Below are 72,089 nucleotides of genomic sequence, written 5' to 3'. Positions count from 1 at the left end.
AGACACTGATGGAGGCACCTGGAGCACAGACACTGATGGAGGCACCTGGAGCATAGACACTGATGAAGGCACCTGGAGCATAGACACTGATGAAGGCACCTGGAGCATAGACACTTATGAAGGCACCTGGAGCATAGACACTGATGAAGGCACCTGGAGCATAGACACTGATTGGGGCACCTGGAGCATAGACACTGAAAAAGGCACTTTAATCAGGGATATTAAAGAGCAAACCTGAGGCAGAGAAGCTGGAGAGGACACCTGGAACAGAGACATCCCATTATGTTCGACACCTTTTAAGCTCCCAAACCATGGTATATTAATCTGGGAGGGGTAACAGCTACTCTGAGTGGTTGCACTGGACTAATAGACAAAATGCAGTCGTCAGTTAATCTCCCAGGGTCCCAGCCTGTGCCAACACAGGCGCCCGCTGATCCAATCTTGTAACTATGCCATGTGTATACAGTGAGACGCACAGAGGCCGTGAGAGCCACCAGCCGAAACTTTTACCGTTAGGACAGTTAGTCGGTTTTATATACAAAGTATCAAATATACAAACCCCTAAGTGCTTAGTGCAGATCTCACGGATGTACCGAGACGTACGGACGTCCCGGCGACAGTGAGTGGCAGGAGATCTGTGAGACTGGCAACACCTGGTTTGATCTGACAGGTTTTCCTTGTGGATCAATAGGTGTCTGTGTTGTTTCTGATATGGCTTATACAGAAAAGAAAACAGCACTACTCACTGGATGTATTAAAAAAAATCTGTCCCAATGGTGGCGGTGCCAGCGGTGTTAAGTCCAAGCCCGACGGGCCCCCAGCAATCCATAAAACAGAATAACTACCGCAGCACTCTCTGTCTCCCGTCATATACGGTTTCTTCACCAACTGTGCGACGTTTCGACTTCACAGAGTCTTTTTCAAGCATATGAATTATAACAGTGAAGAGCCTACTTATATACACCTAGTGCCAAATTATTAGATTGGGGGACCACCCTAACCAGGAACCTCCCACCCTCACATAAATGACACCTGTGCTTAACTTCCAAATAGCACAAATAGTAATATTTTAGTGAAAAAACTTGTTAGAGACCCAAAAGTCCTTTTAAGGACTATAGCTGTATCTGGCTGCAATATATATTATTATTAATATTATCTTTTATTTTACATTTGCGCATCCTAAATATCTGTAACATTTAGCGCAATTGTTTGGCCGTTGGTGACAGCGACATTGCCAGCGCTACATGTCCTGTATAATGTTTGCGCATCCTAAATATCAGTGACATTAATTCAGTGTCATTTTTTATTAGCCGCTGGTGACAGCGACATTTCTTGCGCTATACCTCCTGTATAACGTTTGCGCATCCTAAAAATATCTGTGACATTCAGTGTTTTTTTTTCATAGACGCTGCAGACATTACCTGCGCTACATCTCCTGTCTAACGTGTGCGCATCCTAAAAATATCTGTGACATTCTGTGTACTTCATTTGCGCATACACTTACAAAACCTGCGCTACTGTACGTGTGACATACCTGTAAGCATACAATCAGGTCCATAAATATTGGGACATCGACAGAATTCTAACATTTTTGGCTCTATAGACCACCACAATGGATTTGAAATGAAATGAACAAGATGTGCTTTACCTGCAGACTGTCAGCTTTAATTTGAGGGGATTTACATCCAAATCAGGTGAACGGTGCAGGAATTACAGCAGTTTGCATATGTGCCTCCCACTTGTTAAGGGACCAAAAGTAATGGGACAATTGGCTTCTCAGCTGTTACATGACCAGGTGTGTGTTATTCCCTCATTATTGCAATTACAATGAGCAGATAAAAGGTCCAGAGGTCATTTCCAGTCTGTTATTTGCATTTGGAATCTGTTGCTGACAACTCTCAAGATGAGATCCAAAGAGCTGTCACTATCAGTGAAGCAAGCCATCATTAGGCTGAAAAAACAAAACAACCCCATCAGAGAGATAGCAAAAACATTAGGCGCGGCCAAAACAACTGTTTGGAGCATTCTTAAAAAGAAGAAACGCATCGGTGAGCTCAGCAACACCAAAAGACCCGGAAGTCCATGGAAAACCACTTTGGTGGATGACCGAAGACTTCTTTCCCTGGTGAAGAAAACACCCTTCACTACAGTTGGCCAGATCAAGAACACTCTCCAGGAGGTAGGTGTATGTGTGTCAAAGTCAACTATCAAGAGAAGACTTCACCAGAGTGAATACAGAGGGTTCACCACAAGATGTAAACCATTGGTCAGCCTCAAATACAGGAAGGCCAGATTAGAGTTTGCCAAACGACATCTAAAAAAAGCCTTCATAGTTCTGGAACAACATCCTATGGACAGAGGAGACCAAGATCAATTGCACCAGAGTGATGGGAAGAGAAGAGTATGGAGAAGGAAAGGAACTGATCATGATCCTAAGCATACCACCTCATCAGTGAAGCATGGTGGTGGTAGTGTCATGGCGTGGGCATGTATGGCTGCCAATGGAACTGGTTCTCTTGTATTTATTGATGATGTGACTGCTGACAAAAGCAGCAGGATGAATTCTGAAGTGTTTCGGGCAATATTATCTGCTCATATTCAGCCAAATGCTTCAGAACTCATTGGATGGAGCTTCACAGTGCAGATGGACAATGACCCAAAGCATACTGCAAAAGCAACCAGAGAGTTTTTTAAGGAAAAGAAGTGGAATGTTCTGCAATAGCCAAGTCAATCACCTGACCTGAATCCGATTCAGCATGCAATTCACTTGCTGAAGACAAAACTGAAGGGAAAATGCCCCAAGAACAAGCAGGAACTGAAGACAGTTGCAGCAGAGGCCTGGCAGAGCATCACTAGGGATAAAACCCACCGCCTGGTAATGTCTATGCATTCCAGACTTCAGGCTGTAATTGACTGCAAAGGATTTGCAACCAAGTATTAAAAAGTGAAAGTTTGATTTATGATTATTATTCTGTCCTATTACTTTTGGCCCCTTAACAAGTGGGAGGCACATATGCAAACTGTTGTAATTCCTGCACCGTTCACCTGATTTAGATGTAAATACCCTCAAATTAAAGCTGACAGTTTGCAGTTAAAGCACATTTTGTTTGTTTCATTTCAAATCCATTGTGGTGGTGTATAGAGCCAACAATTTTAGAAATGTGTCGATGTCCCAATATTTATGGACCTCACTGTATATACCATTTAATATGCGCAAGGCGAGCAGTGAGGGACGGGGAAGTGGCCGTGATGCTGATGGTGCACACAGAGGCCGTGGCCCTGGGCGCGGTGAAACTGTGCCTGCTGCCAGACCACAAGAAACACACTCATGCACGATACCTAGCACCATGTCCCAGTTTGCAGGGCGGCGCAGGACACCACTCTCGAAGTCAGAGCAGTGCAACCAGATGGTCGGTTGGATTGCAGCAGATAATGCTTCCAGTCGGTTAAACACCACCCTGTCTTACACAACGTCCAGTAGCGTAGCGTTACACAACGTCCGTCTGAGTAGCCAAGAGTCTGGTCAACAGAATCCTCACCCTGATACTCCTTCCTCCCACCATGGAGAGTCTTGGCAAACAAGTGATCCCACAATCAGATATTCCGAGGAGCTCTTTTCATCGCCATTCCTTGATTTTGGCCCCTCGACAAGCCAGCTTGAACAGGGACATGAGGAGATATTGTGCCCTGATTCCCAAACACTTGAGCATCCACAGTCACAAGAAGATGATGGTGGGGAACGGCAATTAGTGTTTCACGAGGTGGATGATGATGATGAGACACAGTTGCCAATAAGTCAACCGCAATTAGTGTCTCAAGAGGTTCATGATGAGGATGAGACACAGTTGTCATTAACTGAGGTTGTTGTTAGGTCAACAAGTCAGGAGGAAAACCAGAGTGAGGAAGTGGAAGAGGAGGTGGTGGACGATGAAGTCACTGACCCAACCTGGGAAGGTGGCAAGCCGAGCGAGGACAGCAGTACAGAGGGGAAGGGATCTGCTACAGGCTGGAAGAGGCAGTGGGGTGGCAAAATGTTCCCCGGGGGACCCCCTTGAGGCAATCTCCCTTGCTAAGGGGTAGGTGTTCCGCAGTCTGATGTTTTTTTTTTAGGAATGTTTAGATGATAAAAGAATTGTCATTTGCAACCTGTGCCATACTAAAATGAGCAGGGACGTGAACACTAGCAACCTCACCACCACCAGCAGCATGATCAGCCACATGGTTCAGCGGTTTCTCAAAACCTACCCCAAGTTGCCTGAGCTACTGGTGAAGGTGCGCCGCGTGTGTGCCCATTTCCGCAAGTCATCGACAGCTTCCACCGGTCTGGCAACGCTGCAGCAGTGCTTACAATTGCCAGCTCACTGACTGTTGTGCGACGTGAGCACACACTGGAACTCCACGTTCCACATGTTGGCCAGGATTTGTGAGCAGCTATTATCAGCGTAACCATCCCACTTCTAAATCTGCTCAAACGCTCACTGCTCACAATTAAGGCGGACGCTTTGCATGTGGAAGAGGTGGAAATGGGGGAAGACAGTACACAGGGTGATAGCCAGACCACCCTCAGTTCGTCTTCTCAGCACGAATTGGATGATGATGAGGAGAAGGAGCAGGCGAAGGTTGCCTCAGCTACAGAGGGTAGTACCCATGAAAGTTTTATTCCATCTTTTCAGCGTGGATGGGTAGAAGAGGAGGAAGAGGATGAGGAGATTGAGAGTCATCCTCCTGATGAGGACAGCGAAGTCTTGTCTGTTGGGACTCTGTCACGCATGGCTGACTTTATGTTAGGCTGCCTTTCCCTTGAACCTTGAGTTGTATGCATTGGCCAACACCAATTACTGGTTGTTCACCCTTCTCGACCCCCGCTACAAAGAGAAATTATTATCTTTCATTCCTCTGGTGAAGAGGACAAGCAAAATAGCGCAATACCAGAAGGTCCTTGTGGAAAAATTGCTCCAAAACTTTCCAGCTGGCAACGCTGGCGGCAGAGTACGTAGTTCCTTGGCCAACCGAGGAGGGAAGAAGAGGGGAACACACAGCAGTACCAACAGAGGCAGGGCAACATTCTCCAAGGCCTGTGACAGTTTTTTGACACCCCCCGCTAGCACCCTCCACCTGATGCGCGGCCTAGTGTAACAAGGAGGAAAAAAATTTGGAAGATGGTGAAGGAGTACATAGAAAACCATGTCAGCGTCCTCAATGATCCCTGTGTGCCTTACAACTATTGGGTGTCCAAGCTGGACACGTGGCACGAACTGGCGCTTTACGCCTTGGAGCTGCTGGCCTGCCCTGCCACCAGCGTTTTGTCAGAGCGTGACATACTTATTAGGCTGCCCTCGCTCCTAATGTTTTAGAGGGTCAGCTCAGCAGCAGGCCCTCACCCATAATGTTTTAGAGGGTCACCAGCAGGCCCTCAACCATAATGTTTTTGAGGGTCACCAGCAGGCCCTCACTCATAATCACTCATAATGTTTTAGAGGGTCACCAGCAGGCCCTCGCCCATAATGTTTTTGAGGGTCACCAGTAGGCCCTCGCCCATAATGTTTTAGAGGGTCACCAGCAGGCCCTCACCCATAATGTTTTAGAGTGTCACCAGCAGGCCCTTTCCCATAATGTTTTTAAGGGTCACCAGCAGGCCCTCGCCCATAATGTTTTAGATGGTCAGCTCAGCAGCAGGCCCTCGCCCCTAATGTTTTAGATGGTCAGCTCAGCAGCAGGCACTTGCCCCTAATGTTTTAGATGGTCACATCAGAAGCAGGCCCTCGCCCCTAATGTTTTAGATGCTCAGATCAGCAGGTGCTTGCTCCAATACTTTTTGAGGGTCACCAGCAGGCCATCAATCATAATTTTTCAAGGGTGTGTATGATGCCCTCCTTTATGTGTAATAAAGAGTATATTGTAGTGCAGGTTCCTTGTAATTTTTGGCAGCCCTTTCACTTAGTGCATAGGCTTTATGAGTGTAGGAGTCCCACTACCTGAACAATTGTACCACAATGTGAATGAGGCCCTCCATTATGTGATATACAGGTTGTATCGGAGTGCCTCTTCCTTGTAATTTTTGGCAGCACTTGCACTTTATATACAAGTAAATATACAGGAAAGAATGTTTCCTAACAATTTTTCCCCTAAAATTTTATCTTCAGTTTGTGCGTATTATTGTCAGTCAGTAAAAGTGACGTACTACTTGGACAACATCGTTCCCAGCAGCGACCTGGGAGTCCAAGATGCATCCAGACATCCTCCCCATGCTGTTCCTGAACCATTTCAGTGGTGTTTTATCAATTTCTGACCTTTTCCTGTGAACCAGACACCCTCCCCTCTTCAGAGCAGGGGGTGCCTGGTTTAATGCTCGGGTTCTCCCATTGACTTCCATTGTGCTCGGGTGCTCTACCGAGCACCCAAGCAACCCGAGGTGTTCTACTCGAGCACCCGAGCACTTTGGTGCTCGACCAACACTACTGATCTCACATTGTCCAGCTGCAGTAGGAGCTTTATTTCCCTATAGTGCCTCCGCAGGGGAAATGAAACATTACACAATTCCCTTTGAAATCAATTAGCTATTTGTGTAATTCCTGGATGTGTCCACTCCTCTGCTCTGGCTAATAACTGAGGGTCCTGAATAGGGGACCAGTCCAAGAACAGAGTATTTGAAGATAGGTTTTTATAAACTAGACAGCCCCTTAAAGGGATATGATGTATATTGTGTATGAGATATGTCTCTTATTGCTTCTTTATAGCTACATAATAGCATCTGCCTTCTCTTCTCCTCTGCTGCATGGACTGCTGCTGACTGCGAGCGCCGAGCACCATGTGACGCTGTGACATCATACTTGGCTGACTGTCCGTTTCTAAGTTCCCAGAGTCAGAAGAACTTGTCTGGAGGAGGGGAACTTCTAAACCAGCAGAGAAGTAATAAGAGTAAAAGAAAGAGGAGCACAGAGTGGTACTTATCCGATGTGAGGGAGGTTACTCTTCAGTGTAGCACATAGGAGAAGGTGATAGTGGTTGCAGCATTAAGGTCTTATACATGCTGGACCAATAACGAGTGCCTGTCCTTTACATACAAGTCGACCGGCGCTTATTTAATAGGCTTGTTACATGGTCTGGCACTAAAAGGGGGCCGAATGATCCCTATTAAGATTGTTTGTCCCCCATTCAGTTTTTATACTGTTGGTACCACGTCCAACCCCGGACAACGTGCTGCTGACAAGCAATGATTTTAGGTGCTGCATGAAAAATGTTATCACCCTACTCCCTGTCCGGTGGCACCTTTCCACCACAATATGAATGCTCGTTCCTGTGTAAAAGGGCCCTTACTTCAGACAAACGCATCCTAGGGCCAGATTGAGTCAATTAGGAGATTTATCAAGACTTGCATTTCTAAAGTGATCTCCAGTGCGGCGACGTGAGAGCCACAAGTCATCTAACAATTCTTGCACTCGGTTGGACTATTCCCTGTCCTCCCAAGTCCTTTGTGCAAGGACTATTCCCAAGGTCAGAATAGACCACCAGAATGGCCCCAGATTCTGAGAAAATAATGGCCCTTAGAGGGGTTGTGCACTTTTGGGAGGGTTCTGGCAAACTCCCCTACTTACCTGCTTCTCTGAGCTGGCTCCCTTCTCCTTCTCTCCCTGGCATTGACTGCTCCCCTCGGCATCCAGGATGCAAACTTCCATTTTGACGCAGCTGCAGCCAATCACTGGCCATAGCATGTCAAATGGTCACATGATGCAAGGAGAGCAGATCACCGCTGCAGCCAGAAGTTGGCTGTAGCTGCGTCAAACCGGAAGTTTGCATCTTGGGACCCTAATGGAGCAGCCGAGCCAGGGAGAGAAAGAGCAGGGAGCTAGTGTTGGGAAGCAGGTAAGTATACTTCCCTTTACAGATCTGCCCAAGAGGGGGCTGTTTGCCACCCCCCCTTCCCTCTTCAAAGGTGCACAGCCCCTTTAAAGTGCACTTGTCACTAGGATCAACGCTATTAAACCAGACATACTGCTGGTAGCGTTGGTTCTGCTGAATAAAATTATACCTGTCTTGTGAAAATCTGTTGCGCCATTCCCAGAAACAAAAAAACTTTAAGTCTTTATGCAACTGTGGGCTTCAGTGCACTGCATTTCATGAACGGCACATGCAGTGTCCCACTATGTGCTATATGTGAGCACTTTAAACTTTTGCTGCTAACTGTAATATTTAATGTATTGTAATTCCTAAGTTCAGGCTGGCATTGTCATTACATCTATTCACCCCTAGGTGGTGCTGGCGCTACATATTATATGTATCTTGGGGTAGGTTAATAAGGTTAGTTCGAGTTGAGAGAGAGAGAGGAGAAGGAAGTGTATGGAGGAGCAGAGCAGTCCAAGATGTAGCTGCCTTTCTTTTCTCTGGGCTCTGATCAAGCCTGGAGAGGACAGACCAAGTAGTTACAGCAGCCCAGCACAGACAAGTGAGTCTATGCAAGTCAAGTGAAGATTAGAGCTGAGTCTAGCCAAGGGACTTCACAAGTATCAGTGACCAGGAGGAACTTAAAGGTACCTGGACACAACTGAATGATTAGTGCGTAGAATTAGCCTTTTTCACTAAATGCCTTCAGGGACATAGTGAACCTGAATATTTAAAGAGAGCATCCTGTATCAAATAATGTAGCAGAGAGTTTGCCTGCCACGAGGGAGAAAGCCCTTATTGGATTGCTCAATATAAAGCCTCTTGCACACAAACTTTTTTTTGCGTTCCGTATACAGACTGTATACGAAACCATTCATTTCAATGAATCCTCAAAGAGACGGAAGGTACTCCGTATGCCTTCCGTTTCCGTATTTCCGTTTTTCCGTTCCATTCAAAGATAGAACATGTCCTATTATTGTCCGCATAATGGAAAGGGATAGTACTGTTCTATCAGGGGCTAGCTGTTCCGTTCCACAAAAAACGGAATGCACACGGACATCATCCGTATTTTTGCGGATCTGTTTTTTGCGGACCGCAAAATACTGAAAAAGCCATATGGTCGTGTACAAGAGGCCTAAAAGTAAAGAAACCATTATACTCAGTACCTGAGTGCTAGAGATTGGACTTAAAATAGAACTATCTAAGAAGTCTTGCCTGTAAAGTAATAGCATTAGGAAAACTCCTCAAGTGCCAATTGCCAGACCTGTTATAAGGATCTCAGCTAAATTAACATCTGGATTATTACCTTTGATATATAAATGAACTGTATCAGCTGTCCTGAGACCATTGATTCAGTAAAAGTTCAAGTGTGTTTTACTACAACTGACTCCTCATCCTGTCTACTACCCTCAACATTTCCACCTTACGGTGCTGGTATCACGAACACAGGGGCCCAGCCACCAAAGCACCTTAAACACCTATACCATCAAGGGCACCTCCACTTCCATCTGGCTGGTCTTCTCTGCAACAGAGAGTGCCCTGGAGGAATTAGTGCTGACCTCCCTTCCACTGCACGCTGGCCCAGGGAGCTACAAAAAAGTGAGTACAACTACTGCATCCATTCGGCACACCACCACTCTCACTCACTACAACCCTGTGGCCTAGTATGCTGCAAGAATTGGCGTCACGAACAGCATAAACTCCTCTGCGCCTTAGGAGAATAAGCCCCACTTATTTAATTGCAGTCTTTCTAATAACTTGGATGTATCAGGTGGTGATGTGGATTGCAGTATCATACAGTATCATACAGCATGCCTGGTGTTATAATTTTCAGTAGTACATGTGAATATGAGACATTTTGTACAGGGAAAGTGTCATCTTTCGCACCCAGCCTACAAAATAACTCCCTCTAGTGTAAAACAGTATAGAGTAAAATGGGAGGAGGGGGATGCAGCTGCAGCATCTCTCGTTTAGTATTTTTTTTAGGAAGAAGCAGCAGAAGGAACATCTGAGGGTTCTTTGTAACCTCACAGGGGGGGAAACCCTTGTACACCCTAATATCCTGATGGAACAACCCCTTTAATCAGAGGCGTAGCTATAGGGAAAGCAGGGGAAGCGGCTGCTTTGGGGCCTGACCTCAGAAGGGGCCCACCCAGGTGGAGGACTAAAATAATTTATTGTCGGGGCGCACTCAACAGTATTATACAATGACAGTATATTTGTGTAGGAAACAGACGGAGCAGCTGCCAAACCTGGTCTGAGAGAGTAATCTTGACTAGTCGCATGAGTGGGGGTTGCACAGGAGTAGAGAGTTGCGAAGAAGGTGTGTTGGGTATTCAAAAATTTGCTGTGGGGCCCAGTCATTTCCAGTCACTGCCTTTAATACACCTCTTCAGCTGCCTGTAGGGTAAATGTGATGTTCATTTTCAGGACCGGAACTCTTGTTGGTTGCTTGTAGTAATAATTCAGTATCTTTGTAGAACTCAGAATAATTTGTTAATCCTATTCCCTCAGAAATGATGATGTCTTGTTTAAAGACTTCTCCGAGGGTTGAAGCCTTCACTCCTAATGGTCTTTATGGCTGAGAAGAAGACTCAAAACCATGGGAAAAGAAATTTTGGCGTGATAGCACTCACAGTGGTGAAGGATATGTCCATGACAGAGGAAAGTCACACATTAATCAGATCTCAGAGCCAAATGAGGAGATGTCCAAGGATCTGAAGGGACTGTGCAAGGAGCACACGACTCCAGCTTCAGCAGAGGAGAATCGAGCAGCTCATGTAGAGAACAATGGCTTCAGAGCAAAAAGAAACATAACAGTTCCTCGGAAGGAGACACCAGTATTAAAATGGCACATGGTAGGTGGGGTTCTCTGTTACAGATTTTTACCTTGAGCCCCAGGATCTTCAAGTAACTCCTCTTCAGAACCCCTTAAATTCTACCAGTCCCCAAATTGGTTTATGCAATGTTTCCAGTAGTGTGATCGGCATTCCTAAACAGAGAGTAGAGCCTATCTATGTCCTTAGGGATTCAGATGTTGGTTAGTATGGTAACCCTGATACAAATTTTGGATCAGGACCAAATTTCTTCAGTGCACATAGGTGGGATAAAAAAAATTCCAGAAAGAGCACCGCTTTCATCTACGGGCTTTGTCTTGTATTGTAGATAAGCCCTATTCACTTGAATGGGATGGAGCTGCAGTACCAGACTAGGCCAATGCACAATCAGGATGCTGTTTTGAGGGGTAAAAAAAAACGAAGGGCTAAGGACGCCACATGTATTAGGTGGACGGACAACCTCACCTTAGGATGCCGTCCTACTTGGAAGTGTGACCATACACTCTATCTGAATGTTTTCTTCTGGGACCAACCGTTCTACTGGATAGAAGAAACACTAGCCCCGTGTCCCCCGATGAATCTGAGGCGATTTATAAATGGATGAAAGGTGTTGGGGCACATACATCCTTTTTTAAGCACATCTTTATAGTTTTCTGTGCACTCTTTACTATCTCTAGTGGTTGGGTTCTAGTGCCCCTTGTTCTTTTATCTGTATCTCTACAACAAAATACACACTGACTCTACGATTAGGGCAACGTGTGTTACCGCGACAGGTGAGCTACTCCAGTACCCCATCTTTTTATAATGGGGGGTGAGAGAGAACCTGCCAGAATCAAGATTGTAGAAACGTAAGAGATATTGATATCTGACTGGGGTTTAGAATAATAGGTGTCTGTTTGTGTGGGGCTGGTACGAAAAGGGGAATGTACCATTAATTCTTCAATTTTTATTGGATTTATAATAAAAATTAAGTTTTATGAATACTACTGCCCTTTATGAGTTCAGGAAAAAAAAAACTGATCGTTTGTCTAATCTCAGGCAATTCCAAGAAGTCTCAGTCAAGAACAAGCAGCAGATATTTGAACAAGCCTTGTCACGTTTTTGTTGATTTTCCACACTGGCGCCTGAAATTTTTATCAAGAGAAGACCATAATAAATTAAACCAAATACAAGTCAATTTAAAAAAAAAAAAATACTGGGAATGGTCCCAGATGAGATATTTTCCACTGGGAAGCTATAACAATTTTCGCTGGCATCTAACAGCTACAAATGAGTTTGTTTAAGTTTTAGGAAGTTGTGAAATTCACGTTCACTTCCTGAAAGATAGCGCTAGGTGTTACAGTGATCCCCATCACTGGGGCAGGTCCACCAGATGTCTGCACAGTGGTGGAGATCAGAGTTTAGTGTGAGCGCTACACCGCAGCATTTCATGCTGTCAGCAGATAGACCTTTAACAATACTATAAGAAGTCTTCTAGCTCAATGAGATGTGGTATTGTAGCGTGCGGTCTTGATGTCAGTGGCTCTAGTATCTGGCTGGTTCTGATACTCTGCTCCGGGATCAAAAGACTGTAACATGTACTTTTGTGGCTGTGATTTTCCACTCCGACCGCTCTGCTACCCAAGCTGTGGCTGTGAGGTACACACCAGGTCTTTACACACATGTGCACCTACTGGAGCAGTGTTCCCTGCCCACTTCTTTTTTGGACTGAACCAAAAATCTAATTCCCTCTGCTGGAGTTAGATGTCAAAGGGTCTCCTGAGCACAAATGGGCAGATTTACATTTGAAAATTTACCAGCTTTAGGGTGCATTCTGCACCAAATACCTACAAAGAAACAAAGGTGACATGGCAAACATTTGGGACCACCACCAGAAAACTCTAAATCGTCAACCTATCTTCCTTCACCACTCCGGTTACTAGAGCCAAGGCTACCCCTAAGTGTTCACCGCAGCCCACAGTGAGGCCGGTTGGATTTGGCTGCCAGGTACCCAGGTTATGCCTGCACAGTAAGGCTGCACAAAACAGGTGAGAGCTCACAAGTAGCAGAACTATCATGTGCCAAGGAGGAGCAGGAGAGTAAAACAAGCCACAATTAAAGTCAGGAGGGTCAATAGAGGCCAAAAATGCTGACAGTGGGTTAACTCAGAATCTAGCCAAGGTCAACACACAAAAAGGTCCAACAGAAATGCAGCACTGTTCTAAGCATACCAAACAAACAGGAGATAGGACAAAATCAAAAAACAAATGTCTGACTTAAAGAGGTTTTCACACTCCAATGCTCCCCCTTTCCCTGTGCGATTCAGCATTTTCCGAATTTTCTTGAGATTCGGTGACATACCAAGCTCTCCATGGGTAAGCTAGGCAGAAGCCTCCGCCTAGCTTACCCATTGAGGGCCCGGGGACGTCACCGGCACTAATGGGTGGTCTTTAACACTGCCCTAGCCTGTTTTTATAGGCTAGGGCAGTGCTAAAGACCGCCAATGAGAGCCAGAGATGTCACCGGGATCACTGCTAGACAGAAGCCTCCGCCTAGTAGTGTCCAAATGTAAACAAACAGCCCTTGTGTGAAGGACAAGGGGGAGCATCACAGCGTAAAAAGCTCAGATGCTCCACTCACTCATGGTGAATAAGTGCAGATCGAGTTGTGTCCGGGTTCAACTCTGAACCTGGACAACCCTCTTTAAATCCCTCTCCTAGCTCTGGGATTGGACACAGAGCCAGAAAGCTAATTGGCTCGGTGTCCAGACTCACAGATAGGTTGACCAGCGGACTTGGCTGGCTGACATAACAACCCTCCTACAACAGCCACTGGATCATGGCTAGGTAGTTTTCTAACACATACTTGCTTTGCTCTGCATTTTTCAAGTGTTTTATACACTTTTTTAACCTTTTTTTTATGCCTCGCCCAATAGGTTCTCCAGTGAGACATGCTCTTTGCAACCACTGTACACTCTACAAGAAATGAGGACCCTAACCAGAGACCTCTCCATAAATTCTCTAATAGGCTATATAAAAGGTTTTTGAAAACTGGACATCCCCTTTAAAGGCATTACAGTGCTCAGATGGATACAAGGTTAGGGCTGATCTTCCATTTCCACAACTTTACTTACCTGGGGACAAGTAAGGGTTATCTTGATCTGTTTCCTCCATATTTATACCGTCAATGACCTTGTTAGGAAGAGCCATGAATTGACTGGTCCTTGAGCTCTTTAGTGCCAATGCAAATAAGTAACAGAGCTTCCCTACCTATTGTGGGCCATTTATAACACTGGTGTCCACTTATGAAGCAGAAGGGACGTTGTATAAGTGCTCGCCAACCTAGGTTCTCAGCATGTGGTACAGTTACCCCAGGGAGTATTTCCCATGTCTCATGGGTCTCACACTGTCCTCATTCTGTTTTTTAATATACAGCTTGATGTATGATCATAGCTAAGGGTACTTTCAGGTCATTTGTTTGTATAGTGGGTACTGAGCTTAGGAACATTGACAATTATCTATAGCACTGTATTAAAAGAGTTTTCCTGGATCCAGCAGGACCCATCAACCCAACTTAATTAATTCTAACTTGCCTACAGAAGAAAGTCTCTAATATACTTACTGCCTCAAAGTTGCATGGATGGGTTGCGCTGGAACTTGGTCATGTTACACGTCTCTCTTCGGAAATCCGACATCCTCCAACATCACATCCTTCAGTCTGAATACTAGGTTTCTGGTCTATTCTATGGACAGACGTGTATGTTATTCAGCCCAGGCTGGGGGAAGTGCTGTGGATGCGATCAGAACGATTCATCTGCTTGGTACATGTGCAGATGAGGTGGATTCAGGAGTTTGCACATGTGTCAGGGAGACAAATAGTTCTGGCCCCGTCCACAACATCTCCCCGGCCTGGGTGGCAGATTTGATGTGCCCGTCCATAGACCAGACTAGAAACTTGGTATTCAAACAGAGGTGATATCTGCATTTGTAGGATTTCCAGAGAGGAGCATCATGTGAATGGGTTCCCAAGCACACAACTTTGAGAAGGTAAGTATATTGGATACATTCTTCTGCAGGCAAGTTAAGATTAATTAAGGTAGGTTGATGGGTCCCACTGGGTCCTGGGAAACGCCTTTAATTCTCTTTGGTCAGAATGCTATCATTTATTTACCTTGCAGGAAAACAAGAAAAACATGGTTTGGCACAAGTGAACATGGACATAGGTGGCGATGTGCATCATAAAAAGGAGCCCATAGAATAAATTAAAATGATGCCACCCATCTAATCCTGGTTCGCGTAATGAAATGTAGATATTCATGAACTCAGGGGCGTGATGACCTGCCAGGCCACTTTGTCCTTTGAAGAAGAGATTTATTTCGTTCTCCCAAGGAGGTTAAGGCCAAACTGTTCTGTGGCCAAGTCTTCAAGGACCTCATAATATGCAATTTACTGAAGCAGAGGGACTCACTACACGGAATAAGGAGTTGCCAAAGATGGAAATTTCTTACTCCAAGATGTAACATGAGGCTCCTGGGCTCCAATGCAAGCCCTGTACCATGGCCACCCACCTATTACATGTCATTTATCATACTGGTGTCTTGTTATGTGACACAGGGACCTTTGAGTTTCCTCAGCACCAAGGTCCATGTACAACTGCTCCCTCTGCATCCCTTATAGCTTCATCCCCGTCCTTACTATACCTCCAGTGAATTTACATACCTCATGTTCATTTCCACATCTTAGACCCATACCTTCTAACTCCTACTGGGACCTAACATGAAAAGCTCAGTGCAATATTTGGTGGGTGAAGGGGAACTGACGGAAAAGACCAATGAGCTATGAATTATGGGTGCCTTTTTTGACATAACGGTGTTGATATTTGAAACCGTGCTAACACTGAACAAACACTGTGGGAAAATGACTCAAAGTTGAGGCAGAGCAGTAATCTGACTCAATATTTAAGCACAAGTTGATTTTGGGAATTTCATGTACCACCAAGAATGTGGGAAAAAGCGTCTGTTTTTGGGAAACATGCTTAATAGCGGGCACAGCATAGAATTATGGGAAACATAATGCTAAAGTAGAAGGGTGGATTGTGCGGAGAGGCACTGCGTTTTTGAGGCAGAGAAGTAAATTGTGGAAAATCTACTTGATATTCGGGACACCGTTGACTTCTCTAGACAGACTTCCAATAATAAACCTGTCTCGTGTATTTTTATCCACTTTTTCTATTCTCAGATCTTTAATAAAAACAAATCATGTTTTCCTCATGATGAAAATATTCCAGCAGCAGGAAAATTCCCACAGTCCGAAGAAATTAACGGCGACGGGCGCAGAGCGATAAGCAAAGCAGGCTTAGTTTGCTTGTATTTCTGGGTAGCGGCAGGGACTAAGGTCATTGCAAATACTATCTGCATTAAAAATACAATTTTGAAATGTAGAGAAATAGATTTTTTTTTTCAAGAAATTAGGGTATTTCATGCAGCTTTTCTATGGAGATGTCTAACATATATCAGTATTCAATGGAAAACCTGGGAGAAGCAACAAGCAGGGGCTAAGAATTTCTAAAATGGTGGTTGCGAATAAATGCCGGTTTTAACGTGAATTTGAAGATTTGAGAATAAATAGGCTCACGCAGGCTGAGTGATAAAAAATATTTACTAAGTGTGATTAAATATAAAACAGACAAATCACATACAGAATAAGTAATGATCACCTGGCCTACACAATGGGTGAGCTACGCATGTAGCACATGGGTGACGCCCCATGGTAATACATGAGAGAGATATTGACCTACAACATCCTACCTGGGTGATGTTCTCAGTGGAGCTGAGTTCTTTGTCTTTGTGCACAGAGGTTTATACCTTTCAGCCAGGGGCATAGCTAATGGCTCATGGGCCCTGGTGCAAGAGTTCAGCTTGGGGCCCCCCTTCCCTCAGTACTTTGTGGCCAGGGGCAGGAAGCACATAGCCTTCGTGCTGCCAGAGGCAAACATTTGAACGGCACCCCCTTGAGCCAGAGGTGTAACTTGACCAGCATGCACTTTCTATAATACTGGTGTCTTCTTATGCACCACAAGGGTCTTTGGGCCCCCCTCAGGCTCCTGGGCCCGGTAGCGACTGCTACCTCTGCACCCCCTATAGCTACGCCCCTGCTTTCAGCCTCTCCTCCTAAGGATGTCCAGTGTAGAGTATGCATGTCTTGTGAGTTTACTACTCTGGAATGTGGTCATCTGACACAGAACAATGGCTTTGTATATTTAAATTGACTATCTCTAACTCATCACATTACAAGGAATATAAAAGGCAATATAATAATTAAATGGGAAAGAACCAATCAGTACTTAATTAAGAATGTCAAAGACCAATTATTTCTTGTAAAATACCCTTACAACACAATGTCTCTTAACTTCTGAAAACAGCTGTAGTAAGTTAGCTACATCTAGGACCCACCTATAAGTGACTAGCTCCCAATGGAGAATAGCCAAGCCAAATATCCTCCACAGACAGCTTTTTTGTGTTGTTTGCCCCTCATCAGTACAGAATAAGATTTTTGGCTGGCCGAGTGAGATGTCTTGGATGCATCTTATAGGAGGTACTGGTTCTCCTTAAGATGACCAGCTGTGTTCGGAGACTTGGTGGCAATGCTCCATGGGAAAATAATATGCAAAGATACCCACCTAGCTAGCACCACCTTTTGGAAGTGGCGCCAAAATGTGATCTACAAAAATGTTACTCATTAATGTAAGTAGCAGATCTTGTCCTTCCCACTACTGGTACCATATCCCATTTTGTATATGGTAGGGACTACCACTCCATGCTTCTTGTGGCATGCTAAATCCTTTATATCACAAATATAGTACCATGCACCTTTCCATTATTGCTATCATACTGGTATATCATGTTCCTTTGTACCTACTGCAAATACTTGTACTCCAGTCTTCCTACCCATTGTAGCACACTCCATCTTTTCCATTATTGATACTGTATTATATTGTTCATACTGCAAACCACCCTTCACCTTATTTATCTTGAGGACCTACAGGTGGCCATTTAGGTTTAGATTGATGTGGGTCAAATACTCATTCGGTCAATGGATAGTCCTCCCAGTCCCCCCATAAACATACACACAACAGCTCAATAGGGAGACCTCTAAAGGTGACATCACCTAAGAGAACAAAGGTTCGACCATGTTGAAATCCATCTACTCCAACCTTTACAATCAGGGAGAGCTGGGACATCTGCATTAAATGGTCAGCTGGTCCCACTAATATCAGCACCTTTTTCCGACATTCATCTAATATCCATCTTTTACTTTTTATCAATGTCCATCTCCACAAGGGCTAACTAAGCCCCCACCCACTTCTCCCCAAGGACCACACACATGTCTTCTTTTAAGTCTCTGCAAATTACATCTTTCCTCAAGCAAATTCCTTATCTTACTCTGGCCCTGAATCCATCCTCTCGGATGAACATTTCCTCCTTGGATTGTACAATTATTTCCTCCTCCAGGCCTTGTGTCCTCCTCAGAACTTCACGTCGCTCCCTTCCTAGGACCACACATCCCTCCCTTCAACAAATAAAATTCACTTCCTCCTCATGGTCCATTTTTTATCTCTATGGTTACAGGTCTGTGTTCCTCCCCAAGACCACACAGCCCTCTCCCTTCCTTTTATAGTCAGGCTCTCGGGCTGTTACAGATCTGGATTACTCACTCTAGACCTTAATGTCATGGGAATCCTCAGTCAGACAAGACCTCCATCCCCTCCTCCACTCTGGCCAGGAGTACAACTGCTTCTAATTACAATAACCCCACTCCTGCTACAACGTCTCAGAACAAGGAGCAGAGTTTATCTCCGTGGTTAACACAAACCCTTGTAGATCAGAGATTTCCTAAGCAAAGCTAGAGGAACCCTACAACATGTTGGGTTCAATGTGTGCAAAATGTCCCACAGCAGCTCTTTCACAGTCCAAACATCTGAAGATATCACTCCAAAGATGGCTCCCATACAAAATAGAAACAATGGGGACAATATGGATCGTCATCTGCCACCACAGACACAAGGAACGTTTGGGCCCCATTGCAAAATGTGTCTTCTAATGTAACAGAGGAGTATTTGGGCCCACTCAAGCATAAGGACTGGGGTGTATCTACTACCTCTGCTTACCCCCATAGCAAGTAATAGATTTTCCATTCAGTGGAAGCCCGTCTAGAGAGCTCTGTGGGAGATGTAATAGCAACGCTGAGAAACTACAGAACCCTCTATGACTTGAGCAAAAGTCTGAAAAGGCATTGTCCAAGATTTTGATATTGATGACCTATTCTCAGGATAGGTCATCAATATCAGGACGACAGTGGTCCAACACCTGGCACTCCTGCTGATCAGCTATTTAAAGAGGCTATGATGCTCTGGAGAATGCCTTGGCCTTTTTCTAGGCCAGTGACATCATTTTCATCGGTCACATGACCTTAGAGCAGCTCAGTCCCATTCAAATGAATGGGGCTGAGTTGCAATACCAACCACAGCCACTATACAATGGACAGCGCTGTTGTGCTTGGTAAGTTGCTAGGAGGGTGAGCGCCTCGACCTCCTCAAATAGGTCATCAGGGGGAGTGGGAGGATCTGCTATTGATAAAGTATCCTGAGGATGGGTCTTTAATATCAATATTTTGGAAAACTCCTTTAAAGTGGTTGACTGGCAGGAGACAATTTTTTGGATAAGGGGAAAAATGGATTAAAAAAATAAGATTTCTCACTTCTCCGATCGCCAGGCACTGATGTTCTTCCACTTACTGGTCTCCAGTTCCTGGTCCCAGTTGATACACATAAGTAGGATGCTCAGCCAATCACTGCCTCCGGTGGGTCACCACCGTGGCCAGTGATTGGCTGAGCAGACATCTCCTGCAATTTCCTTTTGTGTCAATGGCGAGCACACTGTGCATGTGCGATTTGCTCTTCTTCACATGGAGAGCCCCGTTCTAGAGATAAGTGTAGGTCCCAGAGGGGTCTAGACCGGTACAACTGTATAAACTTCTCAGCTGAGAGCAGGAGGAGCTGTGTACAGGATTACTGCTTATGAATGGAAACAAGGGTACCTTCATTCACTGACAGCAAACAAATATGTAAAAAATACTGAAGAATTGAGACGAAAATGTATTAGCCTCCATTGTTTTTTCTCTGTCACCATGACAGATGCCTAGAAGGAATTGTCGTCCTCATTATAAGTCGATAGGTCCATTGCAGAAACCTCTCATTTGGGGGGCATGCACGCGGTCAGTGTTTGGTCAGTGATTTCCATCAGTGTTTATGATCTAAAACCATGTGCGGGTCAGAAAAAGAGAAGAGGTGCGAATCTTTCCAGTACACCTAATCTCTGTGTAGGCAGCTCTCTTGGTTTTGGTTCACATTCACTGATGGAAATCACTGATCAAACACTGACATTACATAGGACAATGGTAATGAGAGGACAAACAGGGGCAGAGGTGGGAGAGAAGACCCGGGTCACATCTGTTATTAGTGCCGCAGCCACGTAAAGCTGGGCAGGTGGGTGTAAGCTTATTGGGACAATGTCTGCAGGGCAGGTATGTACTGCTCCAATCCAAAAACATTCCTCTGACGTAACTCGCCCTGTGTGTGTATGAGAGCAGATATAGTCTGTGTATAGATATTGCGGAATATGTGGATCCCCAGCATTACAGGACCATACTGAAATATACAATACAGGGGTAAGTGTACTATATGTACTATACTATATATATATATATATATACTATATGTACTATACTATATAACCATTGCAAATGAGAAAGGATCCATGGACAGGGGGAGCCCAGTTTGAGTTAACCCCAGTCATCCACCATTATTTGCTACATTGGAAATAACGTAGCAGAACAAGCATTGGGCCCTAAGCCCTGGGCCACTTAGATAGTGTGCTGTGGTGGTTTTAGCTGTCACCAGGCTCAAACTCATTCTACATCTTTGTGTTTTTATAGGTTTATATGACAGGTATGAGCATCATGATCTATATCAGCCCCTCCCTGGTAATATCTGAATATACAGTATATACAGTGTGTACTGCAGCATTCAGGTATATTCCAGAGCACTAGAATAATGATATAGACAACAGTGCCCTCTACAGGCAACGCACAGAGCTACATCCTGGACAGAATTAGAATAGCTAAAGTGAGGTCTGCAGAGTATTCTAACAGTACCCTATAAATAAGGTGTCTGCATAATAACTACACCAGCAGAATAGTGAGTGCAGCTCTGGAGTATAATACAGGATGTAACTCAGGATCAGTACAGGATAAGTAATGTATGTACACAGTGATTGCACCGGCAGAATAGTGATTGCAGCTCTGGAGTATAATACAGGATGTAACTCAGGATCAGTACAGGATAAGTAATGTATGTACACAGTGACTGTACCAGCAGAATAGTGAGTGCAGCTCTGGAGTATAATACAGGATGTAACTCAGGATCAGTACAGGATAAGTAATGTATGTACACAGTGAATGCACCAGCAGAATAGTGAGTGCAGCTCTGGAGTATAATATAGGATGTAACTAAGGATCAGTACAGGATAAGTAATGTATGTACACAGCGACTCCACCAGCAGAATAGTGAGTGCAGCTCTGGAGTATAATACAGGATGTAACTCAGGATCAGTACAGGATAAGTAATGTATGTACACAGTGACTGCACCAGCAGAATAGTGAGTGCAGCTCTGGAATATAATACAGGATGTAACTCCGGATCAGTACAGGATAGGTAATGTATGTACACAGTGACTCCACTAGCAGAATAGTGAGTGCAGCTCTGGAGTACAATGCAATATGGAACTCAGGATCAGTACAGGATAGGTAATGTATGTACACAGTGACTCCACCAGCAGAATAGTGAGTGCAGCTCTGGAGTATAATACAGGATGTAACTCAGGATCAGCACAGGATAAGTAATGTATGTACACAGTAACTCCACCAGCAGAATAGTGAGTACAGCTCTGGAGTATAATACAGGATGTAACTCAGGATCAGTACAGGATAAGTAATGTATGTACACAGCGACTCCACCAGCAGAATAGTGAGTGCAGCTCTGGAGTATAATACAGGATGTAACTCAGGATCAGTACAGGATAAGTAATGTAATGTATATACACAGTGACTCCACCAGCAGAATAGTGAGTGTGGCTCTGGAGTATAATACAGAATGTAACTTAGGATCAGTGCAGGATAAGTAATGTATGTACAGAGTGATTCCACAAGCAGAATAGTGAGTGCAGAGCCTATCCAGTAATTACCTGAAATTGAGCAATGGCTATTGTAAGAAGGTACAAGGAATCATCGTGGATGATAGGTACATGTCACCGAGGTTCCTGGCCTCCGTGGAGTAAGAGCTGTTTTTTATGTGCCAGTAGCAGTTGCTGTTTAACACCTTAATACTTAGTATGATCCGTATAGCTGATCCGGGACTGCTCTTACTGGGAGTAGTCAAAGTGCTGGGTGGGTGACAACTCCCCATGTTCCAGGCCGGGTTTTGCCAGGCCTTAAAACCAGCCAGCACTGCCAGGTGAGGGGGATTACCTCAGTCTGACAGTGGAGCTCAGGAGGTGTGTGTGCTGGGATCTAAAGGTTTGTGCTGTGCTGGAGGGCTGAGACCCGTCTGTAAGGGAAAACTTGCCCCCTAAAAGCCTGCTATGGACTGCTGGAGGCAGAACTGCCAACAAGGTGACCTTTTGCTATGTGGACTTTCCATTGTGTGTGAACTAACACCAAGACTGCAAAGTGACATTTTGTTTTTGCTTTATGTGTGAATAAACACGGAAGTTTGATTTAATAACTGGTAATTTGCCTCTGTACTGCGTCTGCACACCCTATCTACCAGAGCCAATCCCCACAATTGGTGGAGAATGCAGGCAAAAGCAGTGAGGCTGGCGTGAACGCCGATATTTTTGCGTTCTGCATTTTTCCAGGCAGTGTTGTATGTCGTACATTAAACCAGCTATATTACAACCAGTGCCCCACGACAAAATGGAGGCTGTTGTGAAGGCCCTCATGAAGGCTAATTTGCAGCAGCGAGAGACAAAGCTGCACCAACGTGAGGCTAATAAGCAGCAGCAGGAGACCAACCAGTTGCTGCTACAACATATGATGGCTTTACAGACAGCAGGAGCAACCCCGAACGTCCACAATGCCCGGGCCGGGCCGCTATTCCTAAGATTACCCCCGCAGACGACATTAAAACCTACCTGGTGATGTACGAGAAAGTGGCCATCAGGGAGAAGCTACCCCGAGACCAGTGGGCTGAGGTCGTTGCTCCTTTCCTGGCATCAGTGGGGGTTTATGACTTATTCCACCTCTTGTAAAAGTGGCTCCAGCCTGATTTGCTGAGTCCCACAGCTATGCTGGATAGACTATTGGCTGATATGTTCTGGAGGGCTCTGCCACCCCCTCTCGAGCACTGGATCAGCCAAGTGTCTCCTGGCAATGCCCTGGAAATGGTGGACCTGGTGGAGCGCTACAAGGCTACTAAGAATCTTATAGGGGGTTCTTTTGGGAGGGGGGCAGTCAAACCCCATAAATCTCCATCCCAGACCCGGCGACTTGTACCAACCACACCCACCTGGGATGTACCCCCTATGAACCTGGCTCCGATAGTCTGCTGGGGGTGTCAGGAGCCTGGCCATGTAAGAGCTGACTGTCCACATCAGGTGGAACCCATGGATACTAACTATAGCTACTGTCAGTCGTTATATGCCAGGAAGCTGTGTGGTGGAAGTGGGAGACACTCCAGCGGAGGCTCTGCTGGACTCAGGGAGTCTGGAGTCCCTAGTAAGGGCTCTCCTGGTACGGTCCACAGAGTATACTGGCCAGAAAGTCGGGGTCATGTGCATCCATGGAGACTTAAAAGGCTATCCCACCACTCTGGTGTCTCTAACCACAGGGGCCAACAGGTGGGCTCACGAATTGGCAGTTGCCACAAATTTACACTACGAACTTATAGGGAGAGACTTCCCGGGCTTCCCGACACTCTGGCCTGTTACAAGAGTGACTGATACCTATGAGACAGGGGTAACCCCATCAGATCTGGCTCCAGGGGGAGGCCAGAACCCTGGGAACCCGAGGCCGAAGGGCCAGCGGTAGGGGTGACCGCCACTTCGGTGGAAGAGGGGGAACAACCCCACTTAATGTAATAGTGGGAGATGTAGAGGACTTGCCGTCGGGGCCTGAGCTGGCCAACCTTAATGTCTCTGGGGATAATTTTGGTGCTGCACAACAGAGACCCAACCCTATCCCGAGCTTGGGAAAATGTATTAATAGTAGATGTTGAACCACAACAACCATGGGCAGAGTCGGTGTTTCCCCATTCTGTGGTTCATCAGATACTTTGTATCGGGTAAACCAACTGCGGGGGGAACATATTGAACAGTTAGCGGTGCCCCAGGCTTATCGCAAACTGGTGTTAGAGTTATCCCACAAACATGTTTTCGGGGGGCATCTGGGAATGCAGAAAACACAGGACCGGATACTACAACAGTTTCACTGGCCCAGTGTGTTTAGAGAGGTGGACACTGGCATGACCTGCCAGGCAACTAGCCCCCAGCACCTTTTCCGTAGTCCCTTGGTACCTCTCCTGATCATCGAGGTACCATTTGAGCGAATTGTGATGGACCTCGTAGACCCAGTACCAAAGAGGACACCAACACATCCTGGTCGTCCTAGATTATGCCACTCGATACCCGGAGGCGGTGCGACTGTGACATACATCGGCTAAACTGATAGCTAAAGAGCTAATAGAGATGTTCTCCCAGATGCAGCTACAGGCAGTGCTGAAGTCCACCTCGGGTCTCCGCGACAAATTAAAGGACCTAGAAAATCGGTCCCGACGCAGCAATGTAAGAATTATTGGCCTACCAGAGTCGATACCTTCCAGCCAGCTTGCGTCGATTTGTGCGGTGGACATACCAAAAGCCCTAGGTATCCGCAGCCCCTGTGTTGTGGAAAGGGCACATCGTGTGGGCCTAATCCGGTCAGACCAAAATGGCGAGCACAACAGTGATCAAATTGCAAGGCCCTGTCCCACCATTGTTAAGTACTTGAATTATGCAGAAAAAGCTGATATTTTGGGACACTTCAAGAAGAGAGGGAAGCCAATCGACGTCAGAGGCTATAAGGTTCTGCTGTTTGGTGACTATAGCGCTGAGGTCTCGAGAAGGAGAAGGGCTTTCTCAGTGATCTTCTCAAATCTTGTGAGAAAGAAGCGAAAGTTTGCATTGATATACCCGGCGATACTGAAAGTGTTTAAGGATGATGGCTCCTCGGAGACTTTCGAAACACCAGAGGAGGCCGAGAAAAATATAAATATGCTAACACTAGATGGCACAGCAGAGCGGTCTCCTGACCCGCTTACACCATCAGGAAGGCCACCATCAACACAGCGAGACATGCCAGCCTCACAAAGGCTGCGATCACCACGCCGAAGAGGAAATCGAAACTTTGAGGATCGACGTTCCAGGAGAGACTGAAGTGCTGTGCGCCTGTTCTGGGAACATTCAAACCTACATGTATATGGTAGTTGTGTCAGTGAGTTATCCCGTATGTTGTAGCTGTTCTATCTGATGTTTATCTATGCTATAGTCGACTTTCATGACTCTCATGGGCGGATTTTAGTAAGCTACTCAGCTGAATCGCCATCAGATGATTGACCTGGAACCGCATATTGATTGCCTGCCTAGGTATTAAGTTGAGGAATGACATGATTCCAAAGAGTTTTATTTTTTATTTTACTTTTTCCCCTTTTTATGTGTACTGAGCAAAGGTTCTTCCGGATAGCGGTTAGTGATAATATACGTAGTGCTGGAATTGAGCACAGGAGGACGAGAGATAGGCGAGAAAAAAGTGAAGTCAGGAAGTTATAAGTTCGCAATCGCCCTAGGTGATAAAGGGGTTGTTTTGTTTTCAAGTTGGGAAGGGAGGGAGTCGGGTTTTCATAGCACTACAGATAGTCTATCCATACTTTGTGAGAGAAATTAGCATAGTATTAAGATGGTCAATATAGTAACCTGGAATATCAAAGGTCTACGCTCTCCACATAGGAGAATGATGGTTTTCCGTCATTTGAAAAAATTACATGCGGATATTGCCTTATTACAAGAAACGCATCTAGGGGCAGAAGTTATGGGTGGGAGAAGTGATAGGGTCCCCATCTGACGGGAAGAAGGCAGGAGTGCTTGTATTGTTGCATAAAAAACTACATTATAAGATACTGACAACGGAAGCGGATGACAGTGGAAGGTTGGTTACCCTAACCATTGAAACCCCTGCAGGGACACTATCAATTTATAATGTCTATGCCCCAAATGTGCAAGCAGGTCCCTTCATTGGGAATCTAGAAAGGCTAATCTTGCAGGATTCCAACAACTTAGTGTTAATTGGAGGAGATCTTAACTTGGTACATTCGGTCCTTGAAGATAGGAAATGAACTAGGACTGGTAGAGCAGATAAGCAGAAGACATCGTCCATACTTCCCAGTATGATGGACGCTACTAAATTAACGGATATATGGCGACATTGCAACCCCATGGAACGGGAATATACACACTTCTCTCACTCTCAATGTGCTTGGTCCCGGATAGATTACTTCTTAGGGTCCAGTTTATTGACTACCAAAGTGAGTGAGGTGAAGATAGAGGAGATGGTGATTACCGACCATTCACCGGTATCTTTGAAACTGAGAGAAGTCACCGCAAAGGGTCAAGATATTCTATGGCGGTTATCGGGATACTTAGCCATGGACGAAACTTTTAAATCTAAGCTACTAGGATGGTGGTGGGAATATAAAGATACAAATGGGCAACATCAGGACAACCCGTCCCTTTTTTGGGACACAGCAAAAGCTGTGTTAAGAGGAAATATCATTTCCTACACTATAGCTCAAAAAAAGGATACACGTTCCAAATTTTTAGAAGCTACAAATAATCTGAGAACGCTCTACACAGAGTTTTAACAGAATCCCACAGAGGCCCACAAAACTAAATGGGTTACGGCTAAACATAACTATGATCACTACACAGAAAAATTGGAAAGGATCCACGCAGATCACTCTTCAGCATATTTTTTTAAATTTGGGAACAAGTCGGGTAGATTGTTGGCCAGGCTTGCACAAGGGAAGAGAACACAATTGCCACCTTCCAGACTTCAAACAGGGAAGGGGGATCTGTCTAGTGACCCCAAAATCACGCTAGAGATATTTAAAAGCTATTATGAACAGTTATATGCCCAGGACCCTTGTGATATTACAGAGGGCCGTGCCTTCCTAGATTCAATCTCTCTGCCGTCTGTTGAGGAGCCTGACTTGTCAATGCTTAACGCTCCTATCACGGAGCAAGAAATTCACCTGGTGATAAAATCTTTACATAACGGGAAGGCCCCGGGGCCTGATGGTTTCCCAGCGGAATTTTATAAATCCCTGGGCCCGTGGGTAGTTCCCAGCTTGCTATTGTTATTTCAGTCCATTATCCAAACTCATACGGTAATGCCCTCAGGTAACTTGGCACATATTAAACTGATACCCAAACAAGATAAAGATCCCACTCTTCCGGGGTCTTATAGACCAATTTCCTTGATAAATCAAGATCTAAAGATCCTAGCGAAGATAATGGACTAGCTAACATTCTCCCCAAACTCATTGGCTCACACCAAGTTGGATTTGTGAAAGGCCGATCAGTCACAATTAACATACGAACAGTCTTGGCAGTCCAAGATTGGCTCCTCAGGAGACGGCAGACGGATGAGATGGGAAGAGAGGCTCTTTTGGCTTTAGATGCCGAAAAAGCCTTCGACAACGTGAATTGGCAGTGGTTAGATCTAGTATTAGATAAGATAGGAATTCAAGGCCCCTTCAGGGCATTTGTCCAGGCAATTTATACCGCCCCGCAAGCAAGGATCTGTCTCCCAGGTTTCTTGTCCGCCAAGTTCCAACTCCGGAAAGGTACGAGACAAGGGTGCCCACTTTCCCCACTTTTATTCAACATAGCTCTTGAACCACTTGCTAGGCACCTGCTCAGTTCGGATGTTTATGAAGGAATAAAGGTGGGGAATAGGGAAATTAAACTGACATGTTTCGTGGACGATATGTTGCTGTTTCTACATGACCCCACCAAGGATTTGTCAAGAGTCCTAGATACCCTAAATAAAGTGCAAACTTTTATGGGTTATAAGATCAATGTAGCTAAATGTCAGCTGCTGCACGTAGGAAAGGGATTAGGAGCGAGATATGACGGGGGTCTGATTACGGTAGCGCGGGACTATATAAAATACCTAGGAATTAGAATAGGCAACTCCCCGGCTATGATGTACAAATTAAACTATGACCCCTTGATAGCTAAAATTGTTCAAGAATTGCAGAGATGGCAAGAACTCCCACTGACACTATTAGGAAGGGCAAGTCTCATTGAAAAGACAAGTTTTTCTAGGCTCTTATATCTGTTGCAAACGATACTGTTCTTATTGAAACACACAGACATTAATAAGCTACAGTCCGCGTTTGTAGCTTTCTTCTGGAAGAAAAAAAGACCCCGTATTGCATATAAGAAACTTTGCCTTCTAAAATGGGAGGGGGGCTTGCAATTACCTGATATCTGGGGCTACAACTTGGCAGCACTATGGCGGTATATACGAGATTGGGTGTGGGGAACCTCACATTATGCGGATAGGGCGTTGGAGCAAGAACTAGTAGCGCCACTTGACCTACATGCTCTGCTGCACACTAAAATCTCATTACTTCCAGAGAGGGCCAAACAAGCTCTGATACCCAGGGACACAATAGCGACGTGGAAACATGTCAGAAAGTTATATAGGCTACCACTTTATATCTCAACCTACATGCCGTTGTGGTCCCTACCATCTTTCCCTCAGGGGAGATCTAACAGCCTGTTTCAAGATTGGCGTAGGAAAAATGTGAGGACCCTAGGAGATCTGTAGTGTACGGGAGAGTAATACCCCGTCACTACAGAAGGGTCACTTGGGTATTGTCGTTCCCCCTGTATTTAAGGGGAGGTTGGTATAAAACATCTTATAATGTCATGCTATGTATTTTCCTGTTACTGTGAAACGTGCATATGCAGGCCGGCTAGGGTGTCATTCCAGCTCTGAGTCACTAGAGGGAGCTAGGGAACCCTAGGTTATATAAGGCCCAGTCAGGAAGTAGTAGCAGGAGTAGTGTTCAGACAGTGGGAGCAGAGGTCAGAAATGATCCTGTGTCTGAGTGAAGGCCAGGCTATGGGCCTGTGAGAGCATAGCAGGCCTGAAGCCTGCCGGCTAGGAGAGGGTAGTAAAGGCCCTGTAACCGGGTTCCGGATCCAAGGAAAAGGTTCCCCTCCTGAGTCATCATCCGTTTAGCTGAAGCAGCATAAGCAAGCCACCAGCCAAGACACAGATTACCACAGAGGCCGATCAGATAAAGCAAGAGGTACTCAAGATAACAGAGGAGGTACTAGATAAGGACAGCTTCAAGGGTACGCCAGATAAAGGGCATTAGACCTTGGAGGGAAAGTCACATGTGTCAGGACCAGTCAGGAATAGTGTGCAAGCCGCCTGTACTGCATCTCCTGCAATCAACACTCTGTATTATACATTGCTAAGACCGGCCATTCTGTAATTCCCAAGAACCACCTGTATCTCTATGGAAAACCAACCGTCTTTCATGGAACTGTGCTCTACCTGTGTCCATGTATTATCCTGACTGATATTCAGTAAAAGTTCCAGTTTGTGTTGGCTATCCTGTGCTTGCTTCATTCTTTTACCATACCCTACACGGCGTGTCACCGTTTAATTGACACTGGCGTCACGAACTTTTAACATCTGCCTGTTCCAGTACCTGACCAAAATTGAAGACGACAGTGGATCCCAGGTTAGTGGTCGAACTGCACTACAAAGCCCAGCATACACTACTGACCCCCTGGGACACTGCATCGCTCTTTTTGGCGTCACGAACAGGATCCGCATACTTCTAAAGTGCAGAGAAGTGTGAACTGTGTGCTTTAACTATTCCACCACCGTATTGCAAAGACTGTAACCTTTATTCCTAACTTGTGGATTACAATTGTGCCTGGGAGGAATCAGAGACGCTGTACTGTGTTGCGCTACCCCCAGAGAGAAAATCGCATTTGTGGACTGTGTTTTATTGGACTTTTCATCATCCTGCTTGCTGTCAGTGAATTGCGGCATCAGGACACTTAAAATGGCCGCCGACGCCATGAGGCTTTTTACTGCGCCATCAGGATGTGCAGAGGCGCGAAGATTTGGCGCCGAAACCTTCCAAGAAGAAGGAGGAGACGATTGCCCTGGAGCGCCACCCACCTTGAGGAGTGACGACGCGGCTGACTACTTTGAAGAGTTACGCCTGGGAGGCGGGCCTCAGATGGAGATAGACCGGCCCAGTGTGTGGGAGGAGTCAGTGTCGTCCTTGCACCCAGTGAGAGAAGAGGAGAGAGAGCGGCTGGACAGCTGCCAGCGGGCAGAAGAATGTGCAGAGGCCCGACGTCAAGCAGCAGCTGCCACCGTTACCCCAGAGGCCACTGTCCCTGAACCTCCGGTAGCTCCGACCACCTGCACTAAAGCTGAACTAGAGGCCCAACGTAAGAGGGTGTATTGGGTGGCGGACCTCGGCTGCGCAGGAGGCGTGCGGTGGTTCCCGTTTCCGAGGACGGAGGCCGAAATGGAGGCCGTGAAAGACAAGCCTCCCCCTCTAAAGATTGTCAGGGGTGACGGTTTCCAAATGTGGCCGGCCTTGCCAGAACAACTGCTGCAGGTTCCCTACGTCGATTCATCATCCGAGGAGGAACATGACACTCGCCTGTGAGTACTCTTTCCCTCATGTCCATCTCCTTAATGGCCGTTTTGTCCCTCCAGTTGGCAGAGCTGGTCTAGCTCGCTGCCAGTTACCCACGGCCGGTGGCATCCTAGTTGAATAATGTGCCACTGTGTACCACTGCTTCCAGCTGCCCTTGTTATGTTTGGGACATCCGGTTTGCTGCTACAATCCCAGTTGTGCCTTAAAGTGTTGCACCATTTTACCCCTTTTTACCCCCATTTCAGGTTGAAAAGACATTTTTATGTCAGCACTATTTTAAAGGGTAAGCAGGACTTGCCAGGAAAACAAGGCCCTGGTATTGTCAGAGTCCTGTATTGTCATTTTATATATGTGCTGCTGACAGTATTTAAGTAACCGGTTTGGTTTTATTCACGTCTATGTGCCCAGAGATGGACTTCTTATGTGCAAGCCTCTGAGAGGTTAATTTATTATGGACTAATTTATTGTCATGGACTATCCTGGTTTTTAAACATCCGCTGTGCCAGGTCAGCGCCCCCGTTCCACTCACTATCCTGAGAAAAAGAGAACGACGCCCCTTGTCACCAGACTTCACCTTTGCCAATTGGGTCGGATAAGAGTGTAAATGACATATATGTATGCATGCATGTGTCTTTCTCTATTTCAGGTCATGATTCCAGTTGGGCGGGCCCTGATGGAGTACGAGGCCGTACTCAGCTTAAAGCAGCGGGGTATGTAGTGTACGGGAGAGTAATACCCCGTCACTACAGAAGGGTCACTTGGGTATTGTCGTTCCCCCTGTATTTAAGGGGAGGTTGGTATAAAACATCTTATAATGTCATGCTATGTATTTTCCTGTTACTGTGAAACGTGCATATGCAGGCCGGCTAGGGTGTCATTCCAGCTCTGAGTCACTAGAGGGAGCTAGGGAACCCTAGGTTATATAAGGCCCAGTCAGGAAGTAGTAGCAGGAGTAGTGTTCAGACAGTGGGAGCAGAGGTCAGAAATGATCCTGTGTCTGAGTGAAGGCCAGGCTATGGGCCTGTGAGAGCATAGCAGGCCTGAAGCCTGCCGGCTAGGAGAGGGTAGTAAAGGCCCTGTAACCGGGTTCCGGATCCAAGGAAAAGGTTCCCCTCCTGAGTCATCATCCGTTTAGCTGAAGCAGCATAAGCAAGCCACCAGCCAAGACACAGATTACCACAGAGGCCGATCAGATAAAGCAAGAGGTACTCAAGATAACAGAGGAGGTACTAGATAAGGACAGCTTCAAGGGTACGCCAGATAAAGGGCATTAGACCTTGGAGGGAAAGTCACATGTGTCAGGACCAGTCAGGAATAGTGTGCAAGCCGCCTGTACTGCATCTCCTGCAATCAACACTCTGTATTATACATTGCTAAGACCGGCCATTCTGTAATTCCCAAGAACCACCTGTATCTCTATGGAAAACCAACCGTCTTTCACGGAACTGTGCTCTACCTGTGTCCATGTATTATCCTGACTGATATTCAGTAAAAGTTCCAGTTTGTGTTGGCTATCCTGTGCTTGCTTCATTCTTTTACCATACCCTACACGGCGTGTCACCGTTTAATTGACACTGGCGTCACGAACTTTTAACATCTGCCTGTTCCAGTACCTGACCAAAATTGAAGACGACAGTGGATCCCAGGTTAGTGGTCGAACTGCACTACAAAGCCCAGCATACACTACTGACCCCCTGGGACACTGCAGATCTATTGACTGTCAATGGACTAAAGCTACTATCCTGGGAGGAAGTACAGTCCAAATACTCCATACCCCCAAACCAGTACCTGCAGTTTTTGCAGATAAGGGCATTCTGCGCGGCCCAATCAAAAACACTGGGCACTGAGACAACCATAACTAGGTTTGCTAGTTTGATGAACCAGACGAGCAGCATGGACTCTATTTCCATACTATATAGAAAACTAATGAATGTTAAACTGGAAGGGGTTCCGCAGACGGTCTTTAAAGAATGGGAGAAACAGGTAGCTAATGACAAGCTTACTTTTAAAATACGAGAGGGGATAGACATAAGAAGTGCCATCAACAGTGAACATTGGAGAGAAACACAATTCAGGATAATCCACAGGGCAACCTATGCCTATAACTTGTCCTTACCTGAGACAATGCCCCAAATGTGATATGCATAAAGCCGACCTTCTGCACGGGATTTGGGGATGCAGTAAGTTGAGATTGTATTGGGAGCAGATTTGTGCATATGTCAAAGATACTTGGCGTTCAAGATGTACCCCAACAATGCGTGTTCCAATTCATTCCCAAGGACCAGGAGGACGCTGACTCACCCATAGTGGGCACCAAGGGGCCACATGTCCTACTGCTTGCGGCAAAGAAATGTATACTGAGGAAATGGTTACAGCCCCAGCTGCCCACTTTGGATGAAGTCATCGGCACAGCGAAAGTGCTCATGTATATGGATAGGTTGGATGCAGAGCGCAACAAGGAATCATCCATACAATCCTTTATTCACAAGTGGAGACCATTTATCGAAAATTCACTCACTTTATATGAGAAAAAAGAGGTTATGAAACCATCTGTTGACACAACATGGTACATGAAAGCAAGAGTGGCAGGTAGCTTGGGAGACCTATTGATATAATCTAGGATACTTTAGATTATCTGTAGTGCTACTATGCAGTTTTGCCGGTTGATATTGTTTAATCGGAGAAGAGAAATGGATGTCAAGAATAACAAAACTACCTCTCTTTATATTTGTGATCTTTTAGAGCTATCTTGGAGGGATTCCAAAATCTACAAGATGCTCCGGATCTTGACTTGTTTTTCCTGGGGGGAGGGAGGGTTGGAGGTTTTAAAAATAAAAAAAAGGGATCTAGGCAGAATTTTCTTTGACATACGGTGCTCGATGTTAAACTTGCATCTTCTTGAATATACATGTCATATTCGACCATTGTATGCACTGTATTGCTTTGTGTACAACATTGACCAATGCCAGATCTGAATAAAAAAATTGATTTAAAAAAGAAAAAAATTGGAGAGGTAAATTACAAGGTACAACAGCCAGGGAGGCGAAAGCCGGAGCAGGTTTACCATGTGAATCTACTCAAACCGTGAAAAGATAGAGAGACCTGTACTGAAGACCAGGTTTTCTAGGGGAAGCGGTTTCGGCCCCTCTGTCTGAAGCAAGGGAAGAAGCAGCCACAGTAAGAATTGCTGACAGCCTCTCCTCAGGCTCAGGAGACCAGGGAGCTCAGGAGGTGTGTGTGCTGGGATCTGAGGCTTGTGCCGTGCTGGAGGGCTGAGACCCGTCTGTAAGGGAAACGGCCCCCCAAGAGCCTGCTATGGACTGCTGGAGGCAGGACTGCCAACAAGATGATTTTTGCTATGTGGACTTTCCATTGTGTGTGAACTAACACCAAGACTGCCAAGTGATGTTTTGTTTTTGCTTTATGTGAATAAACACGGAAGTTTGATTTAAGAACCGGTAATTTGCCTCTGTCCTGCGTCCGCACACCCTGTCTACCAGAGCCAATCCCCACACTGTTTATGCAGTTCTCTTATGCATAGACATACAGAATGTGCAGCGCTCTTATTACTGATACCCTCAGTTAACTTTATCTTTCTGGTCACATGCCTGAAAAGTGAAGCTGAAGGTCTCAGATAAAAGCAGTATCTTCTGGGTGGGATGTCCTTAGGAATCAGGCGTCACACCGGGACTCTTTCCTCAGCAGCTTGTGTAGGTACAAGAGCGTCCTTCTTGAGAGCGGATGGTTCATATAGTCTATACAGGAAGGCGTCAAGATCTCCCAGGTAATCTGAAATAGGTTTAAAGGGATGTCTGGTTCAGACAAACAATTCTGAGGGTAGTCCACAATTTGGGGGGCAAAGGTGGCTACAATAGTGGAACCCCAGTAACTACATGGCGTATTCATTTCAGTGTCCACAGTGTAATACCTTATTCCTCCTGTGGTGGCGCTACAGAAAAATTCTACGCTTGCTGTCAGGTCTCCCCCCCACAGATTACAGCCGCAGGACACCTGGTGGAGCAGGACTATACTAACAAAAAGAGATTGTCCAAAGTAGACATCCCCTTTAAATAGGAACTCCAGCTTTCTCTTCCCCTTATTTGTGTCACCGTTACCTAATCATCTTACTTTTTCTCATAGTGGTTTAGACTACAGTTTTTACTGTATCGGAAATCAACTCTTTATCCACCGTCTTCCTGGTTAGGTTTGCTGGCTTTAAATTCACTTTGAGCAAGCAGAACTGCAGTGTAAAGTACAGAAGAGGTATAGGACAGCTGCCCATGCCTCTAATGAGACAGGATGTGACTGCAATAGACAATACCGCTGAGCTGGAGTCACTAATCATAGATGTTCTGTAAAAGAGCAGAGCGATAGGCAACCAGCATAGGTAGCCATTACTCATTACCAAATGGAAGGAGTTTTATGACCACAGGCCTGAGGATAGGTCATCAATATCTGAATCTTAGAAAACCCCATTTAAAAAATAATGCAGAGGCTCTTGTGCGTGCCTTGGGTATACCTGTTTTAGTTTGTGTCATTTATGGCTTGTCTGTCATCTTGGTCGCTTTTTTTCTCCTCCTATAGTTCTCCTAATAGAAACTACATTTCCCTTCATGCCTCTGCTCCACTCTGAGTCCCACCGAAGGGCAGCAAGTGATAGATCAATGACATAGAACTTCTGTCCCCTAACTCACACTACATAGCCTCTTTGTATCATATGTGATGCAACTTCAGCCTGTCTCCCCTGACTCCTGCTGGTGATAAGTTTCTATCTGTCAACTCTAACAAGTAGGAGGCGGGGAACAGCAGTGTGAAGCCGTGTTTGATAAAATACACTGGAGATTCTGCACACAGCACACATAGATATTATTGGTAAGTTTCTATCTGTCAACTCTTACAAGCAGAAGGCAGGGAACAGCAGTGTGAAGCCATGTTTGATAAAATACACTGGAGATTCTGCACACAGCACACATATATATTATAGACAGCTATGGGCCGTTTACATGGGCTCATTATTAGCTGAAGTTTATTACCAATCACCTACCCCATGTAAAAGGCCGACAATCAGCAGACAGACAAGAAATCACTTGTCGCTGATCAGATCTTTTATGTTGGCATAAACATCGTCATTTGGGGATGTGCTGCTGACAATAATATAATTGAACAGCCGCACGAAGAATCCAATTGTTCATGCGTCCTTTCATATGGACAGTTATTTGATCAGGGGAAGGTCCTTAAATGGGTGCTGAACAAAATGCTGTATAAAAAATGCCCGTGTAAACTCCCTGGATCAACAACCCCTCTCTAGTAGCTATAGCCTGTAATATTATTACGCTCCAGAAATACATCCAGGCCCCTCTTGAATTCCTTTATTGTACTCGCCATCACCACCTCCTCAGGCAGAGAGCTCCATAGTCTCACTGCTCTTACCGTAAAGAATCCTCCTCTATGTTTGTGTACAAACCTTCTTTCCTCCAGACGCAGAGGATGTCCCCTCGTCACAGTCACAGTCCTGGGGATAAATAGATGATGGGAGAGATCTCTGTACTGACCCCTGATATATTTATACATAGTAATTAGATCTCCACTCGGTCATCTTTTTTCTAAACTAAATAACCCTAATTTCGACAATCTTTCCCATGATGAAAGGGTCCGATTCACAATAGGGCGGTGGCCTCATAGAAAAGCGAATACTTTACTTTTATTTATACAATAATAAAACATAGCCTAAAAGTTTCAATGGTGTACTTATGCGTTCAATAGTGCAATAGCGGGGAAATACGCCATACGAGCTGCAACCTCCTTTTCCCCGACGGCCCTTTAGTATCAACAAACTGGTGGGGACATCTAGAAGAGGTCCAGGTGATATCTATACCGGGACCGCTCCCTCTTCCAGACTTTCCGTTAGTCCCCTGATGGTTCAGGCTACACCACCCAAGGAAACGCGTCGGGACAGTACTGAAAAGTGAGGACCCTGCTATACATCCCTACACCGAGCTGGGTTTATGGCTAACTAGAGGGAATAGCAGAAAATCCTAGGAAGTGTTTAGAGACGGCTCAGAGGGGTCGCCCTTATCAGGGTAAGTCCTCCGCCACCTGAGCGTTACAGTACAGTAGGGGCAATTAGGGTTAGATACCCGGCTCTGTGATTTGGGACCCCCAAGTACCGTGCACCACTGAAGCGGTAAGAGCGTTCCCTTTTTCTCTACTGCGCACTGGAGTCAATTGCACAATGCATAAGTACACCATTGAAACTTTTGTGCTATATTTTATTATTGTATAAATAAAAGTGAAGTATTAGCTTTTCTACGAGGCCACCGCCCTATTGTGAATCAGATTTGAATTATGGCTGCCGTATTGCTACCTTTGTAACCACATTAACCTTGGTTGTGTTATCGCACGATGAAAGGGTTCAAAATGTATGGATGCCACTGAGCTGTGATAAATGGCTCTACTAGAATATTGCTGGTGAGTTGGCATTACATGGGCAAAAAATGCTGGTGTGCCACTTTAATTGCCGATCACTTGGCTGGGGCACTATTTCTTGGGGACACACCACTGACACCGTTAATAGGATCATGGCACTGCTAATGGTGACCTGGACGTGTACGCGGGGTGCCCAGGGAAAATAAATAGAGAATAAATCTTGATAATGAATTCCCTGCCTACCACTCACTCAATCACTGCTGGTATATATGTGAGGGGGTCACCGTCTGGGGCCCCCAAGATGAGACATATGATGCTCCAATTGAATACATCTGTGACTACATTGAATAAGCTACGAGTGATATAACATGCAGTTTGTGGGACTGGCCACTAGAGGCCCTCAGTCGGGCAGCCCCCTTAGAACTAATGGAGGAGAGGTTGACAATTAATATAAAAAGAAAAGTAATCTTATAGCTGCACAGGATTCGCTTTCTTATTGAAATGGACTGTTAAAAGTAGCTTCTTATTTATTTTGTGCATTTTATTGCCATGTCCTAACTTCCTGGGAAAAGCTAGAGGGGCTGGAGAAAGGAAGTGTCAGGAGGACAGAGAGTCGGCAGTTAGAGAGCGACGGATTGAGACGTGTCTGCTACATGGTTTACCTGGGGTGTCCTGTCATCAGCCAGAGATTGAAGGCTTTATCCACAGCGGGCAAGGGACGATTGTTGAATATCTGCTGCTAAAGAGGATCTGTGGTCTTCGTTTATAATCAGGAGCTGAGGAGCAGTGGCGGATTATAATAGGGGCGTTCGGGTCAGTAGCCCCGAGCTTGGCATCCCTGAGGGGCCCAACGCCAACCTGAGGCGGGGCACATACTGAGGCGGGGCACGGGAGCAAATAGTTCCCTGCCCCACCGCCGATCACCGCCATAGGCTTCAGGCCTAGTAGGTCTGAGGCCTATGCGGTAGTGAAATCCCGGCGCAGGCGTGCGTGATGACGTCACTGCGCGTCTGTGCCGGGAGGGACGCAGAACAATGAAGAATGCGCGCCTGTCTCACCATGCCGGACACAGGTAAGTATTAGCTTTTAATTTTTTAATTTTTTCTGTATGTGCCAACTTTGGGTGGGGGGGGGGGGGGGGGGCAGAGGAGGACATGAGGCAGTGTGGTAGCAAATCAGTTCGGGGGGGGGGGAGATTATTAAATGGGGGCAAATCACTTCATGTGGGGCAGTGTGGGGGCAGATTATTACTTGGGGCAAATTACTTCATGAAGGGCAGTGTGGGGGCAAATTATTTTATGGGGGGCAATGTGTAGGGGCAAATCACTTCAGGGGGTGCAGTATGGGGCAAATTCTTCATGGTGGGCAGTATGGGGCCAAATTACTTCAGGGGGTGCAGTATGGGGGGCAAATTACTTCATGGGAGCAGTGTAGGGGCAAATTACTTCAGGGGGTGCAGTGTGGGGGCAAATTACTTTATGGGCGCCAGTGTGTGGGGCAAATTACTTTATGGGCGCCAGTGTGTGGGGCAAATTATTTCATGGGAGTGCAGTGTGGGGGCAAATTACTTCATGGGAGTGCAGTGTGGGGGCTAATTACTTCATGGGGGCAGTGTGGGGGAAATTATTGTATGGGGACATTATTTTTGGGGACACTATACATTATTACCTGGAGCACAATATAGGGTGTTATTATTACCGGGGGCACTCTGGGGGACATTATAACTGCTGTAGACAGTGACCTTTGGGATAATTTATCAAACTGGTGTAAAGCAGAACTGGTTAAGTAGCCCATAGCAACCAATCAGATTCCACCTTTCATTTTTGACAGCTTCTTTGGAAAATGAAAGGTGGAATCTGATTGGTTGCTGTGGGCAACTAAGCCAGTTCTACTTTACACCAGTTTGATAAATTACCCCAATTATGAGAACTCTAACGTGTCTGTGTAACAAACTCTGCAGAGACGAGATGCGGCTGAAAGAATTTGTCATGGCAGTCTGGGTCAAACGGAGGAGAAGAGGAAAGAGAAGGTCTACATAACAGGAGATGTCACTGGAAGTAAGAGGTGTGTGGTGCTGTATTCTCCTATATGTAGAGCGGGCTAAGATTTTATTTTGCAGATGTCACCTGCAGTCCTATGTAACAGCCCAGATAACAGTGATAGCTTTCTGTGTGCAGATAATGTAGTAGATGTTCCCTGCAGTCCTATGTAACACCCCACATAACACAATAATTCACTGTGTTATGTGGGGTGTTACATAGGACTGCAGGTAACATCTGTACACAGAGAGTTAGGAGATGGTGGGGGTCAGACTCCTGACACCCCCGACAAGCAGCTGTTTGAGGATACCGCAATGTCCCAGTGAGCGCCGCAGCCTCTTTGCTCCTTACCAAGCACAGCTCATGTCCACTTGATAGAACTGCGCTTGGTATTACAGATCAGCCCCAATCACTCAGATGGGACTGAGCTGCACCTAGGCCACGTGAACGATGAATGTGACGTCATATGGCCTAGGAAGAGACTGTGACGCTCACGAAGCACCGCAGCCTCTTCATACAGAAAAAAATTAAACTAAAATGGAGGGAGGGGCCCGTGTGGGGTAGACAGCCCCGGGCCTCACATGCACTTAATCCGTCCCTGCTGAGGAGACCAGAGGCCAGCCTGCCCTGAGGCCAGCGTTGGATCATCCATCAAGAAAACCAAGCTACCATTCAGGCCTGCACCGGAGATCTCAGCCTGAAGCATTTCCCGCTCGGTTAGTGCGCACTTTGAATGGGACCTAAATCCTGAGCTCAGGTCCCTCCCTGCAATCAGGGTGAGGACAAGTTTTGGCGCCGCTGCAGCAGTTAAAGCTTTACTGCGACAGAAAGTGGATCCACATCCCGGCTCTGGAGTTACAAATAGTTCAAGGGAGTCTAGCTGAGGTGGGGTGGTGGGCATTACTGGCATCCGGGAGGGATAGTGTGGGATTTTTTCGGTATTTGGCCTCTGTGAGCCACAGTGCCCCTCAGCCAAGATCCCAGGTACACAGACCCCAAATTTAGTGTTGATTCCTAGTGGCTTCGGTTCTCTGTGTTCGGTCAGGAGATCCTGACGTATTTAGCGGCATTTAGGCAAAATATAAATCCTTAACGGTACAGTACCTGAATTAGGGAATTCCTGGCTGGGGTCCCACTGTGGACAATCTTGGGTTGCTAGCAACCCAGAGAGATTGTTCCACCACTTCAGTACACCGGAGCACACCTGACTCTGTGTGTTCCTGCTGGATCATGGTGTACATTATATAGAGTCGGTAAAGTTCTTTTGGGTCACACAGCTCACTGTCCGTGCATTCATTCTTGTGTGGTTCACTGTATCCCAACGGACTCCCTCGGGTCCACCTCTGACAAATATGCAGGACAGTGGACCCTGTCTTGCTCTATTAAAGGGGTTTTCATATATTTCAGAATAGGTCATCAATATCTGATTGGTGGAGGTACGACTCCCGGCGCCCCTGACGATCAGCTGTATGAAGAGGCCGCTGGGCTTCAATAGGGGTTAGGCCTCTTCTTAGGCCAGTGACCTCACATTCATTGGTGACATGGCCTAGGCGCAGCTCAGTCCCATTCAAGTGAATGGGGCTGAGCTGCAATACCAAGCACAGCCACTATACGATGTACAGCGCTGTGCTTGTGTAAGCCGCGTGCCGGGGTGGGCTCACCAGGATTCAGTGAAGTCACGAACGAGGAAAGCAACCCCAACACCAGCTTTTGCCAAAACTGAATTTTAACTTAAATGTGACAATAAACACAACCACAAATGCTGGGAACATACAATAAATTTACATACACCCAAAGGCTGAGACCCTTGTGCTGCACAGCATGGCGCCGTCCAGTTTGGTATTCGGCGCAGGTGCAGTGAGTGAAGGACGCGCTCCTGCTGCAGGCTTCCTTCCTTTGGCGCAGGCGCAGTGAGGAAGTCGGCAGCAGGAGCGCGTCCTTCACGCACTGCACCTGCGCCGAATACCAAACTGGGCGCGTGATTTACGGGACACTGAGAACTCGAAAGTCAATCAACTGGACCTGGGCGTGCCAAAGGGTGCGTAGACCGAGCCTCTAGGTGCTGAAGCAACGCCCTAATAGCACCTATAGGCTCATTAGCATGTTATAAAAGTCTTTATTTTAAGAGAAGGGCGGCAGGCAGGGAGATATAAAGCGCACTGTTATGTACTGCTGACATTAGCCCATCGCTGTCAGCTACATAACGTTATTTCTCATGAAGGAAACCCTTTAACTTCCTTTAAACAAACACAATGTTCAGACAGTGAGAGCCGTTTCCCCGCCTCACACTTGATAAGCTAAGCATCAGAGCTCTGGTGAACGCCGTAGCTTCCTCACACAGCTGATCAGTCGGGGTGCCTGCCGGGAATCGGAGCCCCGCTGATCTCATATTGATGACCTATCCTGAGAGTAGGTCATCAATATGAAAATCCCAGAAAACCCCTTTAAGGGATCCCACTCATAAAGTAAGTTTGGCTATAGGGCTGCACTAGGTGTACAGTCCATAATCTCCTAAAATCATTGGTTAATTTTGGGTTCTGGTTCACATTATTTTTTTGGTTTTTGTTGCCCTTTAAATCTCCGCACGACCTCCCATAATTCTCGCTTGGCCATCAACAACACAAATAGGACAGAGTAACAAACTACAGACAGCATCTCTTTGTTCTAGTTACTTTTCGTAAGCCAAATATGCAAATATTAGATGGCATAATGCGGAAGGAATTACTGGTCATACAATAAGCCAAAAACAACATCAGGAGACAATAAAGTGAGAGTGGAGAGGTGCACCCAGCTCAAAGGGTGACATCCACCAATCCTGACGGTTCTGGCGAGGTTGGCCGACCATCTACTGTGTATGGGACCTCCTGTCTCCTAGCAGATGTCAGGAGAAGGAAGGACCGGATATAGTGAATTTCAATCTAACGGGACATGTTTGGGGCTGTCCTGACTGTCTACCAATGGAAAATGTTGGGGTAAGAGGGATCGGGGTGTTAGATGGTCTGGTAGTGATTTATTCCCCTTTCCCTATTGAGAAAATATGCTCCTTTGGCCAAGTGTATGGGTGGTTAGGAGGAACAGCTGTCAGCTGAATGAGCGTTCAACCGTCACATATGCGTTAAAGCTATCCGGCAGAGGAACAGCCTGCCAGAGTTCACCGTATCCGGCATAGCTGGATACTGCTGTTCACCACTGGAGCCCATTGACTATAATGGGACCCAGGGGGGATCCAGACGGTGTCCAGCATGAGTGTCTGGATTTGGCTGGACAAAAGCTAATACCTAAGGCCTCTTGCACACAGCCGCATGCGGATCACGACCCCATTCACTTGAATGTTTTCCGCGATCCGTCCGTTCGGCTAAAAGATAGGACAAGTTCTATCTTTTTGCGGAACGGAAGCATGGAACGGAACCCCACGAAAGCACTCCGTAGTGCTTCCGTTCCGCACTGCATCTCTGGATTTGCGGACCCATTTAAGTGAATGGGTCCTCATCCGTGATGCGGAATGCACACGGACAATGTCCCTTGTAAGAGGCCTAACCCTTTTTTTCTCTTTCCGAATCTCGGGTTGATCCCGGCCAAGTCCAATTATAGTCAACGGGGTTCTGGAAGTGCTCCGGCCATATGCTGGATATGATGAACTCCGGCATCTTATCCCTCTACCTCTAACGCATATCTGAGAGTAGCCTAAAGTATACGGCCAACTTTAGGTCAGGTCCTTTTTATATTAGACATCTTAGGCTACTTTCACACTAGCGTTCGATCGGATCCGTTCTGAACGGATCCGATCATAATAATGCAGACGGAGGCTCCGTTCAGAACGGATCCTTCTGCATTATTTTAGCATATAACAGCTAAGTGTGAAAATAGCCTCGTACGGATCCGTCCAGACTTTCAATGTAAAGTCAATGGGGGACGGATCCGCCTGAAGATTGAGCCATATTGTGGCATCTTCAAACGGATCCGTCCCCATTGACTTACATTGTAAGTCTGGACGGATCCGCACGCCTCCGCACGGCCAGGCGGACACCCGAACGCTGCAAGCAGCGTTCAGCTGTCCGCCCGTCCGTGCGGAGGCGAGCGGAGCGGAGGCTGAACGCCGCCAGACTGATGCAGTCTGAGCGGATCCGCTCCATTCAGACTGCATCAGGGCTGGACGGCTGCGTTCGGGTCCGCTCGTGAGCCCCTTCAAACGGAGCTCACGAGCGGACCGACGAACGCTAGTGTGAAAGTAGCCTTAAAGGGGATCAACCAAAAATGGGGCAATCGTGGGAAGTGTCATAAAATAATGAAAGAAGCATTACTTAACCACTAGACCCTCTGCCGTTCCAGCGCCGCCGCTTCCCAAAAAGTCTTGTTTCCAATGCTGTAGTTCTGACATCACATCAACACAAGTGACCATTACAGACAATCGCAGCCGCTATGGTCTCAGTAAACAAGGAGCACCGGTGCAGCACAAGAGGATCTGATAGGTGGGCTGAAATCTTTTAGCCAATCAGATCTACTGGTGTGAACCTACCCTTATGATACATATCAGCTGAGCAGCCCAGCCATTAGGTTAATGGTAATAAGCTTATCCTCATGGGGGCTTTAAAATGTGGATGGGTATCAACATTGATGCATCCCTTTAATGATTACTGTTATGTCTATGACCACCTTAAAGGGGTTTTCCACAAAATTTTAACTATTTACCTTGGCCCCTAGGTCGGATCACCTAATGAAAGATTCATACATACCTGCTCCCTGCTGCTCCGGCCTTCAGCACTGCAACATCTTCCGGTCCCTGGCTTGTTTATTTCTGGACGGATATGGACTGGGTCACATGTGATGCTGCAGCCAATAGCTGGCCTCAGCGTTGACATGTCCCCAAGCGGCACATATCTGCAGGGTCAAATCTGAAGAGGGGCATTAAGGAGGCGAAGCGCTGCTCCAAAACAAAAATACAACATCCTTTTACAAGCTGTGATTCCCGACGCATGTGGCAGGGTATCAAGTCCATTACGAACTATAAGAGCAACACCTGTTCTATCAACACTGGAAATTCTTTCTCTCCTGATGACCTAAATCATTTTTTTTGCACGATTTGACAAAGGCAATGAGCTGCCTATCATAAAATTTGCCCAGCCAGAGGCTCCATCGAGTTCCCTGATGCTGAGAGCACATGAGGTAGAAGGGGCCTTCAGCCACATTAATCCCCACAAAGCAGCTGGCCCTGATGAAGTTCCTGGAAAAGTCCTAAAAAACTGTGCTAAACAGCTGAAAACAGTGTTTACCAGTATATTTAACAGCTCACTAGAGCAGGCCATTGTCCCCACTTGCCTGAAGTCCTCCACAATTGTTCCAATTCCAAAACAGGCCGGGGTGAAGACCTTAAGTGATTATCGCCCGGTGGCTCTCACTCCTATTGCTATGAAGTGTTTTGAACAACTTGTCCTCAGGCACATGAAGAGCAAGATCTGCACCTCCATGGACCAATACCAGTTTGCTTACAGAGCACATAGGTCGGCTGAGGATGCTGTCTCACTTACCCTTCACACTGCGCTGTCACACTGGAGCAGAGAGACAGCTGTGTGCGGATGCTGTTCATTGATTACAGCTCGGCCTTTAACACCATCCCTCCCAACAAGTTGGCAACGAAACTGAACAATTGGGTCTCAGCTCACATCTGTGCAACTGGATACTGGATTTTCTTACAAAAAGACCACAAATCGTACGCATGGGCAAGCACTTCTCTTCATCCCTAACACTAAACACTGGGGTACCGCAAGGCTGTGTGTTGAGCCCTCTCCTTTACTCCCTCTTCACAAATGACTGTAAACCTATTCACAATACCAATACCATTATACAATGTGCAGATGACACGACCGCGATAGGCCTGATCTCCAACAATGATGAAACAGCCTATAGGAAAGAGGTTGAGAACCTAGAGAGATGGAGTAAGAACAACAACCTCCTACTCAATACCGAGAAAACAAAGGAGCTGATTCTGGATTTTAGGAAGAAGAAACAAAATGGACACCATCCCATTAATGGTGGAAACGTGGAGATAGTTCAAAGTTTCTGATTCTTGGGAGTTCATATTAGTCAGGACCTGTCATGGATAAGAAATTACCAAAAAAGGCCTTCAGAGGCTTTATTTTCTGAGGAGTCTGAAGAAAGCACAACTCCCAAAACAGCTGCTAGTCAGGAGCACCATAGACTCTGTTATCACATACTGCATTACAGGGTGGTCCTCCGGCTGCTCTTCTGAGGACAAGAAGACCCTCAAGCGCATCATCAGAATGGCTGGCAGAATCACTGGTACTCAGTTACCATCACTGGATGACATCTTCACCGCTCGATGCAGCAACAGGGCAAAAATTATCTGCGGGGATCCAACTCCCCCCGGCCACAGCCTTTTCACTCCCCTACCCTCTGGTAGGCGTCTTAGAGCCCTACATACCCGCACCACTAGGCTGAAGAACAGCTTTTACCCCAAAACAATCAGTCTCCTAAATGCTCGGAGATTATTGCCCCTTCCTAGGATAGAAACTGCCACAGACTGGAAGTGACTGCTCCATTCATGACCCCATGATGACCACTTGGCTGCAGTGGTGTCTGAATCAGTGTATATATACTCCAAGCACTTCCTACTTTGCTCTTGCTATATATATGCTGTGAACTGTGAATAGTAATGCTTTCTAGTGCAATGTTTTGTTTTTTTCTAGTGTAATGCTTTAGTTTAAATGTCAGTTCTTGTTCCCCTGTCCATGGCATCTAGGATTGCTCCAAACAACATTTCATTGTATTGTACATTGTATTACATTGTATTGTACAGTGACAATAAAGGCATCTTATCTTAAGTGCCAGTTGGGGACCCGTCATTGGCTTCTCACATGACCATGTTTATAGCTGTCCGGAAGTAAACAAGCCAGGGAATGGAGCATGGCAGAACGGGACCCAGTTGGCAAGGCCGGAGCGACGGGGAGCAGGTAGCGTAATTAGATAATTAAAAACACCTTTAGAGGGGTTGTACAAAATTTGAAAAAACATCTCCACAGGTTGGGTATTGCTTTTCATCTTCGTTGAAGTAAATGAAGTTGCAGTACCACACACGGCCTGTGGACAAGTGTGGCGCTGTTTTTAAGAAAAAAAAGTTGTGTTTTTTTAATTTTATACAACCTCTTTTTAATAGTTTGTTTTGATCATCACCAACAGCTGTAAATTTAGCTTTAGCAATTTTGGCTGTCCTCCATTGACATGACAGATACGCCTGAGGATGAAGAGCTTTATCTCGTCAAAACTCTTAAAAGGTGTTTTCCTTGCACAATATAACTCCAGTGAATAAGAGTCAGTCACAGGCTGGCGGTGGAGCGACCTGTGTGACAAACACGCGCTGACGGACAATTACTGAAAACAATATAATTAATTTTTCACTCCTCATTACTATCCACCTTCAGCCTGAACGGGCGACATTCCTTCCCTTTGAATCTGTAAATACAGTAATCATAATGTTTCCAGATCCACGTGTCTGAGATCCCTTTAAGCTGGTAAAGGTGACAGAAGTAATTATAGAGCAAGATAGAAGTGTGAGGTCAATGGGAGCAGGCGCTTCTTTGTTTTTGGAGCCGTGTTTTTACATTGCAGAGGGTACAAACCGCGAGTTCTCATGGCACTGTGTAAAGTGCCATCGGATAATATCAAGCCATGAAATCCATGAAAAATTGTCATCATTAGAGTGTCCTGTCCGTTATGTCCACGTCAGCTTTATTAGGGCAAGTGGACAACTGCGATGCATATGTAATGCGACTGTAAGGGGTGCAAGTGGATGGCGACAAACTCGCTCTGACAACTGAGTTACACTGGAGCAGCTTTACGGATGATAATTTAGCAGTACGGCGATAAACTTTTGAAATTGTGCAACAGGTAAATTTGTATTCAATAGGGACGCTGTCTTTTTAAGAAGATGTGTTGATAACAGGAAGGGTATAATCCTGCTACTGGGCGAGGGACCCTCCTGGTGCTCGATCTCTATCTCTCCACGGTAGGACCTCTCTCTTTGCTGCAGTGGAGAATCTGGCCTGGGCACTTCTGAGGCCTTGCCTGTCTGGCACATGTGCTCCACACTCGTCTCCCTTGTACTGGTTTGTGCAGGGTTATACAATGCTCTCTGTACCTGTCTGGGCTGCACTGCTTTATTTGGGCAGCCATATCACCCCTGAGCTCTTGTAACGGACCCTATTCTGGATCTATGGCACCCGGCTTCTTCCCTAGGCTCTGGCTAAACTCCTCCTCCTGTGCAGCAGGCTTTTCCTTCCCCTGTTATGATGACAGCAAGTCTCTATGTTCTATGTAACAGCTCCCGAGTCCTGACACTACAGAACTGTAGCCCCATTGCCGATGTTGTGACTATATACTGGGTGGCAGCCTCACCTAATATTAATAACAATGATGATCTACTTGTCATATAAGGAAAGTAACGACTTAAAGACCTAAGACTAGAAGGCAAGGAATTCAGTGGAGTGGATGCTTGATCAAATCAGGTTAAACTTCTATCTGAGGGTAGAATATGACTGAGATGGGAATGCTGAGGATCTGGGATATAGAATTTTCTATGATTTCATACAATATTCTCATGTAAAAAGTTGTTTAACTTCTGTTAGGGCTCTTAGAGAAATCCTGTGAGTCCTGCTTCCCCTGCCGATTCATAGAGAAAGCCTTTGAGACCTGCTTCCCTGTCCATTCATAGTGAAAGCCTATGAGTCCTGCTTTCCCTGTCCACTTATAGTGAAAGCCTGTGAGTCCTGCTTCCCCCACCCACTTATAATGAAAGCCTGTGAGTCCTGCTTCTCCTGCTCAGTTATAGAGAAAGCCTATGAGTCCTGCTTTCCCTGTCCACTTATAGTGAAAGCCTGTGAGTCCTGCTTCCCCCACCCACTTATAATGAAAGCCTGTGAGTCTTGCTTCTCCTGCTCAGTTATAGAGAAAGCCTATGAGTCCTGCTTCCCTTACCCACTTATAGAGGAGGGTTCAAAGATCTGACAGGTCTTCTATCTGAGGGTAGAATATGACTGAGATGGAAATACTGAAATCTGGGATATAGGATTTTATATGATTTCATACAATATTCTCATGTGAAAGGATGTTTAACTTCTGTTAGGGCTCATAGAGAAAGCCTGTGAGTCCTGCTTTCCCTGTCCACTTGTATAAAAGGCTTGTGAGTCCTGACTTGCCGACCCACGTATAGAGAAAGCTTTTCTACATAAGTGGGTGGGATAAGCAGGACTCACAGGTTTTCTATACGAGTGGACAGGGAAAGCAGGACTCACAGGCTTTCTATACGAGTGGACAGGGAAAGCAGAACTCACAGGCTTTCTATACGAGTGGACAGGGAAAGCAGGACTCACAGGCTTTCTATACAAGTGGACAGGGAAAGCAGGACTCACAGGATTTCTATACGAGTGGACAGGGAAAGCAGGACTCACAGGCTTTCTATACGAGTGGACAGGGAAAGCAGAACTCACAGGCTTTCTTTACAAGTGGACAGGGAAAGCAGGACTCACATGCTTTCTATACAAGTGGACAGGGAAAGCAGGACTCACAGGCTTTCTATACAAGTGGACAGGGAAAGCAGGACTCACAGGATTTCTATACGAGTGGACAGGGAAAGCAGGACTCACAGGCTTTCTATACGAGTGGACAGGGAAAGCAGAACTCACAGGCTTTCTTTACAAGTGGACAGGGAAAGCAGGACTCACATGCTTTCTATACAAGTGGACAGGGAAAGCAGGACTCACAGGCTTTCTATACAAGTGGACAGGGAAAGCAGGACTCACAGGCTTTCTATACAAGTGGACAGGGAAAGCAGGACTCACAGGATTTCTATACGAGTGGACAGGGAAAGCAGGACTCACAGGCTTTCTATACGAGTGGACAGGGAAAGCAGAACTCACAGGCTTTCTTTACAAGTGGACAGGGAAAGCAGGACTCACATGCTTTCTATACAAGTGGACAGGGAAAGCAGGACTCACAGGCTTTCTATACAAGTGGACAGGGAAAGCAGGACTCACAGGCTTTCTATACAAGTGGACAGGGAAAGCAGGACTCACAGGCTTTCTATACGAGTGGACAGGGAAAGCAGGACTCACAGGCTTTCTATACGAGTGGACAGGGAAAGCAGGACTCACAGGCTTTCTATACGAGTGGACAGGGAAAGCAGGACTCACAGGCTTTCTATACGAGTGGACAGGGAAAGCAGGACTCACAGGCTTTCTATACAAGTGGGAGGGGAAAGCAGGACTCACAGGCTTTCTATACGAGTGGGAGGGGAAAGCAGGACTCACAGGCTTTCTATACGAGTGGGAGGGGAAAGCAGGGCTCACAGGCTTTCTATACGAGTGGGAGGGGAAAGCAGGACTCACCGGATTGCTCTGTCTTTGTGGGAGAGTAGGACTTACGGTAGACAGGAAATTCTGGAGGAAGACTTTCAATACAGTTTCTCAGGTGAGGGGAATCCCTCTCAGGTTCTTGCCACTCACTAAAGGCCACTTTACACTAATAGATAATAACAAATCGTTAAATCAATCGAAAGTGATCAGTGATCAAGTAGTGTAAAAGCATAAAACAACAAGTGATAATTATTTCGTTTAACGTTCAGGATGTAGACGCCTAAATCGTTGTATAACGTAAAAGGACCTTAAGAAAGTAGATGTGACTATCCAGGGTCTTACCCCATGGGTGAAACTGCCTAACATTATCTGTATCATGGTTGAAACAGGAATTGCTGCTATCATATGATTCACAGGTGGTCACGTAGGTGTGTGTTCAGGAGGCAGGGAGGTAATCGTTTGGTTTTGAATTGCTGTTAGCAAATGTTTTGGAACATTTCTCACAAACACTGATCTGTAGATGAGATAAAACATACACCGATCCCAGGAGAAGAAGACTGCCGAAGAAATCCTGTTCATGGACATCCATTTCCAAAACATAGTGAAAACAAGAGGGACAAAAGGGGCAAAGGGGCAAAGCAAACGTATGGGTGTGACTGAAGAAAAACAGCCATTAAAGTCTGTTTCAAAATTTGGCTCTTAGGTCTGTCCCCTGGTCATGTGACAGAAACATTGTAGCGCCTCCTGTAATGGCGCAACGTTCCATCTGCTGATCACATGGTTTACTCTCCTGCTAGCCCCGCCCCATCAGACTCCTGTAGAAAAGTTTTCTAGGCATGCTCATTTGCATACTTACCAACATTTTAGTTGGTAAAATCTGGGCATAAAAGCCCCGCCTCCAGGAATGCCCTTGACCCATCAGAGACAACCATTTATAAGTGAGGTTTGTGATAGCCCCACCTATGTTCCACCTGGGACAGCACAAATTTGCCAGGACTGTCTCTAAAGATTAGGAACAGTCCCGTCAAATTCGAGAGAGTTGGCAACTCTGCATTGTGAAAGAAAAAAATAAGGCCTCATGCACACGAACGTATATTCTTTCCTTGTCCGTTCCATTTTTTTGGCGGACCGTATATGGAACCATTAATTTCAATTGGTCCGCAAAAAAAGTTACTCCATGTGCATTCCATTTCCGTATGTCCGGACTGTTCTATCAGGGGCCGTCTGTTCTGTTCCGCAAAATACAGAATGCACACGGACGTCATCTGTATTTTTTGCAGATCCTTTTTTTGCGGACCGCAAAATACATACGGTTATGTGCATGAGGCCTAAGAGAAAGCTTTGGCAATCACCTATTGTGAATGGTGGATCCTGTCTTATCTCTATAATGACAGATAAGCAGGTAAGGGAGAGTTTAAATCTCCGTTTCATTTTTCGTTCTGATCTGTCAGAAGAACAGGAAAAAAGAAAAACAATCCTGAAAAAAAAACTATCCTGTGCATCAGTTTGGCCTCATGCACACGACTGTTGCTTGGCCGTGCCTGTACTGGGACCCACAAACTGCGGGTCCGCAATATGCGGGTACTGGCCATGTGCACCCCGCATCACGGATGTGGATTCATTCACTTGAATGGGTCCGCAATCCGAAAGGTGCGGTACAGAACAGAGCCAGAGATCGGAAGCTCATGGAAGTACTACAGTGCCTCAGCACCGCAAAAAAATAGAACATGATCTATTTTTTTGCGGTGCGGATGGATCATGGACCCATTCAAGTTGAATGGGTCTGGATCCGTCTGCGAAATCCACATGGAGGTTGCCCGTGCATGGGGGGCCACAAATTGCGGTCCCCAATGCCCAGAACGGCCAAGCAACAGACATGTGCCCTTATGCAAAGGATGCGTTTTTTTTACGGGATGCTGTAAACAAAACGGATCCTGTTGCACATTTAGCATCCGTTTGAGCCATTTCTGTCTGAGATCTGTTTTTTTTAGACCATTTTTTTAACCATTTCATAGTCCCACAAGGGGACTATAATAGACGATCTTGTGATCGCTTCTAAAAAGTGGGAAGCAATGGGGGCAGGCCTGAGGCCTACACTAGTTCCCGGCCTGCCTTCACTGAGATTGGCACTCCACACCTCTTACATGCGGCGGATGCCATTGCCCATGGCATGTAATAGATTGAAGAGCTGAGCCCCCACTCTCTACTGCATGTGAGATCTGTGCAGCGCTTACACTGTGCTGCCGTGAAAAGGTGACAGACCTTAGTGACCGCCGTAAAAAGGCATATTGGTTGTCACTAAGGGGTAAAAAATATGTTAAACATAAAAATATAAAACATAGTTCATTTTCTGATGACACATTCCCTTTAGGGCTCATGCACACGGCCGTTGATCGGCCGTGCCATGCATTAGGGACCCCAACCCAATGCACAGGCGACATAGGTGCATATTCCGCAGACCCATTCAACTTGAATGGTTCCGTTGTCTGTCCGCAGTGCATGCACGGACAGACACCCCACGGAAGCACTCCTCTGTCTCACACCAGACCTTCCGGATTGCAGACCTATTCAAGTGAATGCTGTTTGCGGTCCACAATACAGGCACAGCCGGGCAATGGCGGTGTGCATGAGGCCTCAACTAGAGCCTGCGGTTCAGTATGATTACAGCAATAACAAATGTATCTAGTGTTTTTATGCTTTATTACTTTCTCATGATTCTAAGAGGCATAACCATACCTCTTTTTGACTCAAGTCCCTCTGTCCCTCTTTGCTCCTTAAATGTCCCTCGTTTTGCTCTGAGGTATAGATTTCCGTTATTACATTTACAATATTGATTTAGAATGTGTTTCCCTGGTTCCTATCTATATATTAGAGCCCGTGTTGCATATAATTGCTATTGTGAAAAAAAAAAAAACGATTGAAGTGTATAAATATACAGGAAAAGTGGATCTTTCACACTTTTTGACCGTCCAAAAAGTTGGGAGGTATGGCTTAACGTTTTATTTTTCTATGGACGTTGCTGTGGGAGAACTTGCCTGTCTGCGGGAGGAGTTGACAATTTTACTGATACCGTACTAGGGCACGTATGACTTTTTGATCGCTTTTTATTCCATTTTTTGGGGAGGCAGGATGAAGAAAAAACACAGAAATTCTGGTTTTGTCTTTTTATTCAACGTACGGGTAAAATAACATGATTTCGGCCGCTTTGGATGCATTAATACCAACAATATGCCACTCATTTAAAAATATTTTTAAATATTTTATTTAACTTTGTTTTTTTTTGTCTTAGTCGCACTGCAGTACTTGTGTATTGCACTATATTATGACTGTCAACCCGGCCTAATTAGTGTTCTGAGAATAAGGTCATTCTTAGGCCCCAGTCTGCCATAGCTCCCCCTCTAACTCCTGTGGCATCTAAGTGGTTCAGTGGCCGGGATTGGAGTTATCTCCGATCTAGGCTATTGCAGAGGAAACCTATCAATAGGTCAAAATACAATTAATATGTTATCTGTTCCTTCTGTATCTATGCGGACGTTTGAAGCTTTGACCACTCACATGCCATATATATATATATATGTGCATACTTCACACTGGGGGCCGGTGATTTGCTGGACCTTGGATGGCTTGTCATCACTTCCGATGCAGCAGGGACCAGAAATGGAGGGGATTGGAACCGTGATGCTGGAAGGACAGGACTCAGATAAGTATTCTTCTTTTTACACCATTCCCAGCCTAGGTCGGACCTGCCCTTTAAGAATTTAATTAGCACACAATGTTGCATGATGATAAAAGAGGAGCACCTAAACTCACCTACATCAACCTCTGGGACGGATCGCGGTATGTGGTGACAATATAGCAATCAGCAAGGTGATTTACAGGTTGGAATTGTGCAGATTTTAATTAATCCTTAGTCTTGGCATGCTTCCTACCTTGTGCAAGTGTGACCGATGAGTCACGCTCCCAACCTGCTCATGGGGGCCAATTTAGAAATTATTCAAGTGTTTTATCTAAAAAGGAAATTTTAATAAAAATGTATTTCTTTTCTACCCCTCCTGCACTCAGTCTAACACACTGGTTGGTCCATGGAACTGGTGGGGAGGCACGCACTGACATGACGCCAATGGTCCTGTGTTGACCATGGAAATACCCCACTAATAGTGATGTGTCTAAATATTAAAGGGGCATCCTCAACTGGATTCGAGTTTAGTTACCGCCAACCTTATTAATTGAATGGGACATCGTTCTTGGGCTGGTGGACCAAATTTACTTAATCAGAAACCTGGCCCTGTCCATCAAGAAGGAGGAGAGGCTGGAAGAGAAAGCAGGAGGAGCAAGGGTGCACTGAGTGGCTTGGTCCCGCCCTTGGTGCACTTAACTGCTCCGTTCCTGGACAAAAAAAACTGTGCTTTTTGTCCAGGATGAAGCAATGGATCGCCAAGTGACAGGTGTAATTACAGTGAGCAGAGCTAGTCCTACAAGGGGCCTGGTGGATTTGCTGCAGACAGTCTCCCTTTAAATAAGCCGGACAGCCCCTTTAAAGGAACATCCGACTTCAAAACCATTTTGCTGCTGTCTTTCTAAATCGGTAAAATCACTGACAGGTAAAGAGAATGACGTTGATTATCTGGTCACAATGGCACCTGTTAAGAAAAGTAAGTGAACCCTTCAGATTTACATGGATTTTCGCAGGGATTTCTAATAGAATGTGACCTGATTCCTATCTAAGTCACAATTCTAGACAAACACAATGTAAGTAAACTAATAACACACAAACAGTCATACCGCTCATGCGTTTGAACACATTCAGTAAACATCCACAGAGCGGGAAGAAAAAGTAATTGAACCCTTGGATTAAGATCCCCCGTTAACAGCAATAACCTCTACCTATTACTGCAGCGGGTGCGGAACCACTATGTCAACCAACAAATTTGAATTTGGGCTAATCCTAAGGGTGTTATCCTGGCGGACCCGTAGTTTTCACCCTTTATTCCCTTATACAGGGATCTGGACTTCTCTGCAGGGGAACCACCAGGCTGCTACCTCCTGGAGTAGTCTCTGTGTGATTGACAGATGACCAAGGGGGTCAGAGACACCTGACAGCGCACAATCGTAGTCAGGTACAAGCCGCGGCCAGGTCAGACAGAGTGCGAGCAGTCCAATAATCAGTCTGAGGTCAAGGCAGTCAGCAGCGGGTCAATACAGAGTTCAGGTCAGGCAGTAGAGGGTCAATATCCAACAGACAGGCAGAAAGTCGGTACATGGACAAAAGAATACAGCACACCTTTGCAGGAACTAAAAAGCTGAGGAACTTTTTGCTCAGGCACCCTCCTACAGGGAAAGGTGTCTAAAGAACCCAAAGGTGACCAGCCATTGGCTCGGGTGAATTCTGTTGCGCACCTGTTGGCCCTTTGAGAGCCCAGAGCAATGCGTGTCACTCTCTGCGGGCAGAGGGGAAAGGCCTTGCTGGCAAAAAGCAGGCTCTAGCAGATAACTTCAGTGGGAGCAGAGGAAGGCCGATGGGTACGGGCCACCAAAGCAAGAGAAGAAGGTTGAGTAAAGTGGTGCCTGTGCCCATCTGGGAGGGCAGCAGATATAGGCCGCTGATACGACCCCCAAATGTTTCCTGTAGCTGCAAATAGGATATGCACAACGTTGAGGGGCAATTCTGGACCATTCAACCCCACCAATGTGTTTTAGTTCATCAATATTTTGGAGTTGGTAAGGTCTGATAAGTAATATTTTCTTTGAGACTTTTTTGTGCTGTTTATACTATTATGACAACCCCTTCCCATGCTGTATAGGGGCAAGGTGCACAGTCATGAAGAGAGGTAGCATAGGGTCATACGGGTTGACCTTGGCTTCTTAACATTTTATGCAATTGGCCCTAATGTCTATATAGGTTTGTTTGTCTGGATGTGGGAAATATGGAAATGACATTGTGAGCTCCATGGGGAGCAGCGACTAATGTAAATGAGCGCAGCTCTGAGGAATATGTTGGTATCATGTAAATTATAGGTAATAAAGAAACGATGGGCCCACGTGATATTACTGAGGCAGACAGAGAGCGGAGTCTTCCCATTATTTTAGAGTGAGTGTTGCCTTTGCACATAGTGTACATCCTGGCTGGGCCACCTTTTCTGGCAGCTGATCGAGAAGGCTCAGGGAGGGGTGTGGGTACATACAGAAGGGAGGGGTGAAGTGTGGGTACTGGGTACATAAGACAAATGCTGCAGTAGCATACCAAGGCAGAAGACGCTGACTGTGACAGAACAGAGACTGTGAGCCTGACATACCTGAGGAGGCCAGTCACCTTCCAGGCTCCCGACATCTCAGGTAACACAACATTACATACCTCTCCTCCTTCTGGTGATAGATCATACAAGGTCACTATCGCTGGAGTGACGGGGGGTAGCCATCACTGATTTCGATAAAGGCAGCTTTGGAAAACCAGGATAAATTGGCAAAAAGTTTACAGGTTCTAGAAGTGGGGGGATGAGATGGAAGTCTTGAGATGGTTAAATATCACAATCCTTGAGGTGTGTAAGCTGGAACCACTTGCCTCCTTGATTTCCACCTTGAGGGTGGAAGGATCATCAGTACGGTCAAGTCTGAGGACCTTGGAGGTCTATGAATTCCACAGGGCACTGACATTCACGGGAGAGCTGGTTCTTGTTCTTTTGCTATCTATGCTCAATATGACAGAAATTGTCCATGTGTCTGTATGTTTAGCTCAATGTTACAGTGGCATGTGGTAGGTTTGATGAGAGAAGTGTCCACCGAAAAGAGATATCCCCATGAACATAACTCGTATCTATGTGTCTTAGGAAGACCATTCGTTCAAATGCTTAGCATGTAGTGCTACAGGTTCTCAGGTGATCACAGCTGTTCATCAAGGGTTAGAGAAGCCAAACCTGCTGCCAGAAAGGGGTGGTATCATGATCCAAAACTTTTTATGGTTGCCCTTGTCCTTCTTTTAACCAGTTCATTGCTGCAATGATCGACCTACTGTCATGTGTAAACCAAATAAGCTTTGTAGTAGTTTTTGGGCACTCATCCATCTTCTTTTGCAGGCACAACATGGATTCTGGAGAGCCTTTGGGCCTTCTGTCTCGCCTCTACATCTATGCCATCCATGGATATGTGTGCGAGATCCTCTTCACTGCAATCTTTGACTTTATTACGTGCACCAGAAGAGACTGGAGGCTTCGTGGTGTGTCCAGTATTTGGGCACTCTTCATCTATGGAGTGGCCATGCTGGGAGTTGAGTATATGTACCTATCGTTGAGGCTCCAGTATTGCTTCATCACCCGTTCTCTTCTCTACATTCTCTGGATCTACCTCTGTGAGTTCAGCTCTGGATGGATCCTCAGGTACTTTAGTGCTTGTCCGTGGGACTACAGTCACTATAAATATAACTTCAGGGGCCTGGTGACCCTGGAGTATGTCCCCTTCTGGTTTATCGGCTGCATCCTCCTTGAGAAAATGCTGATCTGGCACACATTACGCTTACGTCTTGAAGAAAGCTGGGAACCAGAGCTCCTGAAAATGGCCTAGGCATTTCGTCATGGTCAGAGGATGAGAATGTTACACCTGAAATGTGAAGAACTTAAGGACACGGAAGAGAGAATGAGGCAGGGTCTAAGGCTAGGGCTACACGACGAGCTGGACGACTGTTGCAGTGCGACACCATAGACTATCATTTCAATAAATGTCGAGCCATATTGGTGCGACACATGTCGCAACGTAGTTGTACACTTTTTGTTGCCGTGTAGCCCTAGCCTAAAACTAGGCCTCAAGAAGACTGCAAAATGACTTAGGTTAGCATGGTGCGTCCTTCATCAATCAACCACGTGGGTTGCACCAATACAATAAATACTTTCAATCTCTATCTCAGTGCACTTTATAGTTAAGACCAGTGATCTCCAACCTGTGGTCCTCAAACTGTTGAAAACAACCCACCAGCCATCCAGTCCTGATAGCTTTGCAACGGCTGGAGGGCCACAAGTTGGAGTAGATAGCAATATGTAGATACAGTAAATGGAATAATGTGTTATTTTCTAATATGTCTTCTAATGTTGACCAGGTTTAGAGAAAGGAGGCTGTTTAAGAAACAGCGCCACTCCTCCACAGGTTGTATGTGGTATTGCAGGTAATCCCCATTCAACTGTATGAGGTTCCGCTCCAATGGACAAGACTGGCGCTGCTACTGGAAATAAGCAGGTCCTATTTTCTAAAATTTCTATAGACTAATGAATCAATGGATAAAGATGGACATTTGCACTAAATATATATTCATTTAGTTTGCTATGCATTTAATGAAAGTGTGGACGAACCTCCCCGCTGCCTGTACAGGAATCATAGCAGAGGGTGATCCCATAGAAGAGCAAGAACGTGCAAGGAAATCAGAATTCCCTTAGACCTGTTGGGGTTCCTCCATAAGCGGTGTATAGACCATCACTTATAGAAGCCAGTACTCTGCTGACAGACTGGAGGAGCACTCGCAGGGTCCGCAGAGGTGTGACATGAGGAGCCTTGACGATGCAGTGTACGTCCGCCATACTTACCACTGCAAGTGGATCTTGTCTCCATGAAGCCCCGGCCTTAAAGGGATTTTTTCAGATTGGTTAAAAATTTGCCCATACGGCAAGAAATGCTATAAAATAACCACTACTCACTGGTTAAACCCCATATGTTCCAGCGCTGGTGATCTGGTGCCTCTGCTGGTCTTGGTTGAATTTCCTGCAGCGGTAACACGTTGTCCACCCATGTGACTGATGCGGCCAATCTAAGGTGTGATGCTGGCATGTATTGCAAGAGGCCGATGAATCCATTGGCTGACTTTGATCTTGTCAGTATACGTCATCTCACCGCTGCAGGAAAACCAAGAAGTCGGCAGGGACTGGCGAGGACCCCCTAGAGCCACAGTGGGGTTTATCAGGTCAGTAATGGTTCCCTTGTTAATTTTTGGCGTTTCTTCCCTTTCCCCATCTCTAAAAAATCTGGAAATTGTATCATATAAGTCGCCATCTCAAATTCTGATCATGCCCCTGCAATGACAACCAGTGCTCCTCCCTGAAAAGTGCAGGCCGTGGGGTGTCCCCATTAACAGTCCCAGCCAGAGAAGGTCTCAAGCAAGTGTCCTCATAATAACTAGTGGAGAAGACCCGTCCCCCGACATTAAAGGATTTGTACAGAAATGAAGAAACATGTCTGTTTTCCAGAAATGGTAAAGAAAAGAGGTTCTGCGTCGGCGCGAAATCACTTAGTGGAAGCAGTCTTATAGATGTATTCTTCTTTTATTCATGTTTTCCAGAAATGGCGCCACACTCCCCCGGGGGTTGTGTCTGGTATTGCAGCTCAGCTCCATTGAAGTGAAAGAGGCTGAGCTGTAATACCATACAAAACCTGCGGACGGGTGTGGCGCTGTTTCTTGAAGAAGGCTCCCATGTTTCCTAAATCCTAAACAGAGCCCTAACCAGGATTAGATCAAAGAAAGTGGATCGCCTGCGCTGTAATCTCCAACACTATATGAGGACCGCAGCGTAGCAGGGACTATAACAGGAACCAATACACTTTGAGCCGTGCTGGAGTCCATGGTTGCTGAGATTCTCGTCATTTCTTACATCTTATGTCTATTTATGTGAACAGAGTTTCAATAAATTATTATTCTCGTTACCAGTGTGTCTGAGCTTTTTTTCTCAAGAATACGCTGCCGCGGAGGCGCCACTCACCGGCATGTTACATGGACCCGTCCCCTCTCCTGACATGTCTGTTTTAGTAGCTTCTCCATGGACCGTCTATTCTTAGAACTCTATGTTTTGCCATTCTTCTCTTATTCCTGCTAGAAGTTATGAGTGAATTGCTAGCAGTTTGCAATGAAGGTCCAGCTGGGTGTTACCAGTTGGGAGCGTGTCCCTGCACAGTCTGACATTATTCAGTCAGTGCTGCCAGTGTCAGACTGTGCAGGGACACACCCCCAACTGGTAACACCCAGCTGGACTTTCATTGCAAACTGCTAGCAATCAGTGATGGTCAGTTCGCAGTGTTCGCCAGCGAACACATGCCGGCTGCCATCTTTAGTAAGGTAGACTCACCCGTCCGGCGATGCACAGGTAAGCCCTTACCTGTGGCGGGAGCCGGTCTGAAATCAAATACGGTCACCGGGAGCAGGCAGTTCAGAAGACAGCCGCCGGGGGCCTTCATCGGGCTGTTTTCGGAACTGCCTGCTCCCGGTGACTGCGTTTGATTTCAGACTGGCATAGGCACAGGTAAGGGCTCACCTGTGCATCGCCGGAAGGGGGAGTCTACCTTACTAAAGATGGCAGCCCGCATGTGTTCGCTGGCGAACACTGCGAACTGACCATCACTGCTAGCAATGAATTAAAAAAACTTCTAGCAGAAATAAAATAGCTTTCCAAAATTCACCCAAATTTAAAATGGGCGTGTCCGTTAACCCCTTAGTGACCACCCATATGCCTTTTTTACGGCAGCCCAGTCTAAGCGCTGCACGGGACCCCAGTGCCGTGGGGAACGGGGACCCGGCTATCACATGAGAGCCGCGACCCTGCTCTAACAGCCCGGACCGGCAGAAGTGCCGATCCGGGCTGTTTAACGCTTTACATGCTGCGGGCAATGAGGCCCGCTGCATGTAAAGTGCTGACAGAGGGAGCCGACTCCCTCTGTCTCCCATCAGCACCCCGGTGCCTATGTGTGTGAAGGCAGACTGGGGTCTGATGTAGGCCCCACACCAGCCTTCAGTAATTTCCTCTGGCTTGCACTATAGGGATAATGCATTGCATTTTAAAAGCAATCAAAATACTGTCTTTTATTAAGTTATTAAGTGTTAAAAAAAAAAAACATTTATGAAATGATATTCCAAAAAAATTACACTTTTTTTTCCATTGAAAATACGCCTTTCAATGAAGAAAAAAAAAAGGCAAAAAAAAATCTCCCCCCGGTGAACGGCGTAAAAAAAAAATGGAAGAAAAAGACAGAATTGCTAATTTATTCTTAGTTGCAACTGGAAAAAACGTAATAACAAGCGATCAAAAAGCGCCATCAAAAAAGTTATGGCTCTTGGGAAGCGGCAATGCAAAAACATTTTTTTCTTAAAAAAAAAAGGGTGTTTTATTGCAAAAAAGTAGTAAAACAGGAAATAAAAATGATATGTATTTGGTATCACTGTAATCGTACTGACGCAGAGAATATGTTGTTTACACCTAAAAATTAACGCCGTAAAATTTATAATGTAAAAACGCAGTGGCAGTATTGCTGTTTTTCCCATCTCCCTCACAGAAAGACTTAATAAAAGTTAATCAGAATGCTATGTGTACCCCAAAATGGCGCCATTAAAAACTGCAACTTGTCCTGCAAAAAACAAGCCCTCATAAAGCTATATAGACGAAAAAATAAAAAAGTTATAGCTCTTGGAACGCGACGATGAAAAAAGGAAGAAAAACGCATGGTCCGTAAGGCCCAAGACAGGCTGTTCACTAAGGGGTTAAATCTCTATAGGTGAAATTGTGTTCTGCTTGTTATGTATCAAAGTCTCAGCATTTCCAAGAAATCAAACTGTCCATGGGAATAGGTCCAGACCAGCGATGGCGAACCTATAGCACAGGTGCCAGAGGCGGCACTCAGAGCCTTCTCTGTGGGCACCAGCACCCTGGCGTGCCAATATGCCTCAGACTTTTCCTGCTGTGATTGAAACTACAACTCCCAGCATGCACACTTACTCAGCCGTTCTTGTCATTCCCAAAAAAGTGAAAGGAGGATTCTGGGAGATGTAGTTTCAGAATGGCTACAGTGCGGGAGATTGCTGATCCCTGTACTAATCTCTGTCCTCTATATTATTACATATTGTCACTTAAAGGGACACTTCCATCGGAGAGAGTTATTTTCTTTTAAGCTCAACATTCATAGAAAATATAATTTTTGTCTGTTTTCTTTTTCATTTCAGCGGTACTTTAGCATTAAACGTTAAATACAAAGTACTGTCCTTCTGTAGCAGTCAGCATAAAGAGATGAATCTCCTATAGAGATAGGTAATACATTGTCAGTCTACTACTGCTGTGAGAGGACAGTGTTATCTGCTAGTATAATGGTAGTTGTAGAATTGGGATGACAGTATGACACCTCAGTTGTTCTCTTCCTAGGACTAGATGAAGATGCCCACAGAAGAGCACTGCACTGATCAGTGTAATGTGTGGTGCTCTAATTGAGTGCCTACAAGTGACGCTCTTTCTGGTCAGAATGATGGCCTGACGGAGAGAGTTAAAGGGGATGTCTCACTCCAGCAAATGGCATTTACCATGGAGAGAAAGGTAAAACAAGGCACTTACTAATGTATTGTGATTGTCCATATTGCCTTCTTTTTTACTGGCTGCATTCGTGATTTTTCTATCACATTATACAGGACTTGTTTCCAGAGGTTACGACCACCCTGCAATCCAGCAGCGGTGGTCGTGCTTGCACACCATAGGAAAAAGCACTAGCCTCTCTGGTGGCCGGGATCATGGGAGCGCACATAGGCATGCATGAGCAGCAGATCCCGTCCTGGCCACCTCGTATCTGCACTGCAAAGGTGGTCGTAACCCCTGGATATGAGCCGTGTATAATGTGATGGAAAAATGAATCCAGCCAGCAAAGGAGAAAATATGTTGATGGTAGTGTCCTTTTATCATTTTTAATTACATTTTTCATATATAAGTTCAACATAGAAAACAAAAGCACTCATACAGCAAGACAAAGAAAAGAAAAATGATAGTTTAATTCTAATTACTCTATTAACCCTTCACCCATATCCATTTCCTGCGGGTGGTAAGAAGAAAGAAAAAGAAAAACTTAAAGGATAACTGTCATATTTTCATCAAAAAATCTATTTTACTATGTTACTGCTACAGCAGCATTATGCATAAAGCAATCTTTAGTTTCTTCACTTACCACTGTTTTGCTTGAGTTTTCCCCTTAGTTACAGCTGTTTTGAATCCTACATTATGAGGATCTTCTCAAGATGGCTTCTCTGCCAGTTCTCCGAGGCCAAAACTGCTTTCCCTAACTTTCCATACACACTTGCTGTAGCCAGCAGCTCCCTGCCGGCCAATCAGTTTGGATTACTGAGAGACACGCCTCCTCACTCTGAAGCCTAATGCAGGCATGCAGTGTGAAGGACCGCCCCTCCGTCTTCTGTTTATACTAAAGGGAAGACAGACAAGCCCTAGCAACGGTCTTTTAGGGGACCAGTGGAAAGGGACAGGGGACATTAATGAAAGCTGTTATTATAAGGTAATTACAGATCTTTTGACAATCAGCCTCCGCTCAAAAATCATATTCTGAGCGGACACCGAACGGACCCCATTATAGTCTATGCTCAGTTAGGTCTCAGTTATCTGCAGAATCCGTCCTTTCCGTTCTCCTGCTCCTCAAGGAGAAATGGTGATGTGAAAGGAGCCTAACGGGAATAAATGTGGAAAATGTCAAGGGATAGGAATACTTTTTCAAGGCACTGGTAGACGACAAAAAAATGACAGTGTCCCAGTATTGGTGAAGCATTCAATGTAGCAGCATAATATTACATTTTAACAAATTAAACTTTATCAGTCAATAAACAATATTGTGCACAATCGAATTCCTTTCCTAAATCTGTAGCCACCTGCTGATGTGATTTAGGTCTCATGCACACGACCGTTGTGTGCATCCGTGGCCGTTGTTCCATTTTCAGTTTTTTTCCGCGGACCCATTGACTTTTAATGGGTCCGTGGAAAAATCGGAAAATGCTCCATTTGGCATCCGTATCCGTGATCCGTGTTTCCAGTCCATGAAAAAAATAGGACCTGTCCTATTTTTTGCATGGACAACGGTTCACGAACCCATTCAAGTCAATGGGTCCGTGAAAAATCACGGATGCACACAAGATTGTCATCTACGTCCGTGATCCGTGTCTGTTTTTTCCTATAATTTCAAAGGCAAACTTGACTTAGAATATTTTTTCATTTTTCATGTCCGTGGATCCTCCAAAAATCAAGGAAGACCCACGGAAGAAAAAGCGGACACGGATCACGGAACAACAGAAACCGTTTTTGTGGACTGCAAAAAAAACCTTCCGTGTGCATGAGGCCTTAAAGGGAATGTGTCAACAAAATGTTTCTTCTGCCAGTTAAAGCTAGATAGTGACATGTCTCTTTTTTTACCAATCTGTTTTTATTTTCTTATTGTAGATTTGCTTTATTCTCTGTCCTGTACAGGATTATGGGGTGGCCATGTTGCCTGTGCTATTCTTAAGAGCATTTAGAGATATGCTACATGGGCCATGGACAAAAAAAACAGGAGCAGGCCCCACTGACTTCTATGGGAGAGTTTTCTAGGCATGCTCTGTGACCTGTGCAGGGAAAGAATAGATAAGATTTGACAATCACCTGAATGGTGGATCCTGTCTTATCTATACACAGAGGTGATATCATTACAGGCAGACTTAGACTGACAGATAAGCAGATAACTGCAGTAAAGACATCTAGAGAGAACCCAGGAGCCGTGAGCCAGTGCTGGGAAGCAGGTAAGTTTGCTTCTCTTCGCGCGTCTGCCCAGTAGGGAAGGTTTGCCAAATGCCAACCAATGAAAATTAATCTCCAGATTAATTCTTTGGAGTCCATCCAACAGCGAGCTTCTTTTAGTGTGGAGAAAAATAATGCTTCATTATTATACATGATCCGCAACTCAGTAGGGATATCGTTTCGGGTTCCGGTCGATGGTAGAGCCTTTTTTTTCTTTCCACAAGAACGCAGTTTTTCGAGGGCCCCCAAAGCTGTATTGTGTGGAAAGGAGAATACCTTATCCAAGGGTAATCATTTGCAAGATGTTGAGCTGTAGAGATCAGGATTTTATTAATCAAAATTCAGGTGGCATCCCTTTTAAATGATCAACTGTTGGCTGCCTGCGGTCACCACTAGGGGGAGCTTACTACGCACTGTGTTATTATTGGGTTCAATGGATACACTGTATGCACTTAGCTCCTAAGCTCCCTCTAGTGGTGGCAGCAGACAAACAGAATGATATCATCCATGCAGGAGATTCGGAGCCCTGTATCAGAACTTCAGCTGTTACAAGACATTCATCAGCACTGAGTTTTGGATCTGTTTAAACTAAACTAAACCAAGAAATGCTCAAGGGCTCAAAGCATATGAATTTATATATTAGTATAACCTGCCTGAAGGAATCTTCCTTGTCTTCTATCCAGAGTCATAAGCGCACACAGTGGTAATCATGCGCTGTGTATGTGCCGCGGTCACGTCATGTGCTGTATAATAAATATAATAGAATAATATCATAAAGGTATAAAAGGCATTTATAGGCATGTTTTTCATCAAAAAAACGTGTTTGTGCTGTTTGTGGCAGAACACGACCACGTTACTCCACCCTTCTTCTGCCATTGTCCAGGCCTGCAATGCTCCACTGGGCTCCCATGATGTCTGGCAAAAGGGAGATGATAAATCTCACCCATAGTTTTTTTTGCAGATTTTTTTCCCCAATGTTCAACCTTATTTGTTTTTCTTTTTTAAAGGGATTCTGTCACCAGTTTTAACCCCCTCCAGATATAAATATGGTTATGTTCAGGGAGCTTTACTGATTCCTAATGTGGTCTTATAAATGTAATCTGTAGGCTAATTTTGCCTAAAAAAACGCTATTACTAACCTGTCATTCATAAAAATAAGGTGCCCAAGGGGATGTAAATGGATCCAAGCTGCCGCCCGCACCCGCCGCCGTTCGTGCCCAGCGCCGCCTTTCCTCACCTAAGCGCCGCCTCATAATCCTGTGTGACGCCTCCGGCTCTCCCTCCCTCCCCCCTCCTTTTGCTCTAACATCTCGCGCATGCGCACAGGCCTCTGCCTGATGCGCCCGTGCGGACTTCTCCGTTCGGCTTCATGGAGCGAGTGTGCAGGTCATCGGGAGATTGAGCGAAGTGCCGGCGCATGCGCACTTCGCTCCATGAAGCCGAACGGAGAAGTCTGCACGGGCGCATCAGGCAGAGGCCTGTGCGCATGCGCGAGATGTTAGAGCAGAAGGAGGGGGGAGGAAGGGAGAGCCGGAGGCGTCACACAGGATTATGAGGCGGCGCTGAGGTCAGGAAAGGCGGCGCTGGGCACGAACGGCGGCGGGTGCGGGCGGCAGCTTGGATCCATTTACATCCCCTTGGGCACCTTATTTTTATGAATGACAGGTTAGTAATAGCGTTTTTTAGGCAAAATAAGCCTACAGATTACATTTATAAGACCACATTAGGAATCAGTAAAGCTCCCTGAACATAACCATATTTTTATCTGGAGGGGGTTAAAACTGGTGACAGAATTCCTTTAACAGCCATTTTTGCTGTCTTTTACTTCTAGATTTTAGCTGTAAGTCTATGGGTATTAAAGGGGTTGTCTCCTGAAAAAATATTCTACAGAACCTGAATACTTTGGTGAATGCAAGTAATTAAAAATATAGCAGAGCCCCTGAGGTATTTAAATGTATATGTATAGCGCCACCTGCTGTTTGCTCTTTTTCTAATTTCTCTGTCCATCTCACTAGCGGTATACAGTACTGTATACGGCAGACGCTGGCAAAGAGCATATGAACCAAGATAGCCTTGGGACTTACGACATCACAGTATGAACCAACATTTATTGACTTATTATGTGCCTCTGGTGAAATATTCGACAGTCGCGTAAGTTAGCAGGAGCGGGGGGCCTGGTGCAGCTGCCACGCGGGACGCCGTGATATATACACCGAATCCTGCCCGTGATCGAACCTGGCTTGTGAGTATAACCTATTGTGCAGAGGAAAATATAGGCTACTTTCACACAGCATGCTACGGTTTTATCTCCGTCCAAAATTCCGGAACACTTGCCGGCATTTTTTCCCATTGAAATGCATTAAGTTCCGACAAAACGGATCCGACATTGCGGTCTGCGCATGCTCAGACTGCAAAAATTGTGAAAAAAATAAATCAGTTTTTCCTGATGAAACCGGAGAGACGGATGCGGCATTTCAATGCATTTGTCATATGGATCAGGATCCGTTTGACAAATGCCATCAGTTTGCGTACGTTTTGACGGATCCGGCAGGCAGAAGTACCCTCACTGAAGGGGATGCAAATGTTCAGTTCCATCCTTCAACTGCCTCCAGCTGCAGCAGAAAGGACGCTCTAGTACTATTACACCAATGTCCCCAACCCCGGACAACCCCTTTAAGTGCCGCCTGTGCGCTCAAGATGGCAGGAGGAGCCGATCCTCCTGGCGATGAGTCACAGTTTCTCCTGGATAACTAGATGCATTCTTCTGTCTGTCTTCTGCTAACGTGTCAGAATCATCAGATAAATCTCCTGCACAACAGCCCCGGGCACAGCCTGGCCTACATCTGACTCACGGCCTGGATATGTCCGGGCGATGGCAGACACTTACCTTTATGAGAACCTACAACTATATCGTCCTCCTAATATACGAGGATTTATAATTAACAGGTTATTAATTACAGCAGATAATAATATATACACCAACTATAAGTCATTATAACAGGGGAATGTGGCCTGTGCGCCTCGTGTCTGCTCCGGTAATCACTTCCCCGTTCTGAACGATGTCTTGCGTCTTCCTTCTGTTATTCCTCCTGGAAATGTATGAAAATTTTTATTTTATTACGCTTGTGAAACCGGCCCAAGACGGTGTATGGATCGGTGCTTCAGAGGTAGGCTGGACAGGTTCAGGGTGCGTTCACACAACCATATGTATTTTGCTGTCTGCAAAAACGCGGATCCGCAAATAATACGGATGACGTCCGTGTTGCATCCATTTTTATTTTTTGTAACACTGCCTATTCTTGTCTGCAAAATGGACAAGAATAGCAGGTGTTCTATATTTTTTGCAGGACTTTGGAACGGACATACGGATTTTCTGCGGATCCATTGAAATGAATGGATCCGCAAAAAATACAGATCTGATTTTTGGTACAGAGCGGCCTAAAAATACGGTGCTGTGCGACAACCTTGGGCTCTCCTGGGCTGAAAATGGGCAGGGTTTATGTAGCAGGGCTTAGGCCCCTTTCACACGGGCGAGTTTTCCGCGTGGGTGCAATGCGTGAGTTGAACGCATTGCACCTGCACTGAATCTGGACCCATTCATTTCTATGGGGCTGTGCACATGAGCGGTGATTTTCACGCATCACTTGTGCGTTGCGTGAAAATCGCAGCATGCTCTATTTTGTGCGTTTTTCACGCAACGCAGGCCCCATAGAAGTGAATGGGGCTGCGTGAAAATCACATAGCATCCGCAAGCAAGTGCGGATGCGGTGCGATTTTCACGCACGGTTGCTAGGAGACGATCGTGATGGGGACCCGATCATTATTATTTTCCCTTATAATATGGTTATAAGGGAAAATAATAGCATTCTGAATACAGAATGCATAGTACAATAGGACTGGAGGGGTTAAAAAATAAAAAATTAACTCACCTCAATCCACTTGTTCGCGCAGCCGGCATCTCTTCTGTCTTCATCTGTGAGGAATAGGACCTTGGTGACGTCACTGCGCTCATCACATGGTCCGTCACATGGTCCATCACCATGGTAAAAGATTGTGTGATGGACCATGTGATGAGCGCAGTGACATCAAAGGTCCTTCTCCTCAAAGAAAAGACAGAAGAGATGCCGGCCGCGTAAATAAGTGGATTAAGGTGAGTTTAAAAAATATATATATTTTTTTAACCCCTCCAGCACTATTGTACAATGCATTCTGTCTTCAGAATCAACATCTAACCCAAACCCAAACTTCTGTGAACCACATTCTGTTTTTTATCAAGCGCGTGCAACGCATTGCACCCACGCGATAAAGACTGAACAACGGAACGCAATCGCAGTCAAAACTGACTGCAATTGGATACCTACTCGCGCAGGTTTGCCGCAACGCATCCGGACCTTATCCGGACCTTATCCGGACACGCTCCTGTGAAAGAGGCCTTAAAGTTTACAATCCTGGGGGTTGGAGTAATCGAGCCTCCACCCTTGATTCTTTACGATTCCTTTAAAGGGGTTCTCTGACTTCAGCTAATGGCATTTATCATGTAGATAAAGTTAATACAAGACACTTACTAATGCACTGTGATTGTCCATATTGTCTCCTTTGCTGTCTTGATAAATTTTTCCAACATGGTTCCATGGTTACGACCAAACTGCAATCCATCAGCAGTGGTCGTGCTGGCACACTATAGGAAAAAGCGCCCGTCTAGGTACGCTCCTGCGGTCCCGGCCACCAGAGACACCAGCACTTTTTCCTATAGTGAGCAAGTATGACCACCGACACTGGATTGCAGGGTGGTCGTAACCATGCAAACAAGAAAAATGAATCCAGCCAGCAAAGGAGGCAATATGGACAATCACAATACATTAGTAAGTGGCTTGTATTCACTTTCTCTACACGCTAAATGCCATTTGCTGGAGTGAGACGACCCCTTTAAGACACAATCTGCAGTGATGATTTGCGATGTGACTTCTGTACAATGGTCGTTCTGCTCCGATAAATATCTCAGCTCCGAGAACAAAGCCTGGTTGGGAACGGTCCTGTGAAATGGGCACTCCTAGGACGAGGCCGGCCGCACTGGCACTAGATGCCATGACACGGCTGGTGGTATCACTGCGGCATGAGGTAAAAAGTGCTCTATGAGAGGAAAGGGTGAACCTGAAAAATTGTCTCCCGCTGCGTCACTGATGACACGTGAAGGGCACAAACCTTGACCTACTTCTGTCACTTTTCTACAGCCGTGTGTGACAGGTAGGATCGCCAACCATATCTTGCCAGCATGGCTGGTATTTTAGTGGCACTGCTGGTGCTGGTAATTTTTTTCACTTTTCTACAAGACCTGTTAGTAATGGGGCTTCCACCGTGGAGTGCTCATTAGTGCAGCCTTTACCTTGTAATAACAAAAAAAGCACTCACCTCCCCCATTTCCTGGCAGCGCTGAACACTCGCTGCTGACTGGAGGACAGGACCTGTGAGACGTCATCACGCCGGAGCGCAGGTCCTGAGCTTCCAGTCAGCAGGGGCGTTCACCTCAGCGTGAGCAAATGGAGAAGGTGAGTTAGGGGGGGGGGGCTCTAATGGGGGCATTACTATTACTGTGGGGCTCTAATGGGGGCATTACTATTACTGTGGGGCTCTAATGGGGGCACTAATGGGAGCATTATTATTACTGTGGTGCTCTAATGGGGGCATTATTATTACTGCGGGGCTCTAATGGGGGCATTACTATTACTGTGGGGCTCTAATGGGGGCATTACTATTACTGTGGGGCTCTAATGGGGGCATTACTATTACTGTGGGGCTCTAATGGGGGCATTACTATTACGGTGGGGCTCTAATGGGGGCATTTCTATTACTGTGGGGCTCTAATGGGGGCATTACTATTACTGTGGGGCTCTAATGGGGGCATTACTATTACTGTGGGGCTCTAATGGGGGCATTACTATTACTGTGGGGCTCTAATGGGGGCATTACTATTACTGTGGAGCTCTAATGGGGGCATTACTATTACTGTGGGGCTCTAATGGGGGCACTAATGGGAGCATTATTATTACTGTGGTGCTCTAATGGGGGCATTATTATTACTGCGGGGCTCTAATGGGGGCATTACTATTACTGTGGGGCTCTAATGGGGGCATTACTATTACTGTGGGGCTCTAATGGGGGCATTACTATTACTGTGGGGCTCTAATGGGGGCATTACTATTACTGTGGGGCTCTAATGGGGGCATTACTATTACGGTGGGGCTCTAATGGGGGCATTTCTATTACTGTGGGGCTCTAATGGGGGCATTACTATTACTGTGGGGCTCTAATGGGGGCATTACTATTACTGTGGGGCTCTAATGGGGGCATTACTATTACTGTGGGGCTCTAATGGGGGCATTACTATTACTGTGGGGCTCTAATGGGGGCATTACTATTACTGTTGGGCTCTAATGGGGGCATTACTATTACTGTTGGGCTCTAATGGGGGCATTACTATTACTGTGGGGCACAAATGGGGCATTACTATTACTGGGGGGCACTAATGGGGACATTATTCTTACTGGGGGGGCACTAATGGGAGCATTATTCATTCTGGGGAGCACTAATGGGGCCATTACTCTTACTGGGGTGCACTAATAGGGGCATTAATTCTGGGGCACACTAATGGGGACATTACTATTACTGGGGGCACTAAAGGGGGCAATATTAATTCTGGGGGGCAGTAAAGTAATAACTGGAATAGGGGGACTACAGTACCCTGAACGATTATCAACATTAGGGTTATTCACTTTAGAAAAAAGACGACCGAGCGGAGATCTAATTACTATGTATAAATATATCAGGGGTCAGTACAGAGATCTATCCCATCATCTATTTATCCCCAGGACTGTGACGAGGGGACATCCTCTGCGTCTGGAGGAAAGAAGGTTTGTACACAAACATAGAAGAGGATTCTTTACGGTAAGAGCAGTGAGACTATGGAGCTCCCTGCCTGAGGAGGTGGTGATGGTGAGTACAATAAAGGAATTCAGGAGGGGCCTGGATGTATTTCTGGAGTGTAATAATATTACAGGTTATAGCTACTAGAGAGGGGTCGCTGATCCAGGGAGTTATTCTGATTATTGGGAGCTACACCCTGTGTTAAGCCACGCCCCCACAACCTTGGCCAGCATTTTTTGTTAGGAAAGGTGACAACCCTAGCTACAGGCCCAGGACTTATGGTCAGGCTGTTGCTTAGCAACAGAAGCCCCAGCTCTTGGGTGACACTATGAGAGCATCAACCTTGTGGAGACTTGGTTGTCACACATCACACAGTATAAGGCAGGCATCCTCAAACTGCGGCCCTCCAGCTGTTGCAAAACTACAACTCCCAGCATGCCCGAACAGCCTACAGGTATCAGCCTACAGCATGGCATTGTGGGAGTTGTAGTTTTATAACAGCTGGAGGGCCGCAGTTTGAGGATGCCTGGTATAAAGCCTCATGCACACGACCGTTTTACGGGCCCGCATACGAGCCACAGTTTTTGTGGCTCGGGTGCAGACCCATCCGCTGTCCGCATCCGTTGCACCGTTCCGTGGCCCCGCAAAAAAAATATAGCATGTCCTATTCTTGCGGACAAGAATAGGCATGCCTACAATGGGCCGCCCGTTCCGTAAATTGCGGAAGGCACACCGGCGGCTTCCGTTATTTGCGGATCCGCGGTTTGTGGACCGCAAAAAACAGCACGGTCGTGTGCATGAGGCCTGAGACATATGTTGACTGATACATGTCCCACGGTGCCCAGATAAAAAGATGTCGGCTGAGACCTGGCACAAGGGTGGCCAGACATCTGGTTTTTAGACTCCTGGTCCTCTGTCCAGTGCACGGCCAGGACGGACGGCCAGAAGTCCTCCTTTTTTGTACAGGGTGGCGGGACGGCAGGACCTGGCAGCAAGTTTGGATCCCACTGCGAGATTACGTGATGTCACGACGTTATCAGCGCTGCAGCTGCACTAGACAATTCTGCTTTGTCTGGGAAGGAAGTCGGGAACAGAGGAGCGCTGCGCGGGACGGGACCTCATGGGTGCGGGCCACCTCCAGCCTGTGTATGGCCGGGCAGCCTGCAGAGAGCCGGCGTGTGCACTTGCATCCAGGAGCAGAGCAGGGTTGGATAATGGAGGACGAGCTGCTGGGGGCTCCCT

The 72,089-nt window shown here is 46.0% G+C and overlaps 1 long non-coding RNA gene across 1 annotated transcript; it reads left to right on the top strand.

Moving 5' to 3' along the window:
* The first annotated feature begins 55,225 nt into the window (after positions 1-55,225).
* LOC122919337 lies at positions 55,226-59,052 on the top strand. The gene is made up of 2 exons (XR_006386787.1): positions 55,226-55,710; positions 56,448-59,052. It is a non-coding gene; the product is annotated as an uncharacterized LOC122919337 (long non-coding RNA).
* The last annotated feature ends 13,037 nt before the right edge of the window (positions 59,053-72,089 follow it).

Source organism: Bufo gargarizans, chromosome 9 (assembly GCF_014858855.1).
Source record: "Bufo gargarizans isolate SCDJY-AF-19 chromosome 9, ASM1485885v1, whole genome shotgun sequence".
Classification (NCBI taxonomy): domain Eukaryota; kingdom Metazoa; phylum Chordata; class Amphibia; order Anura; family Bufonidae; genus Bufo; species Bufo gargarizans.
The sequence above is the reverse complement of the archived record's forward strand: the minus strand, read 5'-3'. Positions and strand labels throughout refer to the sequence as shown.